Source organism: Solanum pennellii, chromosome 7, assembly GCF_001406875.1.
Source record: "Solanum pennellii chromosome 7, SPENNV200".
NCBI lineage: Eukaryota > Viridiplantae > Streptophyta > Magnoliopsida > Solanales > Solanaceae > Solanum > Solanum pennellii.
The window spans coordinates 62700489-62772577 of NC_028643.1; the positions used below are offsets into that span (position 1 = coordinate 62700489).

General features: G+C 32.9%; 2 protein-coding genes across 4 annotated transcripts; both read right to left on the minus strand.

The window, feature by feature from the left end:
• Nucleotides 1-11730: 11730 nt before the first annotated feature.
• On the minus strand, nt 11731-13013 carry LOC107024282 (protein ELF4-LIKE 3-like). Of its 3 annotated transcripts, none has more exons than XM_027918173.1 (3): nt 12787-13013; nt 12498-12644; nt 11731-12309 (listed from the first exon to the last, which is right to left on the minus strand). In XM_027918173.1, the coding sequence occupies exon 3, from the start codon at nt 12255-12257 to the stop codon at nt 11928-11930; it is 330 nt and encodes a 109-aa protein (XP_027773974.1). In that variant the 5' UTR covers nt 12258-12309; nt 12498-12644; nt 12787-13013; the 3' UTR covers nt 11731-11927. The 3 variants fall into 3 exon arrangements, with proteins under 3 accessions (XP_027773974.1, XP_015080717.1, XP_015080718.1); XM_015225231.2 differs by having other exon boundaries at nt 12519-12644; nt 12787-13012; XM_015225232.2 differs by lacking the exon at nt 12498-12644 and having other exon boundaries at nt 12787-13008.
• Nucleotides 13014-20466: 7453 nt separating this feature from the next.
• On the minus strand, nt 20467-54395 carry LOC114078022 (L-type lectin-domain containing receptor kinase V.9-like). The gene is made up of 2 exons (XM_027918518.1): nt 54323-54395; nt 20467-20885 (listed from the first exon to the last, which is right to left on the minus strand). Exons 1-2 carry the CDS (start codon nt 54393-54395, stop codon nt 20467-20469), a joined length of 492 nt encoding a protein of 163 aa, XP_027774319.1.
• Nucleotides 54396-72089: the final 17694 nt, after the last annotated feature.

A 72089-nucleotide genomic window follows, 5' to 3' on the forward strand; every position in this document is an offset into this window, starting at 1 on the left:
ATCGACTAATTAATTCCTCCTTAAACTCTATCCACGTCAGCATTCCTCCACTCAATATCAATGATTGGTACCAAACTTTAGCAGCACCATTCAAGTACAAAGCAGTCGTATCTACTCTTGAAGAAATAGGCATTACATGACACAAGGGCAAATTAGTCATTACTGTTTTAATCAAGTTAGTTAAAGTTGTTAAGTGTAGTTAGTTAGAAGTTTGTTAGGAAATTAGTTAGAAAAATAGTATATGTACTGCATCAAGTTACAATATAGAACATTCAGTTTGCATTTTCATTTTACTCAATAAACTTCTTCTCTCTTTTCCTTCTTGTTGAAGCTTCCTCTAATGGCTGTCAATGGAAGCTTAGAGAAGTTTGATTGTTAGTTGTTAGTAGATTTCATCATGGTATCAGAGCAATAACCACTGTTGTGAGTTTGTTAATCGATTGTTTTTAGATAGAGTAGCATTGTAGTTGGAAGGTGAGTGTAATTGCTGAAGCAGAACAGCAATGGCAGCCACGAAGATCGACCATACACATGCACTCTTCATACATCCTTCAGATACAACTGGAGGTCCAATTATTCCTATTCAATTAATAGGATCTGAAAACTACTCAATCTGGAGTAGATCAATGCGAATTTAGTTGCTTGGAAAAAACAAGCTTGGGATTGTAGATGGAACCTGGAAGAAAGAGGATTTTCCTTCAGATTTAGCTCATCAATGGGATAGATGTGATGCTATTGTGATTGGATGGATATTAGGATCAGTAACAAAAGAACTACATACAGGGATTGTATATGCAGAAAATGCAAAGATGATCTGGGAAGATCTTAAGGAAAGATTTGATAAGGTAAACACTTCACGAATTTATCAATTGCATAAAGATATGGTGACTTTGAGTCAAGGAACTGATAGTGTGTCAACTTATTTCTCAAAATTGAGACAATTCTGGGCAGAATTTGATAGTATGACACCACCTCCCTGTGATTGTGTTAAATCCAAGGATTTTATGTTGCATGTTCAGAGGTTAAAGTGATGCAATTCCTTATGGGGCTGAATGAAAACTATGAACAAGCTAGAAGCCAAATATTGATGACAAGTCCAACTCCTAACATCAATAAGGCTTACTCTATGTTAATCGAAAGAGAGAGTCAAAGGTCAATTATCAATTCAGGAGAAAGAATTGAATTAGGAGCTATGATGGCAGGAAGAGGAAATATTCATCACAGACCTCCAAGGAATTGGAATCTTCAATGTGATTACTGCAAACTTAAAGGTCACACAAAGAATGTATGTTATAAATTGATTGGATATCCACCAGGATATAAAGGAAAGAAGAAGGAAGATTTTCCTAATGCAAACACTGCTCAAAATGAAGATAATAGTAAACAGAGATATCAGGGAGAAGCTACTGCCTATAATGCTCAAACTGAAAGTGTACATTCAGATATGAATGCAGGATTTAATGCTGAATCCTCAAGTGGAAGAGGAGATTTTCAAAGAGCACCATTCTTGACTGAGAAACAGCAGGATAAGATCAAAATGATGCTTGATAAAGATAAGCAACCAGACTACATGGCTCATATGGCAGGTATTGATTTCAAAACTTTGTCCACAGTAAAGCAGATAAAGTGGATAATAGACACAGGAGCTACAAATCATATGACTGCTAGTTTAGATACACTGAATGATATAGAATCTGTGAGATCACATCATAAAAGGAAAGTTCATTTGCCTAATGGTGAGGTGACAATGGTATCTCACATAGGAAAATGCAGTTTGGGAGGAATAGGGATGCTTAATAATGTTTTGTACATACCAGATTTTAAGTATAATCTTTTATCAGTTTCTAAGATAACAAGAGAACTTAATTGTTTTGTCTCTTTTTATCCTGGTTTCTGCTTGTTCCAGGACCTTACCAGTGGGACCTTGAAGGGGATTGGTAAGGAGAGTGATGGTTTATACATAATGTTCTCACAGCCTAATGATAAACACTCTAATAGTTCAACTGGAGAAATTCACAGAGTTAATGTTGCAGAAAAGAGACAGGAAGATATGTTGTTGTGGCATAGAAGACTTGCTCATCCTTCCAGTGTTTCTATGAAGCATTTGTTTGGTTATAAACTAGATGAGTGTAAATCTATTGTAGCTGATTGTGAAGTGTGTCCTTTAGCTAAACACACCAGAATTTCTTTTCAGCATTCTACTAGCACTTCTGTTGCAGTTTTTGAGTTGTTACATCTAGATGTTTGGGGGCCATATCATGCTGAAACTTTTGATGGGAATAAACATTTTTTGACTGTTGTTGATGACTTCTCTCATATTACCTGGATTTTTCTGCTAAAGTTTAAGAGTGATGTGGTATTAGTATTGAGACAGTTCTTCAAGATGTTATACACTCAATTCCAGGCTACTGTTAAAAGGATTAGAACAGATAATGGCAGTGAGTTTGTCAATGCTGAGATGCAAAAATTTCTTCAAGAGCTTGGTATTATACATCAGAAAACCTGTGTCATACTCCTCAACAGAATGGTGTGGCTGAAAGGAAACATAGACATTTACTTGAAGTAGCTAGAGCTCTTAGATTTCAAGGACATGTTCCTATTAAATACTGGGGTCATTGCATTCTAACTGCAGCTTATGTTATTAATAGACTGCCATCAACAGTTCTTGGTGGTAAATCTCCTTATGAATTGTTTTTTGGGAAGCCACCTTCAGTTAGTCATTTAAGAACTTTTGGGTGTCTATGTTATGCTAGTGCATTACCTAGAAAGGATAAATTTGCTTCTAGAGCTGTACCATCTGTTTTCATGGGCTACTCTACTACTACTAAAGGATATGTTTTATTTGATCTAACTCAACAAAAATTTTTTATCAATAGGGATGTCACTTTCAGGGAACATATTTTTCCTTTTCAATCTTCTTCTAAACCAGTTTCACAAGTTGATCATTTTCCTTGGTCTTCTGAGTCTTTTCCTATTAATGAAGACACACCTAGTACAGATTCATCTATCATTGAGAGTGAAGAGTCTGTTTCTTTGCCTATACAGTCTTCTAGTTCACCAACTCCATCTCTTGTTGTTCCTCCTACATCTCCAGATATGATCTTACCTATGTCCGATCCTGTTCCATTAAGAAGGTCACACAGAATCTCTAAAGCACCACTTTGGCATGTTGATTATGTCACTAAAAAGGCAGCTTATGTTACTTACCCCATCAGTGCATACTTGTCTTATGAAAATATCTCTCCTTCACATCAAGTATTTCTTAGCTCTCTTTCTCATATGCATGAGCCTAGATCTTATGCTGAGGCTATCAAGGATACAAGGTGGGTTGAGGCCATGGCTTCTGAGTTAGAGGCTCTTAAACTCAACCATACTTGGGATTTGGTTTCTTTACCTCATGGAAAATTAGCCATTGGCTGTCGATGGGTATATAAGATTAAGTTGAAGGCTTCTGGTGAAGTGGAAAGGTTCAAGGCTAGGCTGGTGGCTAAGGGGTATAATCAGCAGGAAGGGCTGGATTATCATGAAACATTCTCTCCTGTTGTCAAGATTGCTACTGTGAGGATTGTTTTATCACTGGCTGCTCAACATAATTGGCATATTCATCAATTAGATGTTTATAATGCTTTTCTCCAAGGTGATTTAGATGATGAGGTATACATGCAACTTCCTCAGGGTTTATCAAGTCAGGGGGAGTGTAGTGGTGACAACATTGTTTGTAGACTTGTTAAATCCCTGTATGGTTTAAAACAGGCTAGTAGACAGTGGAATATGAAGTTATCTGAGGCATTGATTCAATCAGGTTTCATTCAAAGTTCTATGGATCACTCATTGTTCATAAGGAAGAAAGGGAATGACATTGTTATTATTTTGGTTTATGTGGATGATATGTTAGTAACAGGTAGCAGTATATCTGCTATTGAGGAAACAAAAGCATCCTTACATGTAGCATTCAAAATCAAAGACTTAGGCACACTGAAATTTTTTCTTGGAATGGAGTTTCATAGATCTTCTAAAGGTATTCTAATAAATCAGAGAAAATATGCTTTGGAAATCATTTCAGAACTGGGTATAGGAGCTGTTAAACCAGCATGGACACCACTAGAAGTTAATGCCAAGTTGACTACACTAGAATTTGATAGTTTGGTACAAAGAGAAGATGATAACATGCTGGAAGACAAGACAAAATACCAAAGGTTGATTGGGAAGATGCTATGCTTGACACTTACAAGACCTGACATAAGCTATGCAGTACAGACTCTTAGTCAATTTTTGTAACAGCCTAAACAATCTCATTGGGATGCAGCAGTAAGGGTAATGAAGTATATCAAAAGAGAGCCAGCCTTAGGTATATTGCTGAGTAACAAGGTTTCAAATTTAATGACAGTCTTCTGTGATTCAGATTGGGCTTCTTGTCCAAACACAAGAAGATCAGTTTCAGGTTTTGTGATCAAACATGGGAACTCACTTGTTTCATGGAAATCAAAGAAGCAGACTGTGGTGTCCAGAAGTTCAGCAGAAGCTGAATATAGAAGTATGGCAAATGTTGTATCTGAGGTAGTATGGTTAACTACTCTATTGAAAGAATTGGGTACTGAAATAATGACTCCTGTAATTGTGCACAGCGATAGCAAGGCTGCATTACAGATTGCTGCAAATCCTGTTTTTCATGAACGTACAAAACATATTGAGATAGACTGCCATTTCATCAGGCAGAAGATTCAAGAAGGATTAATCAAAACAGTGCATGTATGCTCCAAAGATCAATTGGCAGATGTGCTAACTAAAGGCTTATCGCGACAACAACATGAATATCTAGTAGGCAAGCTAGGCATGTTGAATATCTTCATACCAGCCAGCTTGAGGGGGACTGAAGAAATAGGCATTACATGACACAAGGGCAAATTAGTCATTACTGTTTTAATCAAGTTAGTTAAAGTTGTTAAGTGTAGTTAGTTAGAAGTTTGTTAGGAAATTAGTTAGAAAAACAGTATATGTACTGCATCAAGTTACAATATAGAACATTCAGTTTGCATTTTCATTTTACTCAATAAACTTCTTCTCTCTTTTCCTTCTTGTTGAAGCTTCCTCTAATGGCTGTCAATGGAAGCTTAGAGAAGTTTGATTGTTAGTTGTTAATAGATTTCATCAACTCTTTGTTCATTCCCAATTCTATACTGTGTAAAATAATGTTCACACTTTCGAATCCATACCTTAGGTTCATGTCCATCAAAGCTAGGCAACTTCCATCTAGGCGGCACACTGGCATTCTGTGGAGGCCAGTTACGATTTTCCTGGTTTGGAATAGGTAAAAGACCTTGTCCCACATTCTAACCCACCGGAGCTCTTTCCAATGCTCCTATCTCTCCAAAATCAAATCTAGCGCGCCTTGAATCCCTATTTGAGCATTACGTACCTCTTGTTGCAAATTCAACAGATCTGCTAACATTTCATCGTGTCGAGCTAACCTGTCTTCGGTAATCTTCCAACGTGTGCCTTCAGCCATGCTTACTCACAATTCGTAGGTTCGAAGCTCTGATACCAATTGTTATGATCTCACTGAGATCACAGATCGAATTCACAGAACAATCGAAACACAATATTTTGACAATTCCAATACTTTATTGAATATAGAAAGGTTCTCAATTACAGTATATGAAATAACTATCGAACTAATACTGGAAGGAATCGCCATTGATGATCGAATTCTGCAGATAGAAGAAGAAGAAGAAAAGAGTAAGAACGAGGAGAAGAGAAAGGATCAAAGAGGAAGAAGAAAACAGAGAATGGAGGGAGAATTGAGTTACCCGATTTTCGTTAATGCCTTCTCTCTCCTCTAACAGCTTTATATAACCGAATCCACGTGAATGTAACCAAATCCACGTTGCCATATCTGGGTCGTTGCTACTCATATAATTGCAACGAATCCTGGCCCTTCACTTAGCCTCTTCCTTTCTCATCGAGTTCGAATCCCCTGAGCCTCACTTATTTATTTATTAAATTCTAGTGAGATCATCACAGAAGAATTATTTTTCGTCAAAAACATATCCATCTCAAATCACAAGAATCAACAATAAATTATTGCAAAAAGCAATACGCATATTTAGAAGAACTTACAAATTAACGCAAAGATAATAGGAGTAGGACTTTGAGATAATAGGAGTAGGAAGAATACTTGTAAGTTGTAAATTTTTTAGTAGTCTTATATTTTATTTAGAATTCTATAGGGAAAATTAGTCTTATTTTTTGATTAAAATTTTGCTAGGGCTTTTATTTGTTAGAATTGTATAGGGAAATTAGTCTTATATTTTGATTAAAATTGTACAAGGACTTTTATTTGTTTCTAGTAGTGTTATAAAAATTTATTTTTTAAGAGAAAAGACTAAATTTTTAAAGTTAGAAAAAATTGTTGCCTCTACTAGGAATCAATCTCGAGCACTCGCGCAGCAGGCTGGAGATTTTGACCAGTGTACCCACAATGACTTTTGGTTGTTAGGATGCACAATTAAATATATGTTCATTTTATCAATTGTCTATATATAAATATACTATTTTTTAAAAAAAATTATCAGGTGCACGTGCACCCTGACGGATATATGTGGGTCCGCCCCTATACATTATATGCACCCTGACGGATATATGTGGGTCCGCCCCTGTACATTATATGTTAATATATAGTCTCTTCTTTTCTATTTACGTGACGTATTTTAACTCGACACAAAGTTTAGACGAAAAAAAAGAAAAAAAGATTTTTAAAATTTATAGTACAAAATAAGTTATAGTTATTTGTTTGGCTATAAATTATTTTATTAAATATAAAATATAAATTATAAATTATAAATTAAATTCTTACTCAATATAAAATTGTAACATTCTTAAAAAATTAACTAAAATAGAAAAGTGAATCATATAAATATGGACAAACTATATAGAAAGAGAGTGTGAGAGAGATGTTATTCTATTATTGGATGGATTTATGTCAATTTCCTTAATAACACATGGATTCTTAGGAAAGTAAGATTTTTTTAGAAGGAAAAAATTTACTAAATGCAATTTGTTTTATCATATTTTTAAAAAACAATTATCATTTGAAAATTTTACAAAATATCTTACGCTCTCGAATTCTCAGATACATCATTTTATACATATATCAATTGGACACATTATTTGACGTGATGTATTAATTACTTTACACGGTGTATTAGGGACCTAGGTGATGTATCAGGATGTTGAGTGATGTATTCGAAATTGAGAAATGATGTATCCAAAATTGAAATGCGATGTATCAAGATGTTTTGGGATGTATCCGAATTCTACCAAATTTAAAAACTTTTTTGTAATTTGAAAGAGAATAAAAATAGAATGTAATTAGCTATTAATGCTTTGAGTTTGGGTAAAAGTATACGATGTTTGCTATTTGCATTAGACTCCAATTAATATGATTTCATACGCAAATTAAATGACATTTTCATGATATTCTTTCATTGTCCAGTCATTTTTTTCATTTTATTTTCTCAACGGCTTTAGCCTTATCGATCACCCTAAAACAATCTAAAATGTTCCAGATAATATTAATCTCCTTTCCAAGTTTTATATCACCATATAATTACCAAGCCTATTTTTCAAATTGTCATTAATCTTTATTGAGCAAAACGAATGTAAACTAGCTATTCAAAAAAATAAATTTGATTGGAAATAGCTTGTAGTGGACGATTACAGTATTTAATGAATCTATATTCATTAAAAAGAAAAAAGGTAAACATTTAGAGGTTGTTAAGTAGAAAAAACTTTGGCTATATTTGTTAACGTGGAAAATGACCATGCCAATTTAAGTGATGTAACATGCCTACTGGGATGTTTGGTAAGAGTTATTCACGATTAATTAATAATCATAAATTTAGCAATTTTAAAATTACAAAAGATTTTTTTCTTATTTCTATAAAGTAGTTATCGTAAATTGGAATACTATTGAGACATGTACGAAAGTAGTAAAAATGAAGACAATGCTTAACTTACCCAAAAAGGGGAAAAAGAAAGATAATGAAGGGTGTGTTCGATCCTTCTTCTGTCCCTGATTATTTATTAATTTTTCTTTTTACTTGTTCATTTGGTAAATTAATAAATAACAATTTTTTTAAAATTTATTATATCCTTAATTAATTATTTTGAAAATATAGACTTTTTTTGAAAATCTTAAATTATTAATTCACTCGCTTCATAATTGGTAGGAATAAAATAATAAACTCACTTTATCAATCAATCATTATTTATAAGTGTGTGAATTCAAAAGTGGATAAGTAATAAGACCAAGGGAATATAAAGGATTTCTAAAGGGCAACTTTCACATATAGCAAACGAAAAATTCATATTTATATGCTATAGCAAACTTTGCATAATTGCGCTCCATAGCAAACATAAAAACTGTATAATTCGCTATACATATACAAGTGTATAATTCGCTGGCCTAAATTGTATAATTCGCTGGCCTAAATTATATAATTCGCTGGCTATTTCGCTGCAATTGTATAATTAGTTTTGCATACAGTTGAATCGAATTAAAATGTATGTATATTGCATAATTATAAGTGTATAGCAAGAAGATATATGTTTTTCTCGCTTTATACAAAAACAGAAACACAATATATACACTTCTGTTGTATAAAGCTAGAAAAAATTGTATTTCACTGCAATTGTATAATTCTTTGGCCTTTTTTTCTGCAATATTTGAAGTAAAATGTTTGTAAATTATATAATTAAGTGTATAACACGAAGATATACATTTTTGCATGTGTATATTCAATTTTCTCTCGCTTTATACAAAACAGAAACAGAAGTTATACACTTCTGTGTATAAAGCGAGAGAGGCGAGAATGGGAGAGTGGCGAGCGAGACTTCTGGGAGAGAGACACCTGGCAAATTTTTGCCAACGTTTGCTATGGAGCACAATTAAATCAAACCCTAGCTATTCCATTTAATTTAGGTTATTAGTTTGCTATTATATACAATTTTCCCTTTTTCCTTTCGTTGAAAAATGTTCTAGGAAAATACTTTTAGAAAAATAAATGAGCTTCACCTTTTTAGATTTCACCTTGTATTAAGAAATTAAGAGATTTTATCCTTCCATCCTTATTTAATGTTTTTTTAAGTCAACTTTTAAATAAATGATTAATATGCTAGATTTATTGAAACATATTTGGTCAACTATTTCAATTTTTGAGTTTATTTTCAAGACCAGATTTTATAAAATAGTGAATGAAGAGAGTAATTAATCAATGTATAAAGTACTCCAATGAATATTAATTACTTATTAAATTTCTTAGATTAGTCAAAATATATATTTTCAAGACTAATTAACTATTCTATCAAGGGAATAATAGAAAGAATATGATAACTTATGTATTATCGTTATAAAGTGACAAGTATTATGATCTAACTATTTATATAAAGAGATGACATATAAAAAGAATGAAGGGAGTACAAACAAAAAATATTATAGTAAAATTATTTATTTATAATTTTAAAAAATATTATGAAATATCAATTGTGACGCTTTATTTAATCTATTCCATTAGAAAAGTCATTTTTATTATTTTTTAAGTAAGTTATTTTTCTAAAGAATGTTTTTCAAAATTTTTGATCAATCAAATATAAAAGAATTATGAAAGAAAATGCAAAACGCTTTCTAGACACGCCCAAAAATAAACTCAAAATGTTAGAATTGGCATTCCAATAACACATCTATGATGATTCATTGATACAACGAAACTAAATGGTATAGTAATGATGGATGAAGAGAATTTTAAAGAGTCAATAGCAAAATGGTAAATATACCCTTATTATAATTGTATTAGAATGATTGAAATCCCTCTATTCCTAATTAGAGGTCTACTCAAGTTTTAGATATATATAAAAAAAATTGTTAGAAGCATTAATCTCATAAATAAGTATTGCAATGTGTAAATCAAAATTAATCATATTTGATATAAACTCTGCTTTATATAAATACGATCAACCAGATTCTAATATAAATACCGTATGTCGGAAAATGGGGAAAAAGAAAAAAAAGGTGATTACACTAGTTTAATGTATAGATAGACAGATCCATTCAAGTTAGAGACAAAGGAAGATGTGAAAAAACAGTATAATTGTTGAAGAATGAACATGTAATAAATTATAAGGTGACACCCACAAAAGTGTTGTAAACAAGTAACAAAGCCAATCACCCATGTTGGCCACACATTAGGATCTCACCTTCAGTCAGAGGGTCCACCAACAAAGCCAACCAATATCTATGTTTGCATTGTCTTTGTCTTTTTATGTTAAATCTTTTCAGACCATCAATTATGTTTTTCTTGAATACCAAAACAACAAATTTTTACTCTTCTTTCTATCATTATTATAAAAATAAAAATTAGTTCAATCGTTTCTCCTAATTCATCATAAAGTTACCACTCACAGACTATAGTCAATTTTTGGATCGTATGGAATCTTGATGCACTCCCACGAAAAGATTTAACATAAATAACAAATAGTGTTAACCTTTTAAATTTAGGATTACTCGCCTATTTGATTTTAGATAAATCACCATATCCAAGGGTTATAAATTCAAAAACTATAATCCAAGACACAAACAAATTGATTCTTGTATTTGTTAAAAAAATATTTTTCAATTTTTCTATATTAAATTTTACATTTTCTCTAGAAAAATAAATTCTTTAAAAGTGAGAATAAAAAATTGTATAATAAATATTTCAAATGCATTGTCTCCTTCCCAGTAACCCAATCCCCCAACCCACACCCCTTGACCATCCCCACCCCTTCCTATCCGACTTCATAATGTTTTGCCAGATAACATACAAATATTCTTGAATTGCTGTTTTCTTGCTTCCTTACCAATAAAAAATAATCAAGAATAAACTCACTTACTTTTCAAGAAAATTCATACCAAACACACCCTCTATATGAAAGATGTGGGATTGAGGTTGTTGTTTCCATTAAAAGGAAAAGGAAAATGAGAAAAAGGAGGAGTTGTGGGAAAGAGAGGGCCCATGGAGGATATGTTTGTGGGGATCAAATGGAAGCCAGTAATAAAAGCAACTTTTATTTCAATTTGCAAAAAAGGAGGCCAAAAGTAACAAAGAAACAAATAAAAAGAAACCTAAGTAAAGAAGGGGATAAGCATGTACAAGTTCAGTTTCATCTAAATAGAGGGCCCTTTGTCATGTTGTTGGGAATCACTATTCACATATATGTCTTGTCTCTTGGAAAATTTGAACCAAAATGGATTCTTTATTCATTTCTTTCCTTATCTATTGTTTTATAACATTAAAACACATAAATACATTTTTTTAATAAAAAAAAAACTAAATTTTGGTCAAAAAGAGCTGTCATTTCTCATCTGAGATTCCTATCCTGTGGTGCTATGTGATTGGGAACTAAAAAGATCTACTTTCCCTCCCCTAAAAGCCTCAGAGCATCTTTGCAGAAATGTATGTATCAATCAAAGTATCATTCTGCTTCGGCACATACAAATCACCAATACTAACTTTTCTTAAACCAAAATAAAAAATAAAAAAAATTGATGTGAGCTTTGATTCTTGGGAGATAGAGTGTCTCCCACTACTTTCACGGACTCAAATTCGAGATTTTTGATTTGGATGGAGAAAACTTTAAAATGATGGACAAAGCATGTGAAAACACCAATGCCATTAGGCTTTTCAAAGGTTAACATGAATCAAAACAAAATCAAGATGATATTTTTGATTCAATTAGATCTGCAGGGCACATTAACAAAGAAAATAGATTTCTTGAAGTGGTCATTATTTCTGAGTAAGATACTAAACAAAGTACAACCAACTACTAGAAGAAACCAAAAAAGTTATACTAATATCTAACCATTAATTTATCTTGGGGATTTTTTGGTCCTTCTAAAGAGGTTTGCTCCTCTTATGTGTAGCTTTTCCAGTAGAATCCCCTTCAGATGAAGCATCTACGGATTTTGTAAATGAACATGAAAGATCTGCATAAAGGTCAACAACCCTTCTGATATTATTGTTTAACTCTCTGATTAAACCAACATTTCTGCTCAAGTTATCAGGGATCTTTGACTCATGATTCTGATTTATCTCATTGATTAACAATCTATTCTGATCCAATATGTTCTGCACTTGTACAAAGCTCTTTTGAAATGTTTGAAATACCTTACCATCTATTTGTGTACCATTATTACCTAACACTGAAAATGTATCTCCTTCCATTATTTTGTTGCTAAACACAATTCTCCTTTTTTCTTTCAATTCAAAACAGGGCCTGCAAACAATAAGAACAGAAAAAAGAAAGGGTGAGAGCAAACATAAGAGACAATATCTGAAAACTGATATGATGATTTCTGAGCAATTATTGTTAATTTTATACTAGTATTATTTAAGGTATGATGAGAGATGTTGAAAAAGCAGATCCCATTTCCATAAAAGGGAACCTTTTTAGTGCCTACTCACAGCTAAATGCCCTAAGCTTACAGTTTCAAAAGAGGAAATCTCCTGACCCAGAAATGACCACTCATAACTCTCATATCTCTATACGTAATTTTCATTTTTTTTTTATTTTGCATTATCATAAACACAGAATTCCAACATAGACAGCTCCTGCAGAAACATAAATTCCCATTAAAAAAAATTTTTGAAACACATAACTAGCCAAACAACTATACTAAAATAAAAATAAAAATTTATAAATATGAAGATTTAAGAAAAGTAATAAATTTGTGATGGTAGTTTGAAAAGGTACCTTGAAAAAAAGAGAACATTATAGATGGAGATGAGAGGCAGTAGACATAGATTGGAAAAGCCGAAATGATCGGCGATTGAATCGAATCTCCCAAAAGAGAGAGAGAGAGAGAATATGTAGATTTGACAGTCACACTACAACGCACCCTCGTTTATATCTTCTTCTTCCTTTTCTCTGTCTCAATTTAATACACCCCCACCCCTCTCTCCCTTTGCCCCCTACTTTTTTTTTTCTTTCTCTTTTTTCTTATGTTTTTGTTTTCCACCTATTTGGCAAGGAATAGGGGGGTAGATTGGTACCTAAATACCCCATTATCGTATCAAATTATAATTTACTTTCATATCATATAACAGGGACAATTTCATATATTACCCTCTAGGTTTCGCTCTATAACATTCTCCTCTTATGTAATTTGCGATATTACGTTTACCTCTCTTATTTACATTTTATTATAACCATTCTTTAAATCTATTTAAAATAAATATAAGTTAGTTTAGATTTGATAATTTTATCCTTATATATAAAAGTTTAGATCTAATTTTCAATGGTTTATCTCTGTTCGTAGAATCATGTTTATTCTTCGCTCGTAGAAATGTTTAACTAGAACAAAATTTGATTGTTCTTATCAAATTTCTCTCTTGGGAAATTCATTTTTATCCTCTATTTGAAGAAATTTTTGCTGGAAAATGATGGGTTATGTGGGGAAAAAATCTATATGAATCGATAAAAGTGAAATGGAGATGAAGAATTAATATTTGCTTAAAATGGTGAGTCAGCTTGAATGAAGACTTTAATCTTTGTTTGATTAATAAAATATGTATTTGTGATGATTCATTTTTAAAGTGTTTGTTAAATGAGTTGTATTTTTATATTTATAATATGAAGAGATTAATTTAAACAAGGGTAATAATGTCAAATCTAAATTAATTTATATTTATTACAAATAAGTTTAAATAATGGTTACAATAAAATAGAAATAAGGGAGGTAGACGTAATATCATAAATCACAGGAGAAGTGATAGAAAACAACCTGGAGAGAGATCTCTGAAATTATCCCTATATAATATGATATTTCATGTTTATAAAATATTCAATGTATATAATTATAATTACACCCATTTGGTCATAGATATTCATAAAAAATATTTGAAAACAATAATTTTAAATCAGTCGGCACCCGACCTTGACTATAGTTTTGAAATTCAAATTTGATACTTGATTTAAAATACGACCTCAACTCTTGATTCAAAACTCGACTGTCCACTTGAGATTCGATCCCGACCCAAGATCCAAAGAGGAATTCGACTCCCCAATTGGGACCCCAACTTTTGAATCATGATTTGATTTTGACTCTCAACCAGCTAAAATCGACTTTTGAATCGGGATTCGACTGAAATTCAATCTGAAAGTTGACTTTCAAATAGGAATTTGACCCCGATATTCAATTTGAGACCCAATTTCAACACTCGACCTGAGAACTAACTTTTGAATCGGGACCCGTCACCTAACATCGATGATCAATCTAGAACATGATCTCATCTTCCGAATGGAAACCTAATTGGTGACCGCACCCAAAACCTGACTCAATAGTTGACCCACAATTAATCAAGGAAATGAACTTGACATCAACTCTCAAATCGAAACCCAATTTGAAACCCCACCTTGACACCTGACTTCGACATTTGATTTAGGTTCCAACAATCAATTTTAACTCGGGATTGATATTCGAATTGAGATTCGATTTCAATATGGTTTGAAATAATCGAAGTTAGAAGTCGGGACTCGAATCGTGAATCAAGAGTCAAATCTTGAATTAGTATTAATCGGTAACTGAGACTTGAGTTAGGGTGAAAAATTTAAATCTGAAATAGAAAAAAAAAGTTTTGGGAAATAATTTCATTACTTTTCTCGGAGATAAGTCGTTTTCTTTTTATATTTGAACAGAATAAGTTGTTTGGAAAAATATTTTTATCCATATTTATTCATAAATATTTATATTTTTATGGGTTGAATATAAGTATAAACTAATATTTTGCCACGTAATCACTCACCCAACTCATTAAAATATGGATAAATAGGGCAAATTATCTAAATATAGGTTTATTTTGACGGGAAAAAGTCAGAAATATATTCGAACTTTGATCGAAATTGTTGTAACAATATTGAACTTTGAAAATGACCTTTTACCCTCTGCACTATTTAATAGTGTATTTTAAAGGTATATATGTGCTCATGTTGACATCATAAATATTACATAATTATAAATAGTAATGTGTCCACGTGAATACAAAAATATACCTTTAAAATACACTTACTAAATAGTGTAGGAAATAAAAGGCCGTCCATTAAGTTTGCTATTGTAACACCAATTTCGGGCAAAATAAAAGTATTTTTCACACTTTCCCCCCTTATTTTTATGGCACTATGACATTGCTACTAATTAGATTAGCATATTTCCCTTTCCTTATTAAATGCTTAGCCTGAAAAATAGATATGTGAATAAGATCTGCATTACATAATAATGTTCTTAAAAATTGGTAACAATAGTTCTTTTAATTGAAGATCTAAAATAGATTCTTTTTCTAAATTTTAATTGTTTGAACAAATATGCAATTGCTAAATATAACTATCGTTGTAGACAACTAAAGCTATTATATAATTATAAACTAGTGTGGTTCGTAAATCATTTACATGTCCTTATTCATAATTTATTAAATTAAAATTATATATAGTTATGACATTTATCAAAAGAAAAAACATGCTAAAGCAACTAGACTTTAATTTAAAGATAGAAATACATCATACATACAAATTACAATACTATCTCTTTTTATTTTTAAAAAAGTACAAGAACAATATCATCTCTGACCAAATTCTGAGAAATTGAACATGATTATTTAGAAAAGAAATTTCCGAATATAACATAAATTGATGATTACATATCAAAAAGTAAAAATAAAAATATAAAAAATTTACTTATTGTCACATTTTTGTATACGCTTCATTTTTACATTTTTGTATCCTTCTCATTTTTTATCAAAATTTTGTATCCGTCTCAATTTTTGTCACATTTTTATATCCGCCTCATTTGACTTAAAAATGAAGAATTTTAGGTATTTTTAATATTAATAGGGGATAACGATAATAAGTGAACTTAAGGAAGGGATTTTTGTTATTTTTCCAAAATTGAATAACATTTCTTATAATTCCCTTAATGCTGATTTTTCGTCTTCTTTTTGTTCTCTAGCTAAGAAATTCAATTACGAGTCACAAAATAAAATCTCTCAAATAATAATTTTACCAAATAAATATGTAAAACTATAATTACATTTAATTTCTAGGTGGCTTTCCAAGTAGGATCCACAAATTCTCCAGTCACATCCAAAAATAACCACTGAATTTTGGTACCAATTCCAATAATAATTCATTTATCAAACACAACAAACAAATGAGCTAAAAGTGACCCATAATTTCACAAATTTCATTCATTGTAATGATGGTCTTTTATTTGAAAAAGAATTAAGTGAAAAGGATAAATATCAATATCACTTTCAAGAGTCGCCTTCACATTATTTCTCATCCACATGTGTCAATCACCATTTCCTTTAAAACAAAAATTGTTTTTAGAAAACAGCTTATGCAATATGTATCTGTCCAATAATAATTGTTTTTTTATTAACTTGATATATAATTTAAGAATATTTTTTCTCTCTAATAATAATAATATACTATTTTGAGACATTCAATAATACTAATTTAATTTATGAAATTAATAAATAATTTTATACTTAATTTCTAATTTATCTTTATTATTAATTATATTAATTTTTCTATTACATTTGTCAAGACATTATATTTATTATATTCAAAGGGTGATTTCATTTATAGTTTCTTAAAAATATGTAAAGTCGATAGTGAATAAATATTATTGAAAAAGGAAAAAATTAAATGATAGGGGTAATTTACTAAATCACTCTTACTATAAAAAATAGGCGGAATGGTCTGGTAGACCCTCGTACTTGAATCGATTTGTATTTTGAACCTTTCTACTTACTCTTTTGTCATCTGGATCCCTAAACTAAATAAAACACAATATTTGAAACTCCTTTCTCATAATTTGTGTGTGCGTGTAATTATTATTATTTTTAATGATACATCAGAAATTAAATATTTAAAATAAATATTATTTTTTAAAAAGGTACAATTCTTTTTCTCTCTCTATACTCATTTTGCATATTTCCACTTCATCTTCTTCATCCCCACCCTCTACCCATCACCCAAAAAATAAAAATCACCACATGCCCCTATCCATTTTCTTTTCTCTCTTTTCTTACGGACAGAACACATATTCTTTTGTATATCCCGCCGATAATAAGAAATTCCGATCATATATTCATCTTTCTCCTCCATCGATACCGCTGCCGACCACCCTGTTCCTCCGCCAAAAGGGGTGTTTTCCGATCATAGCCTCTTTTTGTTCCATTAAGCTTGTCTTCATACAAAAAAAATTTCTTCCATTTAAACTTGTCTTCTAAAAAAAAAGTGACATTGAGAATGAGAGTTTTGAAAAGAAAATCTTGAATTTTAAATTAGATCTAAATTAATCTTTCTTTGTTTCCTTTTATTTTTCTTACTTTGTAAGGCTTTTGTAGTTGAAATTTAACTCTTTAATGGTGGTATTTGGTGAAACTAAAATGAATTTTTTAAAAATTAAAATCTGAGTCTACTAATGGGGTGAGGGTGACCGAAAAGAGGGGTTGATGCAAAAATGGAGTGGTGGATGGTTGAAGCCCGAAAGAGGGGTTGGTGCGGATATGGAGTTGGGGATGGCTAAAAAGGGGGGTTAGGGCAGATATGGGGAGAGGGATGGCTGAAAAGGGGGATTGAAGTAGCAGGTTGACTGATAAGGAAGGTTGGGGCGGTGATAAAGGAGGGGGTGGGGGATGAATGAAGAAGATGAGGTGAGGGGAAGAAGAAACTTTTTTTAAAAAATATTATTTTATATTTTTCAAAATTAAATATGTTCTTCACTTGCCTTTGGGTGTGTGTTTTACACTCTCTCGCCAGCTCATTCATTTTAATGACACATAAGCATGGTCAATGGTCAGAAGGGTTTGAAATATTGTGTTTTAACGAGTTGAAGGGTCCAATTGACAAATGGTTAAGTAGAAGAGTTCATAATACAAATGCATATAAGTATAGGGGTTCATCAGATCATTTTGCCTAAAAAATAATTAATCAACTTATTGCAACATATAAAGACGATAAGGAATTTTTTCTTATATTAAAAATTGATATTGCTTCAGCCTTCCTATTTTCACTCCCACAATCTTATCAAAATACTTCCTTCTTTACAATTTGGATTTCAAAATCTTTCCCTCTCCCATCAATTTGTGAAAAAAAAATGCCCAAAAAGGGAGAAAAATGTCTAGCTGTTAGTGGCGTCGATAAGAATATTAGGTCAAAATCCATGGTGACGTCATTATTGAAAGTGAAAAAAGTTATGGGAGTTGATATAGAGCAAAGGAGAAAGTTAAAAAAGCATTTCTTCACAAACTTTTTTTAATTTCAGCACATGTTTTTTTCTCGATATTTTATTGTTAAACTTTTTTCTGATACAAAAAAAGGGAGGAGTAGAACATGTCGCTAATACCCTTCTCTACGCAATGCTTAGATCTTTAATTTATCTAGTAGATTTTAATTCATAAATTTATGTATAATTCTTCGTTTCAAAATTCTGATACATTAAATTTGTCATTGTTAGTATTATCAATACTATGGTATATTGCTGCTACAATAACACTTTTTTTAATGCAATGCATCATGTTTATATTTAAGATATTGATACATAACTCCAATGTTTTTGAATCTTTCATACTGTTTATGGTGCTCAATATAAATGTACTTGATACAGAAACACTACCTAATGTATCATTTATATGTATCGAATTCTACAATGTATTTTCAATCCTATTTAAACTTAAAATGTTATATAGACAATACCAAATCAATTTTGTATTATGGATCTGCACTGTTTAATGTTTGTTTAGTCTTTTATCCAACTTAGAAAAATATGTATTTGTATGTATTACCCAATAATAATCTTGATACTATTAATGACTAGTGTGTATCACACGTATCTGGTACACATTAATGACCATGATACATTTATACAAATTACTTCTAAATACCCATTTTTGGAAATAATACATTCATACAAATCAACACTACATGCATTTGATACTTAATATCTATAGTAATGTTTTGATATAAAATCAAACACTTTACAAACAATCTTTACTTCTCTAATGTATCTGTAGGCTTGCAGTATTTAGCAATTCACTAAATATTTTAGGAATGGTAATGTACCATCTCAAAAAAAATAAATTAAAGAAACTTTGATCATGATACATTCGTACAAATTAACATTATATATATCTGATATGTAATAATCGCACCGAAATGTATCGATCTAAAATCAAACACCTTATGGGTAACCTTTACTACTTTAATGTATCAGGTAGAATTACAGTACTTAACAATTTACTAAATATTTTTAAAAAACAATGTATCATGAGTAATATATTCATCTCGAGATTACAAATCAAAAAGTCAACTACACAACATCTCTCCATCCTTTTTGTGTATTGTATCAATGCATAGTAGATATATTACAAATTCTTGCTCATGTTTCTTCACCTTCAAATACAAATTAACGAGGATATTAATGATGTATCTTCTCAAAAAAAGTTGACAAATATTCCATGAACTAGGAGAATAATTTTGAATCTTAATTTTTTTGATAATTTTGAATCAAAATTGAAAATATCTTCGATGAATTGGGAGAAAAATTTTAAATCTCAATTTTTTTCGACAATTTTGAATAAAAAATGAGAGAATCTTTGATGAGTTTCATTCTATAATGTACCTGATTTTCAAGTTTTTCTAATCTCATCAATTTCCAACTCAACTTCAATAACGGGTTTAAGATTCACAAATGTAATCGTTTGTCCATTACATTTATAACCTTCATAATTCACTTCATTTACCCAAATTCCTGAATGTCTAACAAAATTGATAGATTCATCTCATATCAGTCACTTCGGTTGAGTAATTTCGAGTTTTCCCCAATTTTAGATTAACAGAGTGTGAAGTTGTGACAGATCATAATGAATTGATATCAATAAGTTTTGCGTGATTTGGGGAAAATAAAATAAATTGTACTTTAATATTTCATATTAAGCGCAACAGACAAATTTTGCAATATATCATAAGTAATGTAACCAGACGATTCTTATATATCCGGATGAATGATATTTTAAAGGATTTTTGTAAAATAGAAAAGAATAGTGAAGTAATGTAATTTAGGTCTTATACTATGGAATTTATAAAAATTTTATTTTTTTGGAAAGGGTAAAAAACCCCCTCAACTTTGTTTTATTAGTTAACTATGCCTTTACCGTTAAAGTGAAGTTAATTTTACCCCTACTGTTACTAATCTCACCATGTATACCCCTCATTTGACGAAAAGCCCCAAATCAATTCAAATTAATCCGATTTCAATTGAAATTATCCGACTTTCTCTTTTCAATCCAAACCCGACCCACTAAACCAAATGAATCATTATCAAATTAAAACCCAAACCCATTTTTTCTAATATTCTTTCATCTTCTTCACTACTTAATCCCACTCTTCATGAAGATAGACCAGTCCTGATGCTGAGAAGCCAATTGACACGTTTTCATCGGTGACAGATGAAAGATCGTAGACTAAGGACAGGAGAGGCCGGTCTGGTTTTGCAATGTGCATTGGAGCCATTGTGACATTCATATGCTTATCCACATAATCATATTCCACCCAAACTTGCATTTGCTGACCACTAGCAAGAGTTAAGTTATTGAAGGATTTCTCATTACTGGTATAATAACCAGCCGACTTGGCTATTACAGACTTTAGGCCATTGATGTCAATGCCAACATGAGTGCTGTCAATATCATCAAACTCACGTTTCTGCAGCGTGTCAAACTCCACCGCTACAACGTAATAATTGTTCAAATATTCGTTATTGCTTAAATCTACAGCATCTTCACCAAATTTACCTTTAAAGTGATGAAGAAGATGAAAGAATATTAGAGAAAATGGGTTTGGGTTTTAATTGGGTAATGATTCATTTGGTTTATTGGATCTGGTTTGGTTTGAAAAGAGAAAATCGGGTCAATTTAAATTGAAATTGGGTTAATTTGAATTGATTTGGGGTTTTCGGTCAAATGAGAGATAAATATGGTGAGATTAGTAACGATAGGGGTAAAATTAACTTCACTTTAACGGTAAGGGCATAGTTAACCAATAAAACAAAGTTGAGGATATTTTTGACCCTTCTCCCTTTTTTTTTTTTAAAAAGAAAATAGACCACTTTAGTGAAACTCGATTATATATTAATCATTCAAACCCAATAGAAAAATCAGTTTATTGACAAAAGATTCAAACATTTTGAAGTAAAAAATTACTAAACAAAAATATAATATAGTATGATTAAATAAAAATACACGAACAAGAAAAATAATCTTATTATTTATACATTAGAAGTAATTAAATATGTCAAAAATTAAGTGTCCACATTATTCATATTTCGATAATACCTTTAGGATTGATGGTAGATTGGTCTTCTAGTTGCAAAGATACTGAAATTAACTTTATCACCCCAAGCTTTCCTTTTATTTTGTTGTAAATGGACAGTGGCATAAGATTGATTGAGGCATCTGAATTGCATAATGATTTATCAAACCGAACAATTTTTATTTTGCATGAAATAATAAAACTTTCTAGATCACGACATTTATGAGGCATCTTATTATGAAGAATAGCACTGCAAAATGTATGCAACTTTAGAACAAATGTTTCCTTTCAATTTTCTCTTGCTAGACAAGATATCTTTAGAAATTTTTGCAGATCACCTCTTTGAAAGGAATATTCACATGAAAGTTGCTTCAGCAGCTCTAAAGACTTATGAAAACACTCGTCAAGATTCTCCCATTTCATCTTCTAAAAAAAAGTCAATACAGAGATGTGTTTACAATCAATTTTCAGTTATTACTTCTCCATTTTGAAGTTCGCTGGATTACCCTAATACTTTTGACTTCATTGTATCTCATCTTGACTCTTTTTGCTTCACAATATTTACTTTAGCAACTATCCTTCTACATTTTATCACTTCGCAAAGTTAGAACCATCGATTTCTCAATTTTCCTCTCTGTATCATTTAGAAGAGTTCAAGGGTGACCCTAAGATATTTGATTGATAATATGTTCAATTTGCTTTTCTAAATTTCGAATAGAGACACCTTGACATTTGATGTAACGTGAGTTTACAATATTTTTGATGCATTACATTTAGAGTTTGTATGTGTCTTGGGTTATTTTGTTATTAGATATAGTGTTTTTATGTAATCTTTTGCAGGAAATTTGTTTGGAAGCAACGCCGACCCGTATGTGATACAGTGTAGGTGAAGTTCAGGTAAGTCTGATCAAGTGTGAAACTACAGTGGCAAATGATGCCCCGTGGAGTGAATTACCGATCGTCCTGTACATCCGTAGGTAGTTTATGATCAGAAAGATTGAGTTCTAGTACCTGAACCACGGAGGTGACCTACGGATCGAAGATCTTGTCGTCTGTCACGACCGCGTCCTGAACTATTTTTCCTTATTTTCGTTTCCTAGTTGTTTTAGGATTTAAATACTATAAATATTTGTTGTTATTTACGTTTTTAGGTGTTAGACAATATTGAAGACTTCTGTTTTGGTCTTTTCGGATTATTTTGCAAACAATTTGACATATTAATTGGGGAAGTTAGTTTATGCAATTTGCACTTTAAATTTCAATTTAAGATTTCGATTTTCATCTATTCTAATGGTAAGTCATGATTTCTTTTAACCCTAATATAAATTGTGAATTCTCAAGCATAAGTAGCTAAATCCACAATTAGGGTTGTGAGAATTATGAATAATTAACAACATATGACTAATAACTAGGTAATTCTTGAATAGTGTTTATGCATGTATTGTTAATCTTATCGTTTAAAAGTCTTTCTGGTGGTGCACAACGTTAGAACTCACTTCGTTCCTACTTTCCTTACCAAGGAGGTAATGAATGAGAAAAAGATTAAAAAATAGAGATTTAGTTAAGGATTTGCTGCTATCTAATAGTCTGACTTTAATCAATTGACATGAGAGTGAATACCCAACTCAATCGACACAGTGACTAATCTAGGTAAAGGTAAGGATTAGTAAAGCACATAACCGTAGACTTACCAAGTTGCGAGTGACAGTGTCACATCCGAGAATATCCCCTAGACGTAACTATCTTCGTCGTCCTCTTTGAGGACTAAGACTAGCCTCTTAGCTTACATCATTACATTCATAGGTCAAATTTAGCGGAAAATTTAAAACTTTGCATTACTTCTACTCGAAGGTTTACATAGGCCTCTACATACACATAGTATATATATCAAGTATGCATAGACCCTTCGTATAGGAAGATTACTTAGTCTTCTACTTTTATTGCACATAGATATATAAAAAATATAACATAGTCATAATAGTCGTCTCATCTCATAACCATTTAATAAGAGTATATCAATTTGGGCCTAACCCATATATCAATTCAATAAGACCACATATATGTCATACAAATGTCTAGTACTCAATTGAATGGAACGAAACATAAGAGTTAAACTCATAACAACTCCATTAGCTATATAGTGGCATCGTCCTCGGAAAGTGAGGACCTACCCTACTAGGATGATCAAGATATCCAAGTCTTCTTCAAGTCGTCATCAAAGGCACTTCTATGACCGGAACCTAAAACGTTGAGAAAAAGGAAGAAATGAGGTTAGTACACAACTTATACTAAGTATGAGACCATATGCACACATATTATCAAATCATGCTAAAAAGGGACCTTTCTTGAAAACACACTATTTTATCCTTTTGAAAACCTTATGCATATTCAAAAAGACCATACCAAATCAATAAGACATAGTCATCAAGTCATAGGCACGTACATCACAAGATCAACAACATCAAACTACTCAAGTCAACATGCATATACTATAATTGAACACATAGTCAAGTAACTCTATCATCAAGTATAATTGCAACATGCATGAATAAGAGTACATTTCAACATAACCAAAGCAAGACAATTAACCATGAACCCCTATCAAGTTAACAAGTGCAACGACCATGCAAAGCCCCATAACCTTACTCAATCAAGTAACTCAACAAGAATCATGACTAACTTACTACTTCACATATCATAACATCTAAGAGTACGTAACACTATACTTTAACAATATAGACCAACACATATTCATAAGTGACACCAATATACATATAGTATCAAAAATGTGCAAGTTCATCATATACATGTCATATAGCATTATAAGCATATTAATGTTTAGGTAGAGTCTCATACCCCTACCTAGACTAAGCTAAAACCCTTAGGTCATCTTAGTTAGAGTTCATTCCTTTAATTCATTCTACTTTTTGGGAACATCATTCCCTAACCGACATAGACCACATGAGCTAATGTGGAATTCGATTTCATAAAATCCTACACCAAAAGAAGGCGGACTACTTGCCAAGGTAGTACCAAAACATAAACATACCAACTACGTGGATCCACTAGCTAGTATTCCTATGGGGGCAACATAGTTCAAGAACTAGGAGATATAGTTCGGACCCTCTTTATGCTACATACATTGTAGTCTCCAATCTCAAGAGTACATTAGTGATCCTACCTGGTGGGAAGGGACACTACTCACTCTAGTTCACTCGGTGCTAAGCTAGAGTCCCTTTTGAAATGTCTTTAATGTCTTTATTAATCATCATAACTTAATGTAGGTCATAGGGTCTAACCCTTGTATAACATTATCATCATCATAGCTCAATAGGAATTTCATGAGTATTGTCCTTTCGTCGCAATTCACATAGGTGAGATTAACACATTAGCATTTCATATCATGATAAGACACATTGGTAAATCATTCACCATCCTCATAACACTTACATCTTAAGCTAACACCTCACAAATCATAGTCAAGACATTTCAATTCAACATCATACCATCCTATAAATCCTAATACAAGGCATACTCCAATACAACATCACGACTTAATCACAATTAACCATAATTTAAAGTAAAAGATGGGGATCACACGACTTACCAAGTCTCCTTCATAATTCATCATCAAGGTCTTACCATCAACCCTTAAATTCAACCAAATTAGGGTATAAAATCATCATAATTCAATGACCAAAATGATATCAAGGCTAAAAGAATCACTACATCATAATTCAATACTAGATCATAGCTTAAGACAAGATACTTAGGTTAATTTACAATATACTTCATAACCTAGATCAATTCTCAAGAACTAGCATGAAATGACTATAAATCACCCTAATTCATTCATGATTTGTATAACAACTTCATCTAGTAGTAATTCAACCAATAACCAAGTCAATTGAACCAATTAAATACAATTCATATCAAGATCATAACCTAGGGTTAAGGGGTAAATGTCATCTTCTACAAGCTAGATCAAACCATCAAGATATATCATAATTGAGTTAATATACATATTATTTACTTATAATATCCAAAATAAATCATAAACAAATCAATTCATAACATCAATTTCGTATTGGATGAAAATCCACTTGAAAACTCAACTTTTGAAATCAATTTGCTGGAACCCTTTGAGGAAAGAGGTCTCAAAGGTGAATTAGATCCCATAACTTTATAATTCATGAAAATAGATGGTGAAACTTGACTTTATTCATCCCTTAAACCCTCCCCTAGCTTGGTCTCCAATGATGTTCTTCACTAGAGAGAGAAAGAAGAGAGAAGAAAGAGAGTTTTGTTTTGTGAGTTGTGATTAGTCTAATGGGGTTGGGGTACTTATATGGGGGGTTAATTAACTTAATTAGGCTTCACTTATCCCTTAACTAATGACCTAACCCCTTAATTAATTAATTGGAGTTAAGTGAAAATATGCGGGAAATTACAGTGACCACAGATGACACCACGATCGACGGATCGTGGGTCAATCGACGACCACTGTGCCCTTCCGTGCTGCACATCCGTCGTCTTGGTCAGAGACTATGCAAATGAAACCTCCAGGATTTTGTCTAAGTGATCATCGACGGTGGCATCGACGTCCCGTCGATTCACCAACTACCCGTCTGTGGCTTTCGTTGGTGACACTGTCTTTTGACAACTTTTGCCCATTCTTGCAAGGGTCCTTCTCAAGGGCCCTTTGTTGGTCCTTGGGGAGTCATACCCCAACGTTTTGACCATGAATCAACTTAAACACATTTTAGACACCCTTCCACCAAGTTTCGTCATTTTCAACTTTTAAAAGCTAGTCAAATAGGCTAAGGTACACTAGTACCTCCTTGAACTAGTTTCCGGACGTCATGGACGTTCTTGGACGTTTTGGTTTTTAGATTTCCTAAATGACTTATAATCATTAAAATAGACCTTAAAACATGTCATAAACCTTATAACACCTATGTTAGGCTCTAGAACACATCTTGGATTTTCGAAGTGTTACAGAAAGTTCCTATTTGGATTACCAATCACTTAGAGATACCTAACTTGTCAGTCTTTCATGTCAAACACTAGGATAGAATTACTATTATTGCCTTAAGAGCTTATGGGGGAATACATGTACTCTAGTTTTCATCTCATATTGTTATTCTAATTGTGAATCTTGCCTAATTGTTACTTCTTTATTCAAACTAACAAACTAAAATTTTATTTACAAAACCTCCTTTCTCGAAAATAGTTTGACTAAAAACAGATAATTGTATGTTAAGTTTAAGTCTAAACCATATTCCTCATGGGATCGACTTAATCTACAAGTTGGATTATTTATTTGACAACGAGCGCTTATATTTTTTTAGGGAGGTGTAATTTGAGCGTATCACCATTCAAACATCTCAATAACCTTTGTTATGAAAATCTTTATAACATCTTCTAGACTTGATTGGTTTCATTATTGTCCCCGATGAATCTGATGTCCTTGAGGTGCTTAACTTTGACCTTTAGATTTATTTTGTTTTCATGCATTCAAACTATCATTCGGTAAACTCCATGAATATTGAGGGTGTTTTTTAACCATAAAATTGAATTTGTTGCCTCCCTGATAGGTTCATCTGTTATAATTATCAATTTCATTTACCTTTTTTTCTGCACCTGTCCTTTATTGACACTCATGAGGTGGATGTGCATCCTTACAAAAATCGTATATATTAGTTAATTAGTTGAATCTAAGGCATTTTCTCAATAATTTGTTGAACCGTTTCTCATGCTTCAAACATAGTATCCACATCTAACTGTGTGAAATTACTAATTTCTTTCCGCATTCTTATTGTCTTACCCGGTGAGAAGTACTTATCCAAAAACTTTGTTGTCATATCTTCCCAAGTTCTGATTGATCCTGTTGGAGAACTCCTTAACTATATTCTTGCAGCATCTTTCAGTGAAAATGGAAATTCTCTTTAATATATTGCGCCATCTGATGCCCTAAAATAGGGAAATGTATTCATGATTTCTTCAAATGACTATTCGGGTCTTCATTTTGTTATCCTCTGAAAACACAGTTGCATTAGATTTCTTTGAGAATTGTCACAATCCAAAGTAGCCTCTAGATATTTCATGAAAAATTAAGATTCTGAGAGACCCTAAACAGGTCATTTGACATAAACATTACGTAAAATAAATACGAAGTAAGAGATATAATCAATGAAACTCGCATATTATATAAGAAGGCAAAACATAATTGCATTATACTAAATTGTGTTTGGCATGACCTTTCTATCATCATAAGAGTAGTTGGAACATACCGATACACCGCATACAAGTATTAAATGAAAAGCCAATAAAAAAAACATAAACATCAACGATCTTGTCCTCAGAGAATGAAGAATCACCAATCCAGTGTGCTACTAGAACAATCCAAGCTAGCTACGAGTGGGAAGAGGGACGTCAGACCCTATATTATAAGAAAACATAGGCACTGCATTAGTACATTAAATAAGTATGAGAAAATGCATAAACATGGACATGATAATATGAGGACTTCAAATGTGATATGCATGACCATGTTACAACATAGTAAAAAGTCTTAAAGAAATCCATAAATAATAAACAAGGACAATGCACACTTTAAAACATAAGTAAAATTTTCATAAATCCCTTTAAAGAAAACACTTCTGGAAACTCATTTATAATCAGAACCGACTCAAGAGTAGGGGTTTTGGTATCCGTATCGCTAACCAAAACATGATTATAAATACAAATCCTTAGAAATCATTTTCCTAGCCTTTAGACAAGATACAAACTGACCTTGAGAGCATAATTTCCTCTTTTTCATTGTAAGATAGGTTCGTTCATAACCTAAAATGTGGCCAATCGGGTCCTACAATCTATGGAAGCATAACAAGAATGAAGTCAATTCATTCCAAGAATAACATCAAAATCTAGCATTTCAAGCTCTATAAGATGAACATGAGTGAATCTATGAGAATCATTAATATAGAATTTTCTATAAGCTTGTTTAACAACAATAGATCACAAACTGAAGTAGAGACAAAAGGAATTAGAAAGGATCTCATAACCCACATCAAATCCCACGGCCACATTAGGAGAAACAAATGATAATGTAGCATCGGAATCAAGCAAAACACATACATAAAGATGAAAGACTTTCAACATACCGGTCAAGACACCTAAGAGCCCTCATGATCCTGTCGAGTCTGAAGTGTATTGTCACACCCCTTTTTTGTGCTCAAAGAAGGATTTTTTCCAATTTAAGTGATAGTATTGATTAAGAGATTATTTAAATTTTTAGAGTCACCACTTGGAATTGAGTTGTGGTGTTCCAAGTAACCATTTTGTTTAATCCCTAATCAAAAGGAAATGACTCTATATTTTGGTCTGCGAACCAGAAATTCGGGTAAGAAATTCTGTTGACCGAGGGGAAGGTATTAGGCATCCCTTGAGTCCCGTGGTTCTCGCATGGTCGCTTTTATAGAGTTATACTTATTTTAAAATATTTTTGGATATATTATTTTTAGGTCATGACTTGTTTGCATTTTTATTTTTGAACTTTTATTTGGTCTCAAATCAGATGCATAACTGCATTCTCGACTTTGATATTTGGAGACATAACTGTCTTCATCTCTCAAGTTCCTCCCACCTAATAATTGTCTATAAGTGTTACTTTAAATTAATAAAAGTGTATTTATATTTTTAAACAAGGTATGTCCCGCATCCTTGAATTTTTAATGTCTCAAAAAAATATGCATAACCGCATTCTTAATCGAATCAAATATTTATTAATATGCCTAAAACTCATCTAGTCATTAAAACAAATATTTTTTCTTCATACATAAAACTAAATAATGTAAAATAAATCTAAATGTTGAGGACACAATATATAATTCTGCACTATTTCTATATTTTTTATTTTATATGTTAATATTTTATATTTTTATTACTCTTAAAGTTAATGTCAAAATGAAGCGTACACTTTTTACTACTACAAATAATAACAATTTGTTAAAATAAACCTTATTTTTGTGTCATTACATAAAACAAAAATAATTTATTTATTTATTTATTTATTAGCCTAGCTATACCTACTTTATCATTATTATTTAAATGAAGACAAGAGAAAATGTTATGACCCATTCATTTTAAGAGATGACGACTAATATTTTTTCAAAACTCAATGTACTGACTCTAAATCCTTAATTAATTTTTTATATTCAATGAGATTCAACGTGACATTAACTAGAAACTTATTCAAATCATCAACATTGTACAACAATAAATAACACCAAATATATTAAATTTCATATTTTATTTCAATTGAATTATGAATGAAATAAAACTATATATAAAAAAAATCCATAAAATCAAATCACATTTCATAGATAAATTAAAATAGATAAGTTAAAGTTGAATACCACAAAAATTTTGACTGAACCTTGACTAGAACACCCATAAATTTTTGTATTTTTTTGTTTGGTTCTTGAAAGAAATTGAATTTTTTTTATTGTTTGCTGCCTTTTTCTTTTTTCTTTTCTGATTCTTCTCCTCTTTCTTTTTTTTTTTATGTGTTTTTATTGTTTTGTTGAATTTTTTTTTTCCCTTTTTTTTGTTTTTGTGTGTATATATGCGTAGTGTGTAGGAGTGTATTTGGGTGTGAGAGTGAGTGGAGAGGATCACGTGAGGGTGTGGGAACTGATAGTGGGGTTGCGGGTGGATGTGATGATAATGGATAATATTCTTATAAATTAAATATATCAAAGATATAAATAATAAATATTAATTATCTACAATCAATTAAAAAACTAAATGGCTAATTAAAAATATAATTAAGAAACACTAGTTTATTTATTACATTTAAATTATAAGAAGATATATTTTTGTAGTTTTTCATTTATTGATTTTAACAATTTAAATAAAACCTGTATTTTTGTTGTTTCTAAATCTATAAAAATAACTTAATAAAAACAAGACAAAATTAAAATATCTAACTTAAACATAGAAGAAATATTTAAGGAATAAAAATTAGTATAAAACCTTATGTTCGATCAAAAAGTACGTGTGTATAGTTTGCCCCTTTTTGACTGGAAACACGGAGTGTTTTCAGATAAGGCGACAAGTTTTTACCGAACTCTTATTTGAAAGAAAATGTGTGACCGAGCCCTTGTTTGGGACAACTACATATCCCGGATTGTAAGAGAATCAGGTCACGTGTAGTTCAAGGAGATGAGGTGATAAACTGAAAATTAAGTGAGGTTCCATCGATGATCCAGATGGCGGCTCTTATCCTTATTTGCATAAAAATAAAAACTAATAGTCAAAAGGAAAATAAAAGTACAAATTTCTATCTATGCAGCTTCTTTTGAGTCTTGACTTTCAGATATCACCTTGATTTTGGTGAGTATCTTGATCTTGAATGGATCCGATGTTTAACTTGTCACCTAGAGTAAGTTTTGGACACACTTCAAAATGACAAATTTGAATATGTTCTTGAATGACTGCTTTTTTCCTCAATTAGTAACTGAATCGAAGAAGGTGTTAGGAAGTCAGGCTGCTACATGCATTGCCGAAGCGGATTTCTGGTGATCATGGCGATTGATCATTCTGAAAATAATTGAAACTTTTTTTCTTGAATTTTAAATCCATATTTCACTTGAAGAAACCTGAAAACCATCACAAACAAAAGAAATAAACAAAAACTTTGCCCCAGTTTTCACTGGAAAATTTTGTGAGTTATTAGCAAATGTGAATTAAAATAAATAAACAAATAAACTCAGACTAGGAAGTGTTTATCCTAGGAGAAAATAAGAAATAACATCTCAGACTAGGAAGTGTTTATTCTAGGAGAAAAATAAAATTAATAGTCTCAGACTAAGAAGTGTTTATCCTAGGAGAAAATAAAAATAACGTCTCAAACTAGGAAGTGTTTATCCTAGGAGAAAAATAACGGTCTCAAAGTCATAAGTGTTTATCCTAGGAGAAAATAAAAATTAACAGTCTCAGACTATGAAGTGTTTATCCTAGGAGAAAATAAATAAGATAACGTCTCAGACTAGGAAGTGTTTATCCTAGGAGAAAATAAAAATAACGGTCTCAAATTAGGAAGCGTTTATCCTAGGAGAAAATAACTAAATCCCATTATGTAGGAGGGTCCTGCTAATCCCATTATATAGGAGGGTCCCGCTAATTTAAATCTCATTATGTAGGAGGGTCCTTCTAATCCCATTATGTAGGAGGGTCCTGCTAATCTAAATCTCATTATGTTGGAGGATCCTTCTAATCCCATTATGTAGGAGGGTCCTTCTAATCCCATTATGTAGGAGGGTCCTGCTTATCAAAATTCCATTATGTAGGAGGGTCCTGCTAATCCCATTATGTAGGAGGGTCCTTCTAATTTAAATCACATTATGTAGGAGGGTCCTGCTAATGCCATTATGTAGGTGGGTCCTGCTAATTTAAATCTCATTATATAGGAGGGTCCTGCTAATCTAAATCTCATCATGTAGGAGGGTCCTTGTAATCCCATTATGTAGGACGGTCCTGCTAATCTAAATCCCATTATGTAGGAGGGTCCTTCTAATCTAAATCTCATTATGTAGGACGGACCTTCTAATCCCATTATGTCGGAGGGTCCTTCTAATCTAAATCTCATTATGTAGGAGGGTCCTTCTAATCTCAATCATCAAATATAATCACCATAACATTTTTTTTAATTTTAGTTTTGAAATGTCTCCGATTAGGAAGTGATTATCCTAGGAGATGATAAGAAGTGAATGTTTCAGACTAGAAAATATTTATCCTACGGGAAAAAAAAAAGCATGTAAATTTTTTATTTTGGCAATAACTTTACAAATTTGAGTCTTCAAGACATCCTTTATGTCAAGAACATTTCTCTGTTTTAAAGAAAGAAAAAGTGATTTTTTTTAAATGGCAGTCGATTTGTGGCATTGCGTTGAGGATGATTGCTCTAGTCGTTGCCCTGCGTGAAGCTAATTTAAGCTTGAGATAGACTGCGTTCGTTCACTATTCATCTCACCTTGATAATATTGTAAGCATCTCTAGTTGTTCGGAACTTCACAATCATTGAATCTTGTATTCATATAAATTCTCTAAATTTGTCAATTGTTGACAAGTTACTATGCATGTCACTATTTCTTGAATCATGTCAAATTTGATGTGCTGACCAAACTTTATTTTGTGCAACTGAAGAGATGGTAGTAATTTTGTAATTATTTTCTGCATGCTTTAATGAAGACTAACTCATGAAAGAAATGCAAATCGAATTGAGATATACAAAAAATAATAACAATAATATATATATACATATATATATATATATATATATATATATATATATATATTTGTTCCTTTTGAGAGAAAATGAAAATGAAAATAAAAAAAAGACTCATTTGAGAGTGTTGGTCCATTCAAATGATCATGACATGCATGTGAGATGAAACGGCTTGATTCGTCCAATCAATCTAAACTTTATCTTTGTCAAACTTCCATCCTTTTGGAGTCAGACTTTTATAATCCAATTTTTGTATTAGATCATGCCTTACGTTCAACTTGTTATGCCTCAAAAGATTTTTCACCAACAATATCACTCATTTTGTATGTCTCTCAGTCACCATCGTCTTATAGTGCCCTGAAGGTTTTCACCAATAAGACTCTCTCTCATTTTTCACTCCTTATGCGAATGACATGACCTTTTTCTTTATATGATAATCAACACTGAAAGCGTGCTGACTTGTCATTTTTAAAAATTGATCGGAAGGTTTTTATTTGGACTGTAATGTGGCTTTTGAACAGCGTTACAAAGAAAGAATCGGCATGAAATCTCAAAGATACTTCATAATAGGGTTAAGACGTACAACTTTCGAAATCGATTCTTTTTGAAAAAATAAAATAAAAATAATAATAATTGTTATTATTATTATTTTTTTTGCTCCACTTTTTGTGATGAGGACTTTCTAGATTTTTTTCTTAGTTGGACCGAACTTCAAAATAAGGTTGTTTACGTATCTTGTCAATGCAAAAATTAGGTCGAACGTAGTTCAGGAAGTTTGTCTTTTCTTTTGTTTTCGATTTTTCCAACTCTTTTTTTTCTTGACTATTTTTTGTGACTTCTATTTTCTTTTTTCTTTTTCTTCTTTTTTTTTTTAAATTTGTGACTGTTTTTTTTACTGTATTTTGATTCCAAAAGAGGGATATGAAAGAAAATAAAATTAAGGCTCAAACAAAGAATTACATAATGATCAGATAGTAGAATAAAATGCCTTCATCGTATCAATTATCAAACATGTCAAATACAAACATGCCCTTTAAGATGTGAAAATCATACATAATCTCCTTACAACACATGCATTAATTGATATGTATACCATTTTATTTCATATTTATCAGCTTGAAATCTTCATTTGAGTAATACCTTCTTGAAAATGAATGACATGTGTCAATTTAATAAAATATATTCTTTTAAGCATTTTCGATACTAAATGACGTATCATGGTGTTTAAGTCCTTTATTCATTTCCTTGAATATATTTTTCTTTGGTGTGTTCATTTCATGAGTAGATAATCTTGAGATCTAACCAAATCCTCTTGAATATCATATCACAAAATTGAATTGAAAAGAGATGCATATATAAGAAATCAAATAGAAAGAATCAAAGTGACATAGAACAAAAATTATATTAAGATAAAAAGACTTCGTGACAAAACAACACACGAAATTTAGATCATAACTCTATAATAATCCAACCTACAACAATACGCGACAAACAAACGCATAGGAAATAGGATAGAAAATAAAATAAAAATAAATTGCATAGCAGAAATAACAACAAAATAAACTATCCATGCACTCTTTTTTAGAGATAAGAAGAGTGTATTCTAATCATCAATTTGTACTTCTCATCCACTGCTTTGATGCGCCGGTAGAAGATTCTTAGTAACATTTGGGGGATCATCATTTTAAATCACAATCATCTTCGTTTGAATCATCTCTTCCACCTTTTTTTTAATATAATTTTTACAATCTTCAATACTATACCCTGGAGCATTAGAATGATATGCACATCGTGCTGTGGGATTGAAACCTTTTGCATATAGATCCACATAGTTTTGAGGAATCGGCTCTATCATCTTCAAATGTTTTAATTTCTCAATAAACTTGTGTAAGACTCTCTAATTGGTGTGAAATTGTTCCTAGGCCGTTGACTTCATTCAAATCCTTGTCTGGAACGGGGATTATAAGGTGCTTGAAAATTCTAAGAAGAAGGATGAACATTTTGATATGTTGGCGCACACCATTAAGGATAGTTAGTTGGATGTGGATAAGAATGTGCACTGTAGACCGCATATTGAGGTGGGATACTAGAGAATTGTGTGTCTTGCATAGGGAGATAATGATGATATTGAGTGGTGCAGATTGATAAAGTGGACCTCTTGGCCTTTTTTGTGTGTCTGACACAACATTCACTACATCCTCCTTCAGTTTCTTTCCTCCAAGATTTCCTGATCCATTTTTAATCACCTGTGTTGTGGTCCTCAAGGCAGCTTGACTTACAATCTTTCAAGACTTGATGCCATTTTCCACCATTTCACCAATCTTAATAACTTCAGCGAATGTTTTACCAACAACAGAAAGTAAATAATGAAAGTAGTCTGGTTCTTGCGCTTGGAGGAAAACATCAATCATTTCAGACTCTTTCACTGGCGGCTCCACCTAGTAGCATATTCACAAAAATATTTGATGGTTTTTTTCTCATGTTGGCAAGTGAAGTACGATCTTGAACAATGTCGATGTTATATTGGAATTGTTGAAAAAAAACGTCGAGCCAAATCATCCCATGTATGCCAGTTAGAAGTATCTTGATCTATGAACCATTCTGAGGCAATTCCCATTAAAATTTCCCCAAAATAAGCCATGAGCAATTCTTCTTTGCTTCCAGCCCCTCTCAGTTGAATACAATATTTCTTTAAATGAGCTATTGGATCTCCATGCCCATCATATTTCTCAAACTTTGGAGCTTAAAGCCTATGGGTAGATGAACGTGGGGAAACATGCACAAATAATTGAATGAGACACTTTTGTGACCTCCCAATCCTTGCATATCTCTTACACTCTGTTCAAAACTTTTTATTTTCCTAGGCATTTCTCATTTTCCTCATTTTTAACAGCTCTTTCAGCTTCAACAGGGGAACTATACTGATGAGTGTGAGGGTAAGAGCCTGGAATTTTAAAAGTCACTTTAGGGTTATAATCTCGATCATACTGAACTTTAGGGGGAAGATCATTGTTGAATTTTGACTCCATTATAGGTTATGGGACGCTATTACTCGGCGCAGTTGGCACGAGGAGTGAATTATACATCATAGATGTACTCAAAGGGCGCACCGTAGAAGTTCCAGCTACGTTGGATGCGTCAACAAAGGGGCCAAATCCGGGGATAAATCAGATCATTTGTCGATAGTTTGATGGGGGGTGACATATTTGTATTTAGATAGTCACGGATTGAAGATGCTGGAGCTTTTTCCCTCATCCAAGCTTCGTAAATCTCTGACATTTGTTGTCTTAATGATCTTACCTCTTCTGTTAACTCTTTTTCTTGGGAGGTCATCTAATTTCGGGCCTCATCATTGTTTGAATCATTTCCGTCTTTTTGAACCATATTCTTTTTTCCTTTTGACCTTATATTGTAGGATGAGATGTCTGCTTAACCACAAACGAACCACCTTAATTTAACTGTGTGCATGAATGATAAGTTTTGTTAGTGTCAGAAATTTCTTAATTATTAATTTGTTCATTATTTCTTATCATAAAAATGATTTGAGAATGCACTGATCAAATCTATAACATGCTTTGAGAGCATGAATAAGATCATTGCATTGTTTTTCTAAAACAATGCATGAATAATAACTAAGTTTTTTTTATTTAATTTTTTAGATGAAATTCTTTATTTTTCTTTTGAATTACTAAAACAAAACTTATTATTAATAAAAAATAAAGTTTTTTTGCTTTTTTTTTTGAATTTTGAAAGTAATTTTTTTAAAAAGGTCACCGAACCCAAAAAGGGTTGCCTACGTATCTCATTGGGGTGAGAATCAGGTGTGTGTAGTTCGTTCAATTTGATCGGTTTAATTATTTTTATTAGATATTAATATTTGACTTGACAAATGCAATATTTCTCAAAGTATTATTAGGTTTTTTAATTTTTTAATTACTCATACCAAAATAATTTAAATATTTTTTAAAATTTTTTATTCAGTGAGAAATCTTTCATTTCATTTTTTTTAAAAAGGCATAATAACTTCTAAAAGAAAAAATATTTATGTTTTTCCTTTTTTTTTTTTGTAAAAAATTGTAAGATAACATTTTTTTATTACACTAATCACACAAAAATGAATTAACTTATAGAGACTTTCTAAATAAATGCATATTCATGTAACACATAAAATGATCTAGGTAGTCAAGTAAGAGTGAGATACTTTTCCCTGATGTACCCAACTCTTGTTCAGAGTTACATGCAAATAATGCAAATATTTGGAGTTTTTTAGGGATAACCATGTCCATATTCTACTTTTAGTAGGTTTAAACCTGAACGAGATAGATATCTAGACTGGATTACACGAGTGAACAACTTTAGCTAGGGAGGGAAAACTTATCGGTAGCAGCGCTATCCCAACTTTATTGCTTGTTCAACCCCGCCTAACATGTGTGACTAAAAATTCTTCACGGGGTGCCAAGACACTACAACTTTATCTCAAGGGAAAGTAGGATGCATAACTGCATTCCTGTGAATATGTGTGAAGTGTTTTCAGACACTCATTAGGTGTGCCCAAGAGAAAACAGTTAAGTATAATTCAACAATATAAACAAACAATAAATGAGTAGTAAGTAGCACATTAGGCCATGATACACAATATAATAAGTAGTAAATTTAAGTAATGTCAATATAACAAAGCTCAAATTCTTGTTATTTTCAAACGGAGTCGCCAAAGATGTCAAACTCCTTTTTCGTGCTTAGATAAAGGTTTTTTTCCAATTTAAGTGACAGTATTGATTAAGAGATTATTTAAACTTTCAGAGTCGCCACTTGGAATTGAGTTGTGGTGTTCCAAGTCACCATTTTGTTTAATCCGTAATCAAAAGGAAATGACTCTATATTTTGGTCTGCAAACCAGAAATTCGGCTAAGGAATTCTGTTGACCGAGGGGAAGGTATTAGGCATTCCTTGAGTCCCGTGGTTCGAGCACGGTCGCTTTTATTGGCTTATAGTTACTTTAAAATATTTTTGGATATATTAGTCATGACTTGTTTGCATTTTTATTGTTGAACTTTTATTTGGTCTCAAATTAGATGCATAACTGCATTCTCGACTTTGACATTTGGAGACATAACTGTATCTCTCAAGTTCCTCCCACCTAATAATCATATATTATTAAAAGTGTGAAGCTCCAAACCTCAAAGTTGAATTATCATTTTGTCCTTCACTTAATATTTTTAAATATTTTTTTAATGTATAAAATGTAAAAATATATTTTAATAACTAATTAAATAATCAATGTTATGTATTCAATTTAAATCATTGTAATTAAGATATAATGGAAGGTAAAAAGTCATTCAAATGAATGAAATAGGTTACATTATTTTTCTAGGTTGAAGTTCAAACATCTCGAATGAAAAGTATTAAAAGAAACTGTTATATATTACAATCCCCAAAAAATTATTCTTCATCCCTAATTTGTATGTTTTCTCTTTCAGGTTTTCTTTTACCGACAGTATTGTGTAGTTGAATTTGGTTTAGACAATGTAAGTCTCTCATCTTCCTTTCCTTTTTTACATAAAGTTCTTATGGTATGTTCTTTAGTATTTTGTATTCCGTCTAATGTTTTAATCTTTTATTTATCATAAAAATCATGCTCAATTCTTTAATTGTTGTCTAAGGATTTGATCTTTCACATGAAAATAAACTATTAAAATTTTGTTGTCACCATTTATGAGGTAGATTTTTAATTTTAGGGATAAATATATGATGTAAATAATCAATGTTAAGTATTCAATTTAAATTATTGTCATTAAGATATAATGGAAGATAAAAAGTCATTCAAATGAATGAAATAGGTTACAATAATTTGCTAGGTGGAAGTTCAAACACTTCAAATGAAAAGTATTAAAAGAAACTATTATATATTACAATCCCCAAAAATTTATTTTTCATCCCTAATTTGTATGTTCTCTCTTTCAGGTTTTCTTTTACCGACAATATTGTGTAGTTGAATTTGGTTTAGACAATGTAAGACTCATCTTCCTCTCCTTTTCTACATGAAGTTCTTATGGTATGTTCTTTAGTATTTTGTATTCCGTCTAATGATTTAATTTTTTATTTATCATATAAATCATGATCAATCCTTAATTGTTGTCTAAGGATTTGATCTTTCACATGAAAATAAACTATTAAAATTTTGTTGTCACCATTTATGAGGTAGATTTTTAATTTCAGGTATACATATATGATGCTTTTGCAGGCAGTTGAATTACTTTGTTGCTTTTATTTTTCATGATAAGTATTGGATATGACTCTTTATTTGCTAAATAGATATTTAGTGTTTACCTTCATTACTGTTAGGAACTTGAATTTATTATTTTAATAATTGAATTTTTTTTTATAATGTCTTTGTGGATTTTAAGAAGTTTATAGTTGCTTCGTAAGAATAACATACGCTTAAAAGTTGAAAGAATATTAGACAAAAAATAGATGACCGTTTTACTTCTATATTAAATTAAAATATTTAACTATTTAATAAATTCGATATTAAATAGTAACTCATCACATTACTCATGAATCAACCACCATAATGTCTATGAAATATCTTTGTATTGATTTCATTTGATGAAAATTATGAATTTTTTGTTCTTTTTGTATTCAAATTGGAAATATTTATGGTTGTGTTTGTCCTCCAAAAAGAAAAAATTGGATCTATATTATATATAGTTTTTTATATATATAAATATTTGTATTAATGTTCCACTAACTCTCCTTTATGTAAATATATATAAAAAAAATCGGATCTATATTACTATATATAGTTTTTTTATATAAATATCTCTATTAATGTTTCAATAACTCTCCTTTATGTAAATATAATAACTTTCACAAATTATTTTCATTATGATTTTTGCTCCTACCTCTCATTCATGATCTCATATGAGTTAAAGTCATATACATGATCCATGACAACTCTTGTGTTTTTTGATCCTATCTATAAATAGTGGCATTTGACACAAGATTGTACACACTCAAAATAGTTGGAACAANATATATATATATATATATATATAAACATGGAAAGCTTCAAAATAAAAAGTTAAATTATCATTTTATCCCTGGACTTAATTCAAGTATAAAAAAATATATAAAAATAATCAATTTAATTATTCCTTTAAAATCCAAAAATGCTGAATTTGAGTAAATTAAATGAAGTATAGTCCAGTTTCATTTGACTAATAGTTCATTTAATTTTAATATGACAATGCTTTAGGCTTTTATCATTCTCTTTGGATGTAGGTATAATGCATTAAGTTCAGAAATTAGATCTCTGTTTTAAAAAAATGAAAAAAGACCATCTCATAATAATTTAGGTCTTTTCAACTACTCCAAACATCTTATAATAATGTGAATCTCTTCTATTTCTCCTAAAATCTCATAATAAATTTTGTCTTTTCTACTATTCTTCAAATCACGTTATAAATAAGTCTTTTTTCTATTTCATTTGGTTAAAATATTCACAGTTTCTTGAGTCTTTTTCTCCACCATCATCAGCTTCATGTACTTATTTGGGTGTGAGGGTGAGTGGAGAGGATAATGTGAGGGTGTGGGAAGTGATAGTGAGGTTGCGGGTTGATGTGATGATAATGGATAATATTCTTATAAATTAAATATATCAAAATTATAAAAAAAAATATTTATTATCTAGAACCAATTAAAAAACTAAATGGGTAATTAAAAATATAATTAAGAAACACTAGTTTATTTATTACATTTAAATTATAAGAAGATAGATTTTTGTAGCTTTTCATTTAATTTTTTAACAATTTAAGTAAAACTTGCCTTAAAAATGATTCTATTTTTGTTGTTTCCGAATCTATAAAAATAACTTTATAAAAATAAGGCAAAATTAAAATATCTAACTTAAACATAAAATAAATATTTAAGGAATAAAAAATAGTATAAAACCTTATGTTCGGTCAAAAGTTACTTGTCTACATGTATAGAACCTATTCTGAAGAGGATCACCCAAACCAGAACTACTAGGCTAAGATTTCGTGCCATCACTTTCCTTAGAAGCAAGCAACACAAATGTCTCGTCTTTTGACCATTTTCCCACAGCTAAAGGAACCACTGACACCAGCTAAGCATTTTACCGAATGACTCTTTCCATTTTTGTTTGCAAGCTTAACTTAAAGATCCATTTCTACTACTTACTTGAGGTTCAGGGTTAGACACCCTATCTTTGGTGAACTTAAGATCTATAACAATAGAAGAAATTTGAGTGGAGAACTTTCTGAAATTGAGAATGACCTTGTCCACCGGACTTGGAATGATAAAAGTCACCATCATCGGCCCTTTCCCTCTTTTACTTCCTATAGTTCTCCTTTAGCTTTTCCTCTTCAATTTGTTGGGAATGTACCATGAAACAGGATATATCCATCTCCTTGATCAAGATGGTGGTGTAGTACTCTTTGACTACCATTTCAGACACATCCGATACAAACTTACTCATTCTTGCCCTAGAGTCGGCAAGCATAGTCAGAATATAGTTAGCTAGTTGAGTAAACTTCAAGGCATACTCCTTCACACTTTCAAAGCATACTCCTTCCCACTCATATTTCCTTGATGGAGGTTAATGAACTTAAGCACCTTCGTTTCTGTCATCTCAAGAGGAAAGAAATGATCAAGAAAATCGCTTGAATTTCTCCCAATCAAGAGGAACCACATCAATATCCCTCTCTCCCTTCCATTGGTTGAACAAAACTTGAGAAGGACCCTTGATTTTATAAGCGAACAATCCTTTTATAATCTCCACTATCTTATCGATCTCATTAATGAACTCTTAAGGATATTCATTAACTTTTGACCAATGAAACTTAAAGGGATTCATCCTAGTGAAGCTCCTCACCCTTGTCACTTCCATATCCACATTTGGGTTTACGAGAGCAATGACTTCTCTATTAGATTGAGTCGCCATATCTTGATCCAACACTTGTAAAGTAACCAAGATTCAGCATGAGTTACTTGTTTTTTCAAAGGATTGACCAACACTTATAAACCTCAGGCTCCATATTCCTTCATTCATTAGGTCTTTAAGGAGGCATATCCTGAAAAGCATCGGAAAAGAGTTGGAAAAAAGAGCCATATAGATATGAACTCAATGACATGAATTCAGAGTAGTGAAAGAAGTGGGGTTTTCTAAATGCCTAGTAGCCTGCTATGCATAAATGTGACACGCTTCACACTCATAAACAAGAGTCTACTCGAGGTAGATAGTTAGATATCCTAGAATATTCCTAAAACTTTATGTTCTAAATACCAAATTTGTCATGACTGAAAGTACTCGCTAAGTTTGCCATGTTGAGTAAGATCCTGAGAGAGCCTAAGCAATTCACTTTACAGAATCACTACATAAAAGAAATACAATCTAATAAATATAATCAATAAAAGTTTCATGTCATATAAAAATCCAAAATGAAAGTGTGGAATACTAAACTGTGTCTGACATGGCCTTTCCATCATCATAAGAGCGGTTGAGGCATAACCTATACACCACATCTAAAATAAAATTACAATAAAAAGAACTAAAACATCAATATTTTGTACTCGGAGCATGAAGACTCACCAATCCAATATAATTCAAGCTAGCCACGAGCAGGATGAGGAACGTCAGATGCTATGTTATAAGATAATATAGACACAAGTATGCATTGTTACATTAAATGTATTAAGTATGAGGAACTGTATAAAACTTGGACATGATCATATGATGAATTTAAAGTGTGATATGCATGATAAAATTACATTATAGTAGAAAGAATTTAAGAAATTCATGAATTATAAACAAGGTCAATGCACACAAGGGAAACTTTCATAAAACCCTTTGAAGAAAACATAATTCATTTGTGGGATATTTACCATTAATAAAAAATAAGACAATGTGAGTTATAACATGGAGTTAGATAATGTAACCCTTACACTAAAAAGGAAATTCTATTTGCAAAGGTAGACTCTATAACTTTCATTTATAATTTCTATTGAGACCCATATATATGTCATTTAAGATAACCCTACATGGGCACATAGTTCGAGATAAGTAGATTGCTTCTGGAGACCCATTATCCACTAACAAGAGAGGTTCCATCTCAAAGTCCTCTGAGTTCTAAGTAAGTTCTAACGAAAAATAATAATCACATCGATATCAGAATAATTGGAAGGGCGCAATTTTTAAACTGTTAATCCAATCATAAGTCATCATAGAGTAGCTCCTTTTAAATCATGATTTCATAAATATTTCATTCGCCACTTACATTTCTAAGCATCTAAAACATGATTACATTCATGTGAGACAATCTTAAAAATCATTGATATTTTTCTCTAAAGCATCATTAGTTCATAATACAACTTTCCCATAAAACATGCATAAGGTTTCATATTAATTCATAATTCATTAGCTTTATCCATAAATTTATAGTCAAAATCAAATGTAAAGCACGAGTCCATATGAAATCAATTGAAAATCGCTCAATTAAATCAAATTGTGTATGGTAAGGTTGAAAATAGACAACTGATTATAACATGTAATATCCCGAAAACTAGTAGACTAAACTAGAGCCACAAGTCAGGGTTCTAGAGTTTGAAGCAAGGGTTATAATAGTAAAATGAATTTTATAGCTTAGTAGACCATCTAGCGTTTAGTTGAGGGATGCAAGAGTCAAAGCTAAAAGGCAAGTGCCAAGGCAAAAGGGCAAGACCCAAGCCAAAGGCCAAGGCAAGTGCCAAGGCAAAAGGGCAATACCTAAGCCAAAGGCCAAGGCTACCCCAAGCTTGGAGCACACTGCCTCAAGTCCACGACCACCACAACGATCAGTGGTGTGGACCATGGCTTGTGGTATGGTTCGCGAAGACAAGGCAGTAGCTCCATAAGGGCTGCCTAAAAGTGACACACCTACACGAGCCACTTCACGACCAATGGTCTGGACCACAGTTCATCGGGAGGCTCATGAAGATGCCTTAGGATGAGGTATGCCAAGATATTTTTTCCATGACACTTCCCAAGGGACCACGGGCAGGATATACGGCTCGTGATCCCTATGGTGGCTTTCACCATTGCTGCCTAAGGAGGGTCAAATTAGGAAATTCAGTTTTTTTATTGTTTTTAAGTAGGGGTCGTTTTATATGGACTTTATATACCTGTATAAAGTATTTTAAGTTATCAACCACCCCATTAATTCCAAAACCCCAAAAGATCCCAAAGTTCTTCATCTAAAATATCTTCTATCTAGAAAACTCAAGACTTGAAAAAGAAGATGGAGCTTAGGTCAAGAACAAAGGCACATTGTTGCAAGTTTCTGTAAGGGATTGGAATCAAGGTATGTTATCTTATTCATTTATGAGTTCTTCCACCCATAGAGCCCCTTAGATTTCCCCCAATTGTGAAGGTAAAGCCCAATTTTAGCTAGGATTTCTTTCTATGTTGTAGGTAGTGTTGGATATGATTCCAATTGAGTGAATAGTACCTAATTATGATTAATTTAGGATTGAATTGTGATATTATGATGAATTTATGGGAATTTCATTGTTAACCCTACACTAATTGGAAGAATTGATATTATGTGAGTTTATGCAATGAGAGATGAAATTGAGGATTCATAGGTGAAATAGTTGTTCAATATTAGGAACATATAGACATGAATTGAACTAGATTTTAGTATCTCTGATGGATCATGATTAGTAAACTTGAAACTGAACCTATATGATGAATTATGACTAGAATCACCTACTAAGGAAGAATGCAATTAAAATGCCTTGAAATCTAGGTATGAATGATGACTGTTAGAGGTAAAGCTTTGAGTGTAAGGCTTGTAGTTATGAATGTTAGGGATTTGAGAGTAAAGCCATTATGATATGATCTTATTGTGTATTTTTTAAAGCAAGTTCTAACTTACACACTTTATCATAAATAGTCTAGGAGGTGCAAGGTTATCTCACATAGAATGATTCTAGGTTGAAAAGCTAATCACCTAAAATGAATCAAAACATGTCAAACTAGAATCGGTTGAAGTTGTGTTAGCTTGACTTGGTAATACAAGACCATCTCATGGTATCTTAGAGATTGAGGACATATACTCTCATAAGAGTATCTTGAATTAGCATTGCCATATGCCATCATGGTAGCCCAGGATTGAAGACATATACTCTCTTAACGGTAGCTTAAACTAGCATCGTAGAATTCCTTCATGATAATTTCACTTGGTTATGCCAAGACCATTTCATAGTAGCTTAGGTTTGAGAAACCATACTTTCCTAAGGTTAGCTTGCATTAGTATCAGATGTTTTGCATGGTAGCTAGGATGGAACACTTGTATATTTTCTTGAATAGCTTGGACTTTATAGTATGCCCTACATGGTAGCTTGACTTAGCATAATGAAGTCATGTTAGCTAAATGATTAGCCTGGTATAGCATAGTAGGGTGCTATTCCTTGGTAGACTTGAATTGATAACTTGTGATCATTCATGTGTGATGTATTACCTTGTACTAAGAAGAGAAGTACCTTAAATGAATAGAAGCAAATAGTAATGAGGGACTAGTCCCCAACTAGTGAGTATGTATGATAGCCTAAAGTGGTACTCAATGTGGATAGTAGTATGAGATTCTATTCATACATTACACAAGTATGGCTTGAATCTACTTATGAAGTGTGCTCCTGTATGATGTATGTTTAGGTTGGTTTTTGCTATAGTTGTCTTCCATGATATGATTGACTAAAGGTGATAGTTCCCTTTTTTATATGAAGTAAGCTAAGAATGAGACCAAATAAATAGTAAGTATGCATATGGTGAATTCAAGGTTATGCTTAGTGTGAATGGTATTATGGGATGTTATGAATGAATTGCACAAGTATGATTTAAGGTTACTTAGGGGCATAATACACTTATGACCTGAAAGCCTTAGACTTGACTATGCATGCACACTATGATTAATATGACCAAAAAGGGATACTTAGCTTGGATGGTATTATAGGATGCTATTCATGCATCGCACAAGTATGCTTTGAGGTAACTTGAGAATAGTCATTTTATGATATGAATGACTAAGATTTGAGTAAGGCTTACATGATGTTTATGTTGGAGACTTCACAAATGATTATGATACTGTTCCTTGTGCTTATAGTCGATGTTTCATAAAGTATTTCATATGAATATGGATTATGTCTTATATTAACTAGCCCTTGTCTTATGCTCTTATTATATCATGCTAGCTAACAAATTTAGTATTTTTTGTAGTAATTCATATTTTGCCAAAATTCTTATCAACTGTAGGGTTCGGAGATTTGAGTTCCAATTTTGAAGCTAGGTTTCTAAGGAGCAAAGGAGTTGAAGATTTGGTGATTCCTCATAGCTTTGAGGACAAATCCACTATTTCCTTTATGTCTTTTATTTTCATATTGAGACTATTGTATGGGCTATGTCTCAAGAGTTTTATTCTAAAGTTGTATCAAATGGGTTGAGACAAAAGTTTAGTAAAAGACTTTCGCTTGTATTTTATGAAAAAACTTTGATTGTATGGATGAAGTTTTTAAACTTTGCGTAATTTTCTATAATCTTATGTTGATGATATGCTAAGGGTTTATGTGAAACCCCTTCGACGTCAAGTACGACAGTTACATCTAGGGTGTACCTTGGATCGTGACATAATCAATAAGATCCATAGAGATTTGCATGAAACCCTAACGAAATTGGGTGAAATTGAATTTGGAGATCGATATTCCTTTGGGACCAATGGATGAAAGTGATTCATAAGTGAATTCCTACATACCTTGATGTGAAATCCTAGCAAAGAAAGAGAAAGAAGACATTGAATCTTGAGACCCTACCTTTTCTTCCGAGAAAACTATAGAGGATGAACTTAGATGAAAATTAGGGTTTTGAGAGAATGAGAAGGATTGGGTAGTTTAAAGAACTAAAAGTCAGTTGTAGGACTTAGAATAGAGTAAAAACAACCCAGAAGATGCATCAAATTCATAGAAAAGGACCCCAAGCACCCTCAAGAAATAACTATGGTTGGGGGTCTACATTGCGTCCTTCTAAACTATAGATCCTCAACTGGAGTTCGAAAATCTGATGAATTTCCCACGAGTTAACTTTACGACCCATCGTCTAGTCTACGCTCCGTAGACCTTATCTGTGGTCCTCAAGTTACCAAATTCTCCTAAGTCTAAAACACCATCTCACAATTACACTTCACGACCCTTATAGAAAATTGAGACTCATAGGTCCTATACGTGAATCATGGATCCATCAAATTTACCAAGTGCATAATTCTTCTACGAGCGTCGTCTACGACACGTAGTTCATTACAAGACTCATCTATCTAAATTGTAACCCATCCTTGGAGACTTGTCATTTTCCATAAATCTTACCAGTGTCTACAAGGCCCTATCTTCAACCCGTAGGAAACTCCATTACCCGTAGTCGATTCATAGCACCAGATTCCTGCAATATTTTCTCAACTTTTCTACTCAAACTAAACTTCTGATTTTCGAGGTGTTACAAGAATACCATGCTTGATCTCAAACTTTTTATTTGCAGTAGGAGGGCATCTCACACTAGACTTCATTCCATTGTAGTTTGGCTTTGCATAATCTCCCAACAATCTCCCTACCCAACCATTATTTTGGTCCATTTTATTCTCCATATCAGTAGGTGGGAGATTGTTCCTTCAATTATCAATCCTTTGGGGTTCAACATCATCTCACTTCATGTACGCGATTCAAATTAACAGGGTTGAGTGTGTCATTCAGAGTCATGTTTTCAACATTACTAGCCATTGCATTATGACTCTAAGAATGACACCAAAATTTGACGAGAACAATACACAAAACTCTATAAAAACTACTGCTTACCAATCTCCAAGAATGACACCAAAATTTGACGAGAACTAAACACAATATATCTATATGCTTTGCGAATCAAAGATAGTTTGGTAAAATATCGTATCCATATGATATGGTTTAAGTAGAAATTCAATATAATTTCTTTCAGTATTATCCAGATAGTCTAATCTCGTGAGTTATGTGGTAAAATCACTATGTTAAAAAATGTAAATTATTTTAGCACTAATTACGTAAAGATAACTCTGAAGAAATATCAAAATCTGATTATCAATTATAGAAATTAGGGATACACACAATACAATAGGAACGTTACAAATCTAAATCTATGATATAGTTCAAGGTTCACAAAGAAATATTCCTGCTTCTTATGAAGACAAAAGTTGGTTAATCTTGTTATCAATAACTAAAAATCTTCTTTTGAATGAATTTGACTTCCAATAGACTAGTAATGTACAAAGTAAACATGTGCGTTCACCAATGTACCGGAAGGGATAGTTCTAGAAAAGCTTCTTGCGAATACTTTCTAAGTCCAATCCTTAATAACAGTTCTCAAAATCTTTCGATTACTTCATGAAACTATCAATCAATAATTGCACCATATGATGAAAAGATATAACAATCAAGACACCTTTTTTTTAAAAAAAAGTTGAAAGAATAACTAAATTATCAAAATTAATATGAATACCTATTCACAGTTCTACGCATTTGAACAAAAGCATAATCTAATGTAGCAACACTACATCATATTTTCCTTGACCTATTTAGAATATACTCCATAAAAATAAACAAATTCACAAAAATATAGAAAAAAACTAGAAGACATTACAAACAACTCTTAATCCCAGCTTTTATTTTCGATTAGATTTGTATACCTTTCTTCGTTCTTCGTTCTTGTTCATGCTCCTTGTGATTTAGCCACCTTTCCGTCTATTAAGTGTTCTGAGTAATAAGGAAAAACATGTATCTCTACGTAGCTGGAGTTGGAATAAGCATATTATTTGGACTTTGGAGGGTAAATTTTTGTTCAAAAATATTTTTTTTAATTCTATATCGGGCATAATTAGTCTTTTCTACTATTTATCTTGAAGGAGAGTATTGTAGGAGATAAGTATTATATTTTCTCAAATCAAATTTACATCCAATAATGTATTTGATAATTAGGTCTGCGATTCTTTTAGACTTTTTAAGTTCAATTACTGAAATCTTTGTTTAATAAATATTCTCATAACAATCCGATACTTTTTCATGAATTATATATCTATTGATAAAAAGTGACAAATGACCTTAAATAATTGTGATCATTCAATTGTACTATCTACAATTACATAGTTAGATAATAATGTCGATCTAATATTGATTGTAGGGTTACCACTTTGTATTTGAAAAACAGAATTACTAATTCTAATAAAACTTTGCAGAAACAGGAAGTAACTAAACTTTCCAGAATTAGTACAAAAGATTAACAGAAATCAATTAATGAACAAATTAAAATTTGTAAAAACACGTACCAGGAAATTTTGAATAGGAAAAAGATCAAGTCCACTGAACTCACAGTGTCCCCTTAAGTAAATTATTCCCCTCTAGTATCCGAGGTTTGATTTGGAATATGACCTCCCAGGGTAAAATGATATCAATCACCAGAGTATAAATACCAAACACTCTGGTGTCAGCGAATCAATCAACGCAGGAAAGTACACTAAGAAAATTTTAGTGCAGAAGAAGAAGAAGAGACTCGGAAAATTCATAAGGAAATATTATTAAGAATGAGTGGTATTTATAAGCAAGAAAAACAGGTTCTGAAAGATCGCAACCCTTTCAGAATTCACACGACCATTAATGAAAGTTTACAACCTTTCAAATGGAATTGACTGTTCCTGAAAGTTTCAACGCTTCAGAACAGTCATGGCGGGAAATATAAATAAAATGGGAAAGTTCAAATAAAATGGGCCGCGTTAGTCAACTAATTAATTGAAAACATTTTTTCCATTTAATTAATTAATTAAATAAATAATTAGTTAAATAGTTAAAACAAACTTTGTCCAAAAAATAATCTCTCGATCGATCATTTGCCAAAGCCAAAGCCGAAGCCGAGACGAGCGAGCGACGACGACGACGCGAGGGGGGTCCCTCTTTTCAACCCTTTTAACAATTAATAGGAGTGTTTTTGTATTTAAACACTCCTATTTTTCTTTCTACCATTGATGAGGGACAAATGCCTTTTCATTAAAGCATAAGAGGATTTTTCAAGTTCCCAACTCTTCAAGTTTCCAAATTTTCAAATTCCTCTCTTTCCCTCTCTTTCCCATCAATTATTGGTACATATCCAAAAATCCCCCACATTTATGGGGAATGGTTATAACATAGGAATGCACGGACAATTATGTACTTTACAGGCAAGGATCAATAGCATATGGATAAGTAGGTTTCCCCTTGGACTTTCCATAGTAAACATATGTTGGATATACTCGGTTAATCGATAGATGTGATATCTTTGAACCGTTGAGCTTTGGTGTATACCTATACAACCATATGCCAGAATTAACCCTTTACTGTTTATGGTTCTTACGGTTGTGTTCGTTTCAGCCATGAACACCTCCTGGTTTCATTAGTGTATAGAGAATAGGCTTTTGATATAAAATTCTCTTTGAAGCAGCTTTCACTTCACACTCACATAGGTGATTTCTAGCCGTGTCATCTCGTAGATACACTATTTGGTCAAATCTACCAAACTTAGCAAATCATTAAAAACTTTAAGCTTTATTACCTCATTAACAAGCCTTAAAGTCTAAACCTTGTTCCTGAACATTGTCTTTATCATGAGAATGGATTGAGTTAACTGACAATGTCGAACCGTCAGCCACAACTTTGTTTTTCTCCTTGAATCTAGTTCTTGGGATCTCTAGTCTGCTAGATAGAGTTACCGTCATCTGACTTGTCCTAAGACGTAAACCCATTCCCTTAGATGATCTTTCAACTGCCTCTCTCAGTAGGCCTTTCGTTAGTGGATCTGACAGATTATCGCTTGACTTTACATAGTCAATTGTGATAATTCCACTAAAGAGCAGTTGCATTACGGTGTTATGTCTCCTTCGTATATGACGAGACCTCCCGTTGTACATAACGCTCCCTGCCCTACCTATTGCTGCTTGACTATCGCAATGTATGCAAATAGGTACAACAGGTTTGGTCCAAAATGTAATATCCTCTAGGAAATTCCGGAGCCATTTAGCTTCTTCACTAGCCTTATCCAAAACAATGAATTCAGATTCCATTGTGGAGCGAGCAATACACTGTTTGGACGATTTCTAAGAGACTGCTCCTCTACCAAGTATGAACACATAACCACTCGTGGATTTTACATTATTTGACCCGGTGATCCAATTTGCATCACTATATCCTTCAATCACATCAGAATATTTATTATAATGCAAATCATAATGTTGTGTATGTTTTAGATGACCCAACACACGTTTCATTGCCATCCAGTGAGTTTGATTCAGATTACTAGTGAACTGACTCACTTTACTATTATCACATGCTATATCTGGTCGCGTACAATTCATAATATATATCAAACTTCCCAACACTCTGGCATATTCCAATTGAGAGTCACTTTGACCTTCATTCTTCTTAAATGTATAACTTAAATCAATTGGAGTTTTGACAACATTGAAATTCAAGTACTTGAACTTATTCAATACTTTTTCAATATAATGAGATTGAGATAATGCTAGTCCTTGGGGAGTTTTGATAATCCTGACGCCTAAGATCAAATCAGCAATTCCTAAGTCCTTCATATCGAACTTGCTGGACAACATGCACTTAGTAGAATTTATATTGTCAATGTCTTTACTCATTATTAACATGTAATCAACAACAAACAAACAATGACTTCATGAAACATTTTTAATGTAAACACATTTATCACATTCATTAATCTTGAAACCATTTGCCAACATTGTTTGGCCAAATTTAGCATGTCATTGTTTGGGTGCTTGCTTGAGTCCATAAAGTGATTTCACAAGTCTGCACACTTTCTTTTCTTTACCAGGAACTATAAACCCTTCAGGTTGTTCCATGTAAATTTCTTCCTCCAACTCTCCTTTTAAGAAGACTGTCTTTATTGCCATTTGGTGGATTTTAAGATCATGCACTGCTGCTAGTGCTATTAACATCCCAATTGATGTTATCCTTGTTACTGGAGAGTATTGTGTCAAAGTAGTCCAGACCTTCTTTTTGTATGTAATCTTTGACTACTAGTCTAGCCTTATATTTGTCAATAGTTCCATCAGGTTTCATTTTCCTTTTAAAGATCCACTTTGATCCTAAAGGTTTATTACCTGGCGGAAGATCAGCCAATTCCCAAGTATGCTTTCTTAAAATTGATTCGATCTCACTATTGACTGCTTCTTTTCAATAAGTTGAGTCAGACGAAGACATAGCTGCTTCAAATGTTTCAGGCTCATTTTCAAGCAATAGTGCTACAAAATCTGGTCCGAAAGAAGCAGGTTTCCGTTGGCGAGTACTACACCTAGGTTTCTCATTAGTTAGAATATTTTCTATTGATTCTTCTCGTGGTCGTTTAGGTCTTTGACTTGTCAACTCACATTCAGTTTTATACGGATAAATGTTTTCAAAAAACTCTGCATTATTTGACTCAATAATCATATTAACATGAGTATCAGGATTATCAGATTTGTGAACCAAAAATCGGCAGACCTTACTGTTCATTGCATATCCAATAAATACACAGTCTACTGTTTTGGGTCCAATTTTAACCCTCTTTGGTAAAGGAACCTCTACCTTGGCTAAACACCCCCACACTTTGAAATATTTCAAGTTGGGTTTCCTTCCTCTCCACAACTCATATGGAATTGATTATGTTTTTCGATGGGGTATTCTATTGAGTATCTTATTAGCCGTAAAGATGGCTTCCCCCCCAAAGGTTTCGTGGTGAACCAGAATTTATTATCAAGGCATTCATCATTTCCTTTAATGTTCTGTTCTTTCGTTCCGCCAAACCATTTGACTAAGGTGTATAAGGTGCAGTAGTTTGATGAATAATACAGTATACCAAACATATCTCTGCAAAAGGAGATTTATATTCTCCACCCCTATCACCCTGAATCATTTTTTTCTTTAGATTCAATTGGTTCTCCACTTCATTTTTGTATTGCTTAAATGCATCAGTTGCTTCATCCTTACTATCAAGCAAATATACATAAAAAAATCGAGTGCAGTCGTCAATAAAATTCATAAAATACTTTTTCCGACCACGAGATTGTGTTGACTTCATATCGCATATATCTGTGTGAATTAAGTCTAAAGTTTTGAAATTCCTTTCAACAGACTTATAAGGATGTTTAACAAACTTACTTTCCACACAAATTTCGCATTTTGATTTATCGCATTTAAAATCAGGAAATATTTCTAGAGTAACCAATTTTCGCAAGGCTTTGTAATTTACATGTCCCAAACGGGCATGCCATAAATCATTTGACTCCAATAAGTAACAAAAGCAGAATTTTTATTAATACTGTCAACAATCATTACATTCGATTTGAAAAGACCCTCATTGAAGTAGCCCTTTCCTATGAACATTTCATTCTTACTTATTACAGCTTTATCACTAACTAGGACACACTTAAACCCGTTCTTAACGAGTAGTGCAGGAGAAACTAAATTCTTCCTAATAGTAGGGACCCAGAACATTGTTCAAAGTCAACACCTTGCCGGATGTTATTTTCAACATTACTTTCCCAGTTCCTGCAATCCTTGCTGTTGCTATGTTCCCATGAACAAATCTTCATCGTACTAAGCAGGAGTGTACGTTGCAAAAACTTCTTTCACAGAGCAAATGTGTCTAGTAGCACCTGAGTCAAGAAACCACTCCTTGGGATTTCCAACTAAGTTACACTCCGAGATCATTGCACACAAGTCATCTACATCTTCCATCTTTTCCACGATGTTTGATTGACTTTTGCCTTTGTCTTTGTCTTTGTCCTTTCTTGGAGCAAGACAATCAAAAGACCTATGACCAACCTTGCCACAATTGTAACAGTTGCCTTTGAATTTCTTCTTGGCCTGTTCTGACTTCTGTCCGTTGGACTTCTTTCTCTTTTTGTCTTTGGTAGAAGCTTCTTCAACAATATTAACTCCAATGCTTGTTGAACTCTTATGAGACTTTTTTTCGGCATTTTTGTTATCTTCCTCAATCTTGAGCCGAATCACAAGATCTTCAAGCTTCATTTCTTTACGCTTATGCTTTAGATAATTCCTGAAATCATTCCACGAAGGAGGCAACTTCTTGATCATTGCAGTCACTTGAAAAGCTTCATTTACTACCATATCTTCAGCAATCAGATCATGGAGAATAAGTTGAAGTTCCTGTACTTGTGATCCAACAGTTTTACTATCTACCATTTTATAGTGTAAAAACTTTGCGATCACAAACTTTTTCAAGCATGCATCTTCTGTCTTTCTTCTCAAGTGCATCCCACAACTCTTTTGAAGTTGTTATTGCACTATAGACATTATATAAGTCATCCTCTAAAGCACTCACAATGTAGCCTTTACATAGGAAGTCTGCCTGTTCCATGCTTCAATAATCATGAATTTTTCTGTCTGACATATCATCAGCAGGCACTGGAGTTTCTTCACTTGTAAATTTCTGCAGACCAAGAGTGGTAAGCCAGAAAAATACTCGTTGCTGCCATCCTTTGAAATTCGCACCAGTGAATTTACCCGGTTTCTCTGCTTGTGGTACAACAATTCGGGTTGGTGCAGCAACATCCACTGTAACACCGTTGTTTGCCATTTCTTGATAAACAAAAGTGATACAGTCTTAGTAAGCAATAACTTATAATTGCAGACTTGAAGGAGTATAAAATCACGAAGATTTTTATCTCCACCAGAAACACAGATTAATATATAATAAATTAATTTCCTTAAGAATGTTGCCAGTTTGTGTTTGAAAAATAGAATTACTAATTCTGATAAAACTTTGCAGAAACATGAAGTAACTAAAGTTTTCAGAATTAGTACAAAAGATGAACATAAATCAATTAATGTTAAAATCTGTAAAAATACGTATCAGAAAATTTTGAATAGGAAAAAGATCAAGTCCACTGAACTCACAGTGTCCCCTTAAGGAAATTATTCCTCTCTAGTATTCGAGGTTTGATTTTGAATATGACCTCCCAGGATAAAATGATCTCAATCACCAGAGTATAGATACCAAAAACTCTGGTGTTAACAAACTAATCAACAGCAGGAAAGTACATGAAGAAAATTTGAGTGTAGAAGAAGAAGAAGAGACTCAGAAAATTCATAAGGAAAGATTTTGAAGAATGAGTGGTATGTATAGACAAAAAGAATAGATTCCGAAAGGTTGCAACCCTTTAAGAATTCACACGATCATTAATGAAAGTTTGAAACCTTTCAAATGGTACTGACTGTTCCTGAAAGTTGCAACGCTTCAGAAAAGTCATGGCGGAAAATTTAAATAAAACGGAAAAGTTCAAATAAAACAGGTCGCGTTAGTCAACTAATTAATTGAAAACATTTTTGGCAATTTAATTGATTAATTAATTAAATAATTAAAATTAACTTTTTGTCCAAAAAATAATCTCTCGATCGATCATTTTTGAAGCCGAAGCCTAGACGAGCGAGTGACGACGACGACGACGTGAGGGGGTCCCTCTTTCCAACCCTTTTAACAATTAATAGAAGTGTTTTGTAAAAGTATTTAAACTCTCCTATTTTTCATTCTACCACCGATGAGGGATAAATGCCTTTTCATTATAGCATAAGAGGACTTTTCAAGTTCCCAACTCTTCAAGTTCTCCACTTTTCAAATTCCTTTCTTTCCCTCTATTTCCCATCAATTCTTGCTACATACCCAATATGTAGTTCAATCATTTTGAGTTCAGACTATATTATTTTTTAACTATTCAGTAATTTGTTCGATTATTATATTATGATCATGTGACATACTTGTGATCTCCCAAAACTGTTTGAACACTTTCTTCTAAGCATAATTGAGATATTTGCCCAATTATTTCTCTTTTCATGATCTTACGACCTTCAAACGATATTTTTTCAACCATTAATTCAAGTCAATTCCACCATAGTTTCATTATTACAAGTTAGTTAAATAATTAACTAACTTATTTTTATCGAACAAATTGGTGGAAAATTGAAGTAAAAAGTCCTAAGCGCCCCTTCTCTTCCCAAGAACGATGTTGCAGATTAATGAACCATTTTGGGACCTTTTTTCATTAGAGTCGTAGTGCTTTCGCCTAGTGGCGGAGCCACCATATATTTAGGAGGTTCATCTGAACCCCCTTCTTGGAAAATTATATTATTTTATATGGTTAAAATACTTTTTTGGATATATATAGTAGATGTGAACCCCCTTCGATTATTTTGTGTGTTGATTTCTTCAAATTTTGAACCCTCTTATCGAAAATTCTGGTTCCGCTCTGGTCTTGCCAGAACGGGATATAATGCTCTTTAGCGACTTGCATGGAGATAGAAAGTAAAAAATTTTCCCCATAGCCTCCATTTTACAAAGTACCTTCGAACCTTGACGTAAGATACTAATTCATTCACACTAAGTCCAACATCGGGAGTAAATTCACTATATAAAGGTTCCATGAATTCTTTAATGCCTTAGCTACTAAAAAATATGATCCAAGCTTAGTCATACCATCCAATCCATTCCCGGATTGTCTAGACCTCATCGTGCTCATATATTGTTTGAGACTAACCTAACCTAAAAATTTCAAATCACTATGCAAAATATTCCAGACCCAAAACTTTCACTATTGATCTACCCATAATGATCGAAAGGGAATGTTATACTGTTATTTCTATATCTGAAGTTGAACTTTCCTACACATCTTGAATTATTACATTAACATCATATCTGTCCTCAACTATCATATTGTGCTATATAATCCACTAAATTTAAGATTTAAAATTAATATTATAAATATTGTATAAAAAATAATTAAGTTTCCATAGACTTAATTAAAAATATAAAATATGTTAGATTAAAGTTTTATATAATAATAATAAATGATTTGGTGTCAATAAATAGTGTCCCACCAATTTTTTGTGACACTATTCACATATCAATATAGTATTGAGTTAGAGCTAAAAAAATAAAATATTAAATCAAGAATATAACGTTGTATCAAAGATGATTTCAAAATAATCTCCCCAAATCAATCTAAGTCAGGTGAAATTTAATGTAGTAATAGCTATTTGATCGAAATTTTAGTGTATGTTTGTTAACAAACAAATAGCGTGTCCCATAAAAATTCGGCTTAATGATCAAATTACTTTCTAATTTTTGCGTGAATTTGATTTAAAATTCTTCAAACTTTTAAAAATAAAAATATGTTTGAATCCCTAATACAGTAGAAATATTAATTTAAAGGAAAAGAAAAAAACAAAATTATAGCCAAGTTGATGACAACCTTTGTAATGTTCCCTTAAATTCAGTGACTCCATTCCAAAAACAATAGAATCACTACTGGTTTGCGTCAGCAACATAACGTTGGCCTTGGGAACTGTGTCTCATAGCTGTATACTGGGTCCCACTTCCGCAAATCAATAGGCTCGAAAATCTGTATAGGGTAGGATCCGAACCTATAGATCTTCCGAGGCTCAATCTAAAACGTGTTTAAATATTATTGGTAAAACTAACTTTTCGAAGAATTTCAGATATTCTCAGTTCATTGTTTGTTCAACTCTCTGTCAGTTCTAATTTCATGTGATTTTTTTTTCAAATTCGTTTCAAAAGGAATTGTTATTTTATTATAATTTCAAATAATGAAATTTAAAATTGTACTTTTACCTATAATCAGTAGCGGATTTAAGATTGTCTTTTAGAGAGTCAATAATTTTAATAAACAATTATAATTATGAGGTTAGTATGACTAGAATTCAGAAATTAACACTTTAACCACTAAATTAAATGTTTAAATTGTGTCAAGAGGTGTCAATACTTATATATGTATTTACTAAAACAAAATTTGACATCTATATACAATATATATTTAATATCTTCACTAAAATAAGAAATAATTACTAATAATTATACTTATACTCTAATAATATTCATAATGTTACAAAACAATACAATGTGGATGTACACTATTCCAAAAGTTACTACATAACCTCCTCCATTACGATGATAAACATAACCACCACAACCTCCAATTTTATAACCATTATCTTGTAACCTTTCACTTTCATAACCTCCCCATTGTATTCATGTTAATTTCATGTTTATGACTAACTTTTGTATGCCTCTATGTTACACTATAAATAGAGACATAAGACTTCATATTGTATACACTTGAAGGTTTAATGAATACTTGAAATAATAAGAAAAACTTTCAATCTCTTGTCTACATATTTCTATTGTTATCATCTATTATATTTGTTGTCTTATTTTACTTTAGTTTTACAACACGTTATCAACACGATTGTTATACTATTGAAGGATTGAAGCAAAGAAAATATAAAGAAGGTAAACATTATTTGTGTTTATTTTTCTCTCAAGGTAAATTACTATATAATTTACTCTATATTTTACTTTTGATCATGCATCATTGATTTTCTTACCATCTCAAAATCATATGAGTCCAACAAGTTGCTTGTATTTTTAGCAAACTTTTAATTTGATCACTTATATATTTAAAAGTAAAATTAGTTTTGTAAGTTAACAATTTATAAAGAAATTATTCTTTAGGATGTTGTTTTATTGAGTTATGTGGCATATACATATTGATTGAGTATTATTGTTGGTAACTTTTGCACATCTTTATTTTTCTTTATCTAAACATTTACTTGTTGAGTTATTAGCATATTATTTGTACAAACAAAACTTGTTTTATAGTTATTCTAAAATGGTTAGTAAATTATAATAATCTTCATAACCATGTTGAGAGGGACTATTAAAATGTTTGAATTTATTCTAACTTGGGACATTCATCTGATTCTAACACGTTGTTCTAATTAATTGATTTTGTTCATTTTTCTTATATATTAAGTCAGGTTCATATTATATGTAACACCCCATATAAAAAATATATCAAAAATCAGCTTTTCAGAAATCTGCAGGTGCAATCGACGATCACTATCGACGGACCGTAGTCTGATCTACGACTCGTACTGCACATTCGTCGTTTGTGATTGAAACTCTCCCATAACACAGCCCAGAAAAATGGACTATGTGTTGATCCACGGACAGACCTATGGTCCGTAGCCTGTGTATGTCGATAAACACCCCATTTACCTATCCTTTGACATGAATCACGATTGACCAGTACGGTTCGCAGGTGAAAATTCGCAGACAGTTAGGGGAAAATGTTGTTGGGTCAACTTCAAATAATCATAACTCTTAGAAAAAAATTAATTAGGTATCCCATGGCCTATGAAATGATAGATAATTGAATTAGCTTTTCATAGCCAGTGAATTGGTAAAATCAGACCTCTGAGTAAAAAGTTATGTCCGTTTTAGTAAAGGCTTGTCGAACAGACCCAACCTACGGACCCAACCTACGGACCGTCGATTGAACGACGGCCTGTCAATCTTGGTCGTCGTTTGGTCCGACAACAATTAACTCAGGGCTCTTTTGCCACTTCGTTTAATACCTAAGATACATCATTTTGACCCTAAATCATTAGATTTTAGTTAGATTAAGCCTAGAAACATAACTAAAACTTACCTAAGTCAAATTATTAAATGAAAACTTAGAAAATAAGAAGCAAGAAAGGGGAAAAAGTTTAAAATCCTTAGTTCAAGAACGTAATAAGGTTCCATCAGTTCCAACCCCGAAATCTAAATATTTCTATGTGGATTTCATCACTAGGTATGTGGGATTTCACTCGTGGGTTCCTTTCAACCATTAGATCCCTAGTTTTCAGTTAGTTCTTGATTCTCTTACCATGATTAAACTAGGATTTCTAGAATTATAGCAGATCAACAAATTAGTCAAATACATGTTCCAAATTATATTGTAAAATTATTATTCAGTTTATTGCATGAATTTCATAACCCTAGCTATTTATTTCTTTAGTTCTTGAATTACACATGCTAGGCAGATTTTTCAGTTACTTCAGATATACATGCTCAGTTATTAATGTATCATTATTAGATTAATTGTTGCATTCTCAGTTTGCATATTCAGTTTTGACCTATCCAGTACTTACAGAAATTCAGTCATAATGTCTTAATCACTTTAGTCATTGGAAGTAGCATAATACCGAGTTGGACAAGGGTTCAGCGTACCCAAATACTCCCAAAATTACTAGCCAGGTTGGATGTAAGTCTCCTCTATGGGCATCGGTTTAGTGATCAAGCCAGCTTGCCTTTATACCTCTTGCAGGGTATATTAGGTCCTTTGGATGGCATCGGACTCCACATTTAGCTCATGTGTTTTTATTATCGGTTATTAGTAGCTCCCACAGTTCAGTCAGACTCTCTTGCATTGACCATATTTACAGATCAGTAAGTATTCAGTATCAACATGTTCTAAATTTGGTCATTGCATCCAGATAGATCAGAATTCAGTATATCATGTTCAAAACATTTTACTTGTTTTTGTGCTTTTTCAGTTATGTTTTATTTCAGCTTTACTCTATCGGACATTCTCTGTACCTTTCAAGTACTGACGCATACGTGCGCTACATTTTCTCATGATGTAGGTTCAGGTTCTCAGCATCCAGATCGCGCTTAGATAAATTTCCGATTCAGTATTTAGTCCTTTAGTTTCAGTTATTGCTAGACTTAGCTGGAGTTTGTCCCAGCATTTCTACTCAGTTTAGAGGCTATCTTCAGACATAGTTAGTTTTAGCTTAGTATTGAGTTAGTAACTTGCTTGTATTAAACTCGTCAGTATTTCAAATTTCTCAGTTATAGAATATGGGTATTCTCCATCTTTTCATTATAAACATGATTTAGCTTCCACATATGTTTATTATCTTTAGTATGCTCATGATCATGCCAGCAGGGTTAGGTTGTGATCACTTATGGTCCTAGGTCCCGTGTCTGCATCTCGGGGGTAGCTCGGGGTGTGACAAACTTAGTATTACAACACTAGGTTTAAGTATCTAAGATGTCTGAAAAGCCTCACTAAGTAGAGTCTTTTTTATGGATGTGAAGTGCACCACATCTAATGAGAGAGAGGCTATGAAGTATTTTAGGAAGAATTTTACTTTCTTATTACTCTTATCGTGCATAAGGTATGATCTAATTCCATCATAACTCGACATTCTAGGTTTCAGATCATGCCTCCTTGTAGAGATAACACTAGGAATGCGAATGCCAGGATTGCAGACGCAGCTCCTCCAGTACCAGATCAGAAAGTCTCGGATGCTGAGTTTAGAAATGCCATTCAAATATTGGCTCAGAGTGTGAACAACCAGAACAATCGGGTTCAAGCTCCTATGAATGTAAATAGTGGATCAAAAGCAACAAAGGTCCGTGGCTATGTTAGGATGAATCAGCCTGATTTTTAGGATCACAGACTAATGAGGATCCCCAAATTTTCTTTGATGAGATCACAAGATCTTTGCGGTGATGCAGGTCACTGGGAATGACCGTGTTGAGTTGGCATCATACCAGTTGAAAGATGTGGCTCATATTTGGTACACTCAGTGGACGAAAAATAAGGGTACAAATGCAGCTCCTATTATTTGGGAGTGCTTTAGTGAGACCTTTTTGGACAAATTTTTTCCAATAGAGTTGAGAGAAGTAAAGGTTCGCGAATTCATTAATTTAAAGCAGGGAAACATGACGTTCCAAGAGTATAGGCTCGAGTTCAACTAACTTTCCATGTATGCTCCTCACATGGTTGCTGACTCCAGGGCTCAGATGAATAAGTTCTTGTATGGAGTTGTAGATTTGGTGAAAATTGAGTGCAAAAACGCTATGTTACTGGGAGATACGAACATCTCTAGGCTTATGACTCATGCTCAGCAGGTTGAGGGTGATAAGCTCAGGGAACAAGCCAAGAAGAATAAGAAGGCTAAGACTGGAAACTATGACTATTCTCAGCAGAAATTGGGTGGTGGAAATTGCTCGCAGAGTCAATAGAAATTTTAAACCTCAGCCCCTTCATCAGCTAGTGTTCTATCCTCCGAGAACAGGTATGACCATAAGGTTAGAGCACCAGGCTCTAAGTCTCTGGGAAGTTTTTCAGGCACCAAGGCTTACCCCACTTGCCCTAAGTGTAGCAAGAACTATTCAGGCGAGTGTCTCGCAGGAAAGGAAGGATGTTTTGGGTACGGTCAGTCTGGTCACATGTTGAGGGATTATCCTTCTAGACAGGGTCAAGCAAGTGGTAATGGTAGAGTTCAGTCTACAACTTCAGCAGCACCAGCAAGTCGCCCAACTCAACAGGGTAACTCATCTGGTATAGGTGACAGTCAGCACCATAACAGGTTGTGTGCTCTTCAGGCTCGCCAGGATCAGGAATGTTCCCCTAATGTAGTCATTGGTACGTTACGAGTCTTTGACCTTGATGTTTATGCATTGTTAGATCCAGGGTCTACTCTTTCCTTTGTAACTCCTTACATAGCAGTCCAATTCAGTGTTAGTCCAGAAGCTCTCTCATAACCTTTCTTAGTTTCTACTCCAGTTGGAGACCCAATTATATATAGAATGGTATACATAAATTTCCCTGTCACAGTCTCTCAGAAAGTCACCGCAGCAGATTTTGTAGAGTTAGAAATGGTACACTTTGGATTGGTTACGTTTCTGTTATTCCTCAGTCGATTGTAGAACTAGGGTTGTTTAATTATAGTTTCCAAATGAACCAATCTTAGAGTGGAAGGGTAGTAGCTTAGCGCCTAATGGTCGATTCATTTCTTACCTTAAGGCTATAAAGATGATCTCTAAGGGTTATCTCTATCATCTAGTTCGGGTTAAAAATACCAGCTCTGAAACCCCAACTCTTGAGTCAGTTCCAGTAGTCGGTGAGTTTCCAGAAGTATTTCCAGAAGATCTTCCCGGAGTCTCTCCCGAAAGGGAAATCGACTTTGGAATTGATCTCCTTCCAGATACCCAGCCTATTTCTATTCCTCCTTATAGAATAGCTCCAGCAGAGCTTAAGGAACTGAAATAGCAGTTGAAAGACCTTATAGATAAGGGCTTCATTAGACCTAGTATTTCACCATGGGGTGCACCAGAGTTGTTCGCAAAGAAGAAAGATGGTTCTCTCAGAATGTGCATTGACTATAGACAATTGAACAAGGTCACAATCAAGAATAAGTATCTCATCCCCAGGATTGATGACTTGTTTGACCAACTTTAGGGTGCTAGTCACTTCTTAAAGATAGACCTCAGATCGGGTTATTATTAGCTCAAGAGTCAGAGATAGCGACATTCCGAAAATAGCCTTCAGATTTTGGTATGGTCATTATGAATTTGTAGTTATGTCGTTTGGACTAACCAATGCTCATGCAACTTTTATGGATTTAATGAATAGAGTGTTCAAACAGTACTTGGACTTGTTCGTTATCGTATTTATTGATGATATCCTCATTTACTCTAGGAATGAGGAAGAACATGTGATTCATTTGAGAATTGTTCAATAGACTCTCAATGATCGCCAGTTATTCGCTAAGTTTAGAAAATGTGAGTTCTGGTTTCAATCCATTGCTTTCCTTGGTCACATTGTATCTAGCGAAGGAATCCGAGTGGATTCACAGAAGATAGAAGCAGTGAAACAATGGCCCAGACCTACCTCTGCTACAGATATCAGAAGCTTCTTAGGTCTAGAGGGTTATTACAGAAGGTTCGTGGAAGGATTCTCATCCATATCCTCACCATTGACTAGGTTAACTCAGAAGATGGTCAAGTTTCAATGGTCAGATGATTGTGGGAAAAGCTTTGAAGAATTACAAACTAGATTGACTACAACTCCTGTCTTGACTCTACCAGAGGGTTCAGATGGATATATGATATATTGTGATGCATCCAGAGTTGACCTAGTTTGTGTGGTGATGCAGCGAGATAAAGTTATAGCTTATGCTTCTAGACGACTTAAGGTGCATGAGAAGAACTATCAAACTCATGACCTCGAGCTTGCAGTAGTGGTGTTTGCACTCAAGATCTGGAGACACTACTTTTATGGTGTTCATGTAGATGTGTTCACTAACCATAAGAGCCTTCAGTATGTTTTCACCCATAAAGAGTTGAATCTTCGCCAGAGGAGATGGCTTGAGTTCCTTAAGAATTATGATATGAGCGTGCATTACCATCCTGGTAAGGCAAATATAGTAGAAAATGCTCTAAGTAGATTATCTATGGGTAGTGTAGTCCATGTTGAGGAAGAAATTAAGGAGCTAGTGAAGGATGTTTACAGGCTTGTTCACTTAGGAGTTCCCCTTATGAGCATATCAAACAGTGGTGTAATAGTTCAAAATGGGGCAGAATCTTCCTTTGTAGTGGAGGTTAAGGAAAAGCAAGATAGTGATCCAATATTGCTTAAACTTAAGGGTATAGTCCATAATCAAAGAGTGGAGGTTTTCTCCCAAGGGGGAGATGGTGTACCTCGCTACCAGGGTAGATTGTGTGATCCTGACGTGGGCGAGTTGAGACAGAATATTCTTGCAGAAGCCCATAACTCTAGATATTCTATTCATCCAGGTTCCACTAAGATGTACCGCGACCTGTAAGAAGTCTATTGGTGGAATGACATGAAGAGGGATATAGCAGATTTTGTGAGTAAGTTCCCCAATTGCCAGCAAGTCAAGGTAGAATATCAGAAACCAGGGGTATGACTCAAGAGAAAAACATTCCCACTTGAAAGTGGGAAGTGATCAATATGGATTTCATCACAGGGTTACCTCGTACTCACAGACAACATGACTCTATTTGGGTGATAGTTGACAGGATGACTAAGTCTTATCGCTTTTTGGCGTTCAAAACTACAGATTTGGCAAAGGATTATGCCAAGCTTTAAATTAATCAAATTGTGAGGTTGCATGAGTTTTCTTTGTCCATCATCTCAGATAGAGGTTCTCAATTTACCTCTCATTTCAGAAGGGTCTTGGTACTCAAGTTAACCTTAGCAAATCATTTCATTCGCATATGGATGGACAAGCAGAGCGTACTATTCAGACCCTAGAGGATATGTTGAGAACTTGTGTGATCGATTTCAAGGGTAGTTGGGATGATCACCTTTCTCTTATTGAGTTCGCCTACAACAATGACTACCATTGCAACATTCAGATGACCCCTTATGAGACACTTTATGGGCGTAGATGTATATCTCCTCTTGGTTGGTTTGAAGTAGGTGAAACAAGTTTGATAGGGCCAGATTCAGTCCTTTATACTATGGAGAAAAGTGCAACTCATTACAGATATACTTAAGACAACCCAAAGTCGTCAGAAATCTTATGCAGATGTAAAGAGAAGGGAACTAGAGTTCCACGTTGATGATTGGGTTTTCCTGAAAGTGTCACCTATGCAAGGGGTGATGAGATTTGGCAAGAAAGGGAAGCTCAGTCCTAGATATATAGTCTCTTACAAGATTTTGAAAAGGATTGGCAAGGTGACATATGAGTTAGAGTTGCCAGCAGACATAAACCACATCTCGCTCTTGAAGAAGTGTGTGAGTGATCCAGCCTTGGTAGTGCCATTAGAGATGTGGCAGTGAAAGATAGTCTTTCTTATAAGGATGTGTCTATTGAGATTCTTGACCGTCAGGTTAGAAGGTTGAGAAACAAAAAAGTCGCTTCAGTCAATGTTTTGAAGAGGAGTCAGTCCGTAGAGGGAGATACTTGTGAAGCAGAAGCAACCAAGAAAGCCAAGTATCCTCACCTCTTTCCTTCCGATTCCACTCTAGCTTGAGGTAATAGTTCCTCTTCAATTTTCCAGTCATTCATATGTAAATTCAGCCTCAGAATCATGTTCCCTCGGTTTGTACTTGCATATTCAGCGTATTTGCATGTTCTTGGATTTTAATCAAGCCAGAAACTCAATCCTCAGTGTTAAGTAGTAGGGATTGCTTCTCTCCCTCTATTTTAGCTTGTTTAATCTTCATTCGAGGATGAATGTTCCCAAGGGGGATATGATTTAACACCTCGTATCCAAAACAAACCGAAAATCAACTTTCATAAATTTGCAGGTGCAATCGACGATCACTATCGACGGACCGTAGTTTGATCTACTGCCCGTACTGCACATCCGTCGTTTGTGACTGAAACTCTACCATGACAGAGCCCATAAAAATTGACTAAGTGTCGATCCACGGACAAATCTACAGTCTGTAAGTCAGACTACGGTCCGTAGTCTGAGTCCATCTATCAACACCCCATTTACCCATCCTCTAACATGAACCACGATTGACATGTACATTCTGTAGATGGACCTACGTACCGTAGGTGTAAATTTGCGGACAGTTAGGGGAAAATGTTATTGGGTCAACTTCAAATAATCATAACTCTTAGCATACAAAATTAATTAGGTGTCCCATGACCTATGAAATGATAGATACTTAAATTAGCTTTCCATAGCCACCGAGTTTACTTAAATCAGACCTCCGAGTAAAAATTTATGTCCGTTTTAGAAAGGCCTGTCGAACGGACTCAACCTACGGACCCAAACGACGGACCGTCGATTGAACGGTGGCCCGTCAGTCCAGGTCGTCGTTTGTTCCGACAACAATTAACTCAGCGGTCTTTTGGTCTTTTCCACTTCGTCTAAACCCTTAGATATGTCATTTTGACCCTAAATGATTAGACTTTAGTCAGGTTAAGCCTAGAAACATAACAAAAACTTACCTAAGTCAAATCATTAAATCAAAACTTAGAAAATTAGAAGCAAGAAAGGATAAAAAGGTCAAGAACCCTAGTTCAAGAACGCAACAAGGTTCCATCAGTTCCAGCCCCGAAATCTAAATATTTCTCCGTATATTTCATCACAAGGCATGAGGGATTTCAATAGTGAGTTCCTTTCACCCATTAGATCCCTAGTTTCATTTAGTTATTGATTTTCTTACCATGATTAAACCTAGGATTTCTAGAATTACAGCAGATCATCACAAATTAGTTAAATATATGTTCCAAATCAAATTGTAAAGTTAATATTGAGTTTGTCACATGAATTTCAGAACCCTAGCTATGTATTTCTTTAGTTCTTGAATTACACATGCTAAGTCAAATATTTCAGTTACTTAAGATATATATGCCTCAGTTAATAATGCATCATTATTAGATTAATTGTTGCATTCTTTTTTTGCATGTTCACTTTTGAGCTATCCAATATTCACAGAAATTCAGTCATAATGTCTTAATCACTTTATTCATTGGGAGTAGCATAATACCGAGTTGGACTAGGGTTCAACTTACCCAAATAGTCCCAGAACTACTAGCCAGGTAGGTTGTAAGTCCCCTCTATGGGCATCAGTTTAGTGATCACGCCAGCATGCCTTATACCTCCGACATGGTATATTAGGTCCTCTCGATGACATCGGACTCCATATTTAGCTCATGTGGTTTTATTATCGGTTATTAGTAGCTCCCACAGTTCAGTCAGACTCTCTTGCTTTGACCATATTTATAGATCAGTTAGTATTCAGTCTCAACATGTTATAAATTTGGTCATTGCATCAGTTAGCTCAGAATTCGGTATATCATGTTCAAAACATTTTACTTGTTTTTGTGCTAGTTTAGTTATATTTTATTTCAGCTTTGCTCTATCCTACATATTCAGTACCTTTCAAGTATTGACACATACATGCGCTATAACTTCTCGTGATGTAGGCTCAGGTTCTCAGCATCCGGATCGCACTTAGAACGATTTTTGATCTCAAGTTCAGCAGATTCATTGGCGAGTCCTCATTCTCCAAAGACAATAGCCATGAGTTTCTTTTCAGTATTTAGTCCTTTAGTTTCAGTTTTTGCTAGACTTATTTGGGGCTTGTCCCAGCATTTCTAGTCAGTTTCAAGGCTATTTTCAGACATAGTACTTTTTTTTTGTATAAATAGTCATTTTGGTCATATATATACTTTGAGTACTACAAAAATATTGTGGTGTGTTTTATAATGAATTATTGGAGGACAAAAGAAAGAAATAAATCTTTTATGTAAAGGTTATGGTCATGACCAAAATAAGTGTTGTTGTGTGGCAACACAAATTTATCATTGGTTATCAAGAAATAAGTGTTGAATGCATTAATTTTAGCCATGACAATAATAAAAAAAATTTCCTTGAAGGAGATGATCACCATAAGAATGATATTGTGAAATTTGTGATAGTACACAAACTTATTAATTAAGAGTTCGGAAGAACTAATTTGTTACTATCCAGAAATGAAAATAGTTCATAATATTGAGGTTGTAGAAAGTCTCAAAAGAATTTTTTAAAGTTTTGGAGGTATTGAAAAATATATTATATTGAGACTATAAATCATGGGAAGATTTGATATCTTCAAATTACTACAAAAAAAGTGGGTTGTAAATATTTACGTATAAGATTACCCATTTCCCCCTTTGTTTGTTGTATACGAACATGGGCATGCTGATGGAATCACATGCAAAAAACTAGAAGTTTATTAGAATAAATATCAGTTGGCACAATCTGGTGACCATTCCGATTCAAATGTGATGCAAAAGAAATTGAGAATTCACGTGGCTATTTGTTGAAGAAATAAAAGATTCTTCAAGAATTCTTTTTTGTAGCTTGTCTCGTGATAAAATAATCATTGTACCAGCTAAGGTTGGGATTGTATCCCCTTAAATTATTTGGAACATATAAAAAGATGAATATGAGCCCGTTCACCTGCCATGTGGACCGTTTACTATTATGATTTCATAGATGCATCTATGGTATGGTCACATGTGCATTTGTATCAACTTACAAATTGATTTGTGTAAGGTTGTTTGCTCAAATTATTATATTAAGAGCACAATTTCAAACTATAAAATCATATTGGTAATGCTGGTTTGTTTAGCAGAAATTATATGCCCATTGATTATGAGAATAAATCTCTCAAATAAAATTTGGTATGAGATGTGTTTATTTAACATGTATGCATCAAGCCAACAAGGTTCTCCCAACATAATTGGTTCAGGGTCAGGAACCAAATAATTTTCATCTAAAAATTTGATATGTGCACATATGATTTTATTGCTCCACCACGCACAAAGATGAATCCCCAATTGAGGTTGAGGGTGAATATTAGATTTTCTAATATTAGGGGGAGATATGTGTAGCAGCTGAAAATTATGTGTGGGGTGAATTATCTAGATCCTCGTTAAAAAAAAATGTTAACTTGAAGTTCAAGAGATAATTCATTTGCAAAATGTTGCAAGTAATTTGCCATATGTATTTGCTGATCAATATTTTAATTAAGTTGCAAATGCTCCAATAAATAGTCCTTGAAGGACGAGTCTATGGTACGCCAGAAGCGTGATAGACCAACCGATTCCAAATGTAAAATTCGTTAAGAAAGGAGAGGAGCAAATTATCAAAATGGTCATTGATAATGAGGTAAGTGCTTTGAAAGAGCACTGTGATATAATATTTCATAAAACCTTGACAAAGGTTCAGGTACCTGAAAATAATAAGAAATGAAGATATCTCAATAAGTTATGTTGTATTGGAATCAATATCAAAATGACCGTCGATGGTATATTTGATATGAAGTAACACTCAATGCTATATATGGTTACGAGGATCTTAAATTTGAACCTGTCATACAATGTGGACAGGTAAATGATTAGCCAAATAAAATGCACTATTCAAGTATATTTTATTTTACTTAGAAAAATGATGTTTTGCGAAAGTATAACCCTAAGATATAATGTACAGTTTGTGTCTCAGGGCATAAAGGATTTTCGCAAAAATTCTGACATTACTAAAAGGAGATATACTCTCTAGTGGTTGATGCAATAAGACATGTTTCAGTCTGGTAATGGATGGAATACTTGAATATGCATAATGAATGATTATTATGTCTAACTTGACGATGAAGGTTAAATAAAAATCTTTGACCGATTTAAAAGGTATTTAGTGCAATTTGTGCACTTACAAATTGCTGGTTATGCAAATGCTAGAAGATATGTGATTTTCTTTAAGAAGAAAAGATGACTTCAATAAAATTGATCAATCTCACATGAGTCAGAAAATATTTGATTATGTATATGCAAAATATTAATTTGATCTACATAAAGCTCAATCGCAAATGGGTTATTTGCTTACATATGGAGGCACAACAATATCTTGATATTCAACAAACATTGGTAACCACTTCTTCAAATCATGCAGAAATAATATTGATCTATGAAGTAAGTCGGAAGTGTGTTTGATTGGAATCATGATCTATCATATTGAAAAAATATGTGATTTTCCATTGACAAAGGATATTCCAGCCACCATATACGAAAATAATATATAGCTAAATTGAAGGGAGGATACAATCAAAGAGATCTACAAAATATATTTCACCAAAAATCTTTTCCACACATCATCTTCAATAAAATGATGAAATAGACGTTCAAAGGCTCATTCAAGTGCTAGTTTTGTAAACTTATTCACTAAAGATTACCAACATCAATATTTGAGAAGTTGTGATATAAGATTGAAATGCGTAGTCTCTGAGAAATTAAGTAAAATTTTTATCAAGGGGAGAAAAATACGTGTTATACTCTTTTCCTTAACCATGGTTTCGTCCCAAATGGATTTTCCTAGAAAGGTTTTTAACGAGGCAACATTCAAGCGTATTAAAAGATATGTGTACTCTTTTTACTTCACTAGGATTTTCTCCCACAAGGTTTTTTCCTAGTAAGATTTTAACGAGACATATTATCTGTGCATATTCAAGGGAGTGTTATAAAACAATACAATGTGGATGTCCACTACACCAAGAAGTTACTACATAACCTCCTCCATTGTGAAGATAAACATAACCTCCATGACCTCCAACTCTTGTAACCTTTCACTTTCATAACCTCCCCATTACATTCATGTTAATGTTATGTTTGTGACTAACCTTTTGTATGCCTCTATATTACACTATAAATAGAGACATAAGGCTTCATATTGTATACACTTGAAGGTTTGGTGAATACTTGGAATAATAAGAAAAATTTTCATCTCTTGTCGCCCTATTTCTTTTATTATCATCTTTTATATTTCTTGTCTTATTTTACTTTAGTTTACAATACATAAATCGTTTTCTTAATCTTCGTAACCCCCAAATTCTTCAAACTTTTTAAAAATAAAAGTATCTTTGAATCCCCAATACAATAGTATATAAATTGTGCAAATAATTTGTTAACATTACATTTTATTGCTTGCACAATCACTTAAAAATTGTGGCTGTTGCACTATTTCTATCAGTTGGTGTCATTGCATGCCTTGTTAACTCGCATTTAAACTACCTTTTAGTGTCTTAGGTTTACATTTCTCTCATAATTGTGCAACAATTGCTTGGCACGGTAACTTTCAGTTAGAGAGTCATAATTGTGCAACAATTGTTTTTGCACCTTAATGGCATTATATGCCTTTCTTTATCCATCTTATGTAAATTTAGACTATTCATTTATATGTTAATTTAGACTATTCATTTACCTTACGGAAAAATGCATAAATACCTCAAAACTTATGTCCTGAAATCTCAGAGACACTTTTATATTATACTAAGGTCTTAGTACCTTAGAACTTATTTTATAAATAATTCTCTATCTTTTTTCGGCCTACTTGGCACTATTAACCAGGTACTTTGAAAAAATTGTTAGCATGCGATGGGGCCACAAGATAGTGCATGCCGCCTAAACCGAAAAGGGGTAGAAAATGTTAGGATCGAATTCACGCACACACACTAGATGAATGAAGAACACAAGAACTCTCAAGAGAAAGAGATGAGAGATCTAGAGAGAGAAAGAGAAAATCTGATATTTCGTGGTAACACCCCGTGAGTAAACTTCCACGGCGGTGAGGTATATTTATATTAATAAATCAGAGTATTTTTGGTTACAGAGAATAATTAGGAAAGCCTAAAATAGATAATAAATAGGAAAGCCTAAAATAGAGAATAAATAGGAAAACCTAAAATAGATCAGGCTCCACTACCTAACAATTCTCCCACTTGGAGACTGACTTAGTCATCCAAAAAATACATTCTCAAAAAAAATCTCTTCATTATCAACATCTTTACCACACCACAACATCTGTAGCAACAACTACAGAAGACCAACCGAGGTTTTACATAACCTTAGTTTCCCAACATCAACACATTTCGTCAACATGTCTGTCGGGTTCTTAACCCTGAATCTGTTCAACACCTTCTCGATTTAAAGTGCCAACAAATCTATCCCGAGAAATCTTCATCCCCAAAATCAATTTCGCTGGACCCAAATCTTTCATCTCAAACGCTGCAGACAACCTTGTCTTCAGATTGTTAATCTCCCTCATACTAGATCCTGCAATCAACATATCATCCACATACAAGAGTAGAAAGACATATGAATCAGTGTATTTCTT

What these genes read in the sequence shown, in the direction of transcription:
- LOC107024282 (XM_015225231.2), bottom strand. Translation starts at nt 12,616, where the DNA reads ATGATAATGCAAAATAAAAAAAAAATGAAAATTACGTATAGAGATATG. An exon ending in AGATTTCCTCTTTTGAAACT is followed by an intron (nt 12,310 to 12,518) that starts GTAAGCTTAGGG and finishes TATTGTTTGCAG; the next exon opens with GCCCTGTTTTGAATTGAAAG.
- LOC114078022 (XM_027918518.1), bottom strand. Translation starts at nt 54,395, where the DNA reads ATGGCAAACAACGGTGTTACAGTGGATGTTGCTGCACCAACCCGAATT. An exon ending in ACCACAAGCAGAGAAACCGG is followed by an intron (nt 20,886 to 54,322) that starts GTAAATTCACTG and finishes ATCACTTTAAAG; the next exon opens with GTAAATTTGGTGAAGATGCT.